Genomic DNA, 70,040 nt, shown 5'->3' with positions numbered 1-70,040 from the left:
TATAGATAACACCGCATTAAAGCTTATAGCTGCTCGACAACGACTAGTTGAACAATTTGTAGGGAGAGAAAAAAATTCAACAATTTTGCGTGTTAAGTATATTAATCGTGCGACTCTGCGTGCATTTGCCTCGATGCAGTTGGCGAGTATCATCGATGACGATGACCCTGCTCTCTCGCGTGCTTGGGAACTCACCTCGCGTCGCGTGACTCGATTAATATCTATCACTCTCTCTCTCTTTCTCTCTCTCTATCTATCTTGCCTATGAAGATCCTTTCGCAAACATCCGCCTGTGGATTTGCGTATGAGTGCGAATTAAAAACCCACGGACGAGCGCAAAGACGATACGCAGCGTCTGCGATAACCGTGACGTATACGTATATAGGACATTTGTAATTCCCGTCGCGACCTCTTCGCAATAACAAGCAATTATCTTCTTGCGACATTGTTTACTATCCCCCACCCGATACAAGATCGGATTGATCGATCCCGATCAACGAGTCTCTCATTGGAAAGAGAAAAAAAATATCTCATCGATCAGTTTTTCCCAGACTAACTTGAGAGAGAATTTTCCAGAAGGAATTGTCGTAAAGTAGACTAATTTTGTTTGGTCGTTGAAGGTTTTTTTTCGCGATTCAGTAGTAAATTCGGGTATAGGACGGCCAACGATGACAGAGTAGATATATATTTAATTCTGTTTTTATTCGTCAAGGTTCATAGATCGCTCTTCCCGATCCGCAGTCCTTCGACTGACCTATCGCAATGTGTCAGAGATGTCCCAGAGATCTACTTGGCACGCCCAAACCAACCTGACCCTATAGCTTCGATCAATCGGCCAATCGCGTCACGTACAACACCGTCACTTTTCCTCCTGCTGCGATAAGAATTTTGGAATAGCGAGTAAAAACGACGGCCTTGCGAATTTTCCTACGTAAGAAACCGGTCGCGAGGACGCGGGTACACCTTCCTTTCGAGTTAATTCAACGTCTCGCTGTATAATACACGTCGATTCGTTCGAGAGCCATCCACTCTCGCCTCAGCGCTATTAAAATATTTAAAAAAAAAAAAACGAAAAAGAAGAACGGTTTTCTTCATTTTTCTTCACCCGGAAGGATTATTTTCCCGATTCGTTCTACACAGATAAGCGAATGATAAGAGTAGGGAGGGGGGAGGTGCCGGAGCGAAGAGCGTCGAGAAAAAACACCCGTCCAAGGAAGAAAAAGGAATTTTAATGAATTGGAGGCATTATTAATGGTCGGAAAATTCGTGTAAAAAGATTGTTTATCACGGCAGACGTTGGATAAGGATGCGCTTGGCATTTTATTAATAAAAGAGAGACGGAAGGGGTATCTCTTTAGAGCGGACATCCGTTTGTAGGAACGAGTAGACGGGCTAAACACGGTGGAATGCGCGTCGAAAAACCGGCTCTTCGGCTGCGAAGCTGTGGAAAAATAAAACTTGGCAGGTTCCGCGCCAGCGATTCTCTCTCTTTCTAGTAGTGAGCGTTGCATGTATGTCAGGCGACCGTGTGTGCGTGTGGATCGCGTCTGTCTCGACGAGAGTTGTAAAGGTGAGGCAGGCGCACGCCCATCTCGAGCGCCAATCACCGCTCGCCACGTCATCTCGTACGATGTAACGGAGAGACTCGCCCACGTGCTCGCTCGCGCTATTTTTGGATCGCTCTTTAACTCAACAATTAAAAGCCAAGGTTCCAATGAAACGAGCGCGTGAAATTTACCGACCCATCGCTCAATTTTCCACGCCTCTAGCAAAGAAATTAATCCCTCTTGCGAAAACTGCTCGATTCCTGCCCGAGAGTTAATATTTGACAGGTTAATTAAATTCTTCTGGAGTGACGAAACGCGCTGTTGAAAGCTAGGAGAGTTGTGCATTCGAAGGTGTCTGCCTGCGCTTGTGTGTGTCTGTGCGTTAACCCACGTGGTGACACTTGCTATTTTCGGCTCGGCCAATCCTGTCTCGAATAAAAGCTTCTAGAAACTGCTGCACAGCTATACCCTTTCCCACGTACCCCGGAGTGCCTTTCAACGTCTATTCTCGAATTCTATCCGATCCGGAGGCTCGTCTCGGACGCTCGTCTAATTTTAAATCATGCGAGGATCGATGAGATTTTAGCGAGGCGCCAGTCAATCGCACACGAGGAAAACGTCGGTCGAGACGTACGAGCCCTGTTATCACAAATCGAATTACAATCGTTCAATCATTTTCCGTCGACTGGAAAACAATTGGTGCACGAAAACAAGCTGAAAATTGCTTTGTTTACGTTGCTCCTGCAGATTGCGCATTGGATGCACGCGCGCGCTGGAGCAGTAATTTGTTTACATCGATAATCACGGATGTGCAATTGACACGGGGGTGTGTTCAAGGTCAGCGCCGTATAGGTCAGTAGCACTTAGTCATCAAACGTCTCCAGTTCGCCTAATAAATCGCTGATGCGCACTTGGATAATCGTGCTTACAGCATGTAAACAGAAAGCTGGTAACGGGCAAACGTGACACATTCTCGATCCTTGTTTGTTGCTGGATTCTTGAATCATTCTGAAAAACTTTGCCAAGGACTGCTGTTCGTCGCGTGTTGTTGGCAAGGTTCAACAAACGCGCTTCGAGATATTTCATTAAATCGTACGAAGGTTCATCCGGAGCCTGCATATATATATATATATATACAGGAATGAACCAATTGTAATTTTGACGGCTCCCGCGTGCGCACGTGGCTCTCTCGAAAGGCGCACACACGGGTCGCAGGTGAGAATAAATTGTCAACTTACGGGAGTAGAATGCGGTCAACAGCAGAGTGAACCAAGAGAATTGCGTCTCCATCAGTGTTTTCGTTTCAACTGGATGGAAGAAAGTTTTTCACGAAAAATGATCCTGACTGCTCGGAGGGAATAAAATGCTCCGATGAAAATTCGACGGCTTCTCACTGGTGAAACTTTCCGGTGGGAATAATTGCTTGTGGTTTGGGCGATGCGTGTGTTTGGATTATTTTCAAGTTTGAAATGTACAATATAGAAGTAGCCGGTGCGGTAAAGACGGCACTGAATTGGCACAAACCGTTTTGCGCGACCGGCTGAGCACGACTGAACGTTGCTTGGAGCGAATGTATTTTGGCGGCAGTCAAACTTGAAGGGAACCGAGTAGTGCGCTTGCGCGCATCGCTCACGCCACCAGGTTCCCTGGTGGGGGTACCGTTCTCCAATGTTCGCCATCCTTCTCTATCCATTCCTAGCCGTCTCCCTCGCTCCCCGTCGTATTTCTTACTTTCTTTCTCCCCGTCTGCGAAACCAAACTGGCGCCGATATCATTACGTTACGTACCTCCCATTCCAACCTCGTACGACTTATTAATTATCTATGACTACCCTGCCCGGAATTCATTAATCCACTTTATTCACTTTCATCCTAAGATACTCGATAAATCAATTATTCATGTCCCATCCCTTTTTTCTCTCTGTAAATTATCAAACGATTTTTCAAAATCCCGTATTTTTCCTTCCTCCCCCTTGCCAAAACCTCGAGAGTACGAAATGGAATTTAAGAGCTTTCGAGAAAAATTTCGATCACCGTAATAGAGAAGCACAGCTGCGGGAAGGCGAACATCGGGCAAACGATGCGAGAGAGTCCCGCGCCTGACGCGGATTTCTCCGTGGGTGGCTCGAAAAGGTCAGGAAAACTCTTGAAAATATACATTGACGAAAGCCAAATGCGGCGTTTCGCGCGTAATTCGCCAGTTTTTCTCTGCCAACTATATACTCGTCGATAATTTTGTTGGTAAACAATTTTCTAGCTGCGAGATACAATTACGCGTTCGATGATTCGTCATTTGAGGAATTTTTTATTGGGAGGCTAGCAAACGCGTCTAGTGCAGCTGCAACTTTAGGATGATTATGATATCCACAAATTGATATAGGAGATACGATGAAATTTTATAGTATATATATATATATATCTATCACAGAAACGCGAGATTGCTTACCTTAAATTTACAGCGCGGGACACCGTGAAATTTTTCTACTATACTGTTACACCCCCTTCCCTCTCCCCCAACTAGCCACCACCTTCGCGTTCTTGAAAAATTGATTATTCGGATATCTCAGAGATCAATGACGCGGAGTTTTGGTCGAAGGATAAAAATGGATAAACAAAAATATTATTAAGGGGCGAAAAAAGAAAGTTGATGCTGGCGTGGTGTATCGACGTAACGGATGGTGTAACGTTAAACGAGTTTGAGAAAAAATAGCCAAATATATTTTGAATTTCCCCTATGAACTCTCGAACCGGAATAATCATTGATGACGTATCGGCGTCTGTGTGTTATCTTGTATCATATAGGAAAACGAACGCGCGCGATTAGTCGTGGTATCGAATCAATAATGCTTCGCTCGACCAATGAATAGACAAAATTCTAATTTACATTATCGCGTATAAGATAAGCGAAGACACTGATAAACCTCACACTTTTTTGAATTAAAATACCGTCGTACAGTGTATACACTATATATACATACAATGTTTTAACGCGCGTTGCCTCGAATTATTCTTCCTTATCGGACGAGCAATTAGCAATGGATTTTCCTTGTTATCGCGGAAAATAAAGAAGCTGATTTTAACCGAACATAATATTATTTCGATATACATATAAATACGCGTGTACAATATAACCGAGCGCATGAAAAATGCAGCACTATGTATATAAATATACTGATAAGATTCGATAGGTTTCTGTAATCTTCTTCATTGTACGAAACAGCTAATTGGATGTACAGTTATCTCTGTTGAAAAGGGAATAAAGTTTTGGAATTCTTGTTGGTCATCGAGGAATAATCGGTTGAAGAGTCTCGTGAGAAACTCTGAGAATTCCATTGTCACCTGATGCATCGGACGATCCTAATCTTCTCGAGTACACATATGCGTGCCGATATTTAGCTTTACTTCGAAATCATGCCACATTTTCTCCCCTCTTCAGGTTTGTGTTTAATCTTCGCGAGTTACGTCACATCGTACGATCCTGCACGAGGCTGTTACCCACTCGCATCAATGCACACGCACACACACCTATACGAGCCACACAATCAAGCCTAGTGCGTCAAAGAACCTCATTCGTTTCTCGCTACAGTGATTCACGCGCTTCGCTACAATAAACAAACTTCCAATCCTTCCAATGTATATAGCCTATCAATTCATACTTTTTTTCAAAGATTCTCACTTTTTCTCTGCATTTTTCTCGTTATTGTTATTATTGGAATTTCAGCAGCGACATTGGCGCTATCTCAACTTTGCACGTTTTATTGCCGATGGGTGGGGTACGTAAGAAATGGTCAAGGACTCCGATGCTGAATTACGCGCGTTTTAAGCTATTGGAAGCTCCGTATTACCGCTCTGATCTCGACTTTCTCTTCTCCCCACATTTATTCATCGACTCTCTCTTTCCACTTTTGCTATATCTTTATCGCGTTGACGTTTCATTCCCTTTCCCATTTTATTTTTTTCTATCGTCAATATACAAGTACGTCACGAGTGTGTTGGTTACTCAGAAACTTGGCAGAATTACAAATTTACCTCTCGGTTTACTCTCCAAATTCAGCAGTGGCGTTGCACAGAATTGACGCAATCGACGAGGGACCCTCGATCTGCCGCTTGCAATCCACAATTTTCGTGGTTGGAAAAATTAACGAATAACGACATATTAACGTTATCCTCGAATACTAATACGACTGGGGCAGGCCTCGAGTGTTATTTCTCTTCAGTTACGATTATAAACTTTTCCATTGGGAATTTATAAAAAAATCCATGCAATTGTCTCGCTATAAAATCTCATATTCTATCGTATATATGTGATAAATTATTGTTACATATAGTTTATAACAAGGATTAATAATAATATAGTTTCAATTCAATATTTTTTTTCTCCAATGTAAGTTATTTGTCTCATCTCTAGTAAAGATTTAGTTATAAGCTGTATCTATCTCTTCCTTTAATGATTATGTTCGTAAGCTTAAAGTAAGTTCATTTTATTCCTTTGGACTAAACTTTGGAGCGTCCCTCCGGTCAACATCAGACAGGCTGATTCTATTCAACCCTTTTACAGACTTCTCTTCTTCGCAACAACTAGAATTGTCTCAAATGGCGAGTTTTCATAGCAGTTTGTAAATTCATGTGCCTATATACACATACTTATCTCTTATGTCTTTATAGCTATCATTATAATCTTTTTAAATTCTTGCGTATATAGTAACTTTTTTAAGTTCTACCGTTGAAAATCCATGGTTTTAGTTCACGTAATTAAGTTTAAATTAATTTTAATTCTGATTGCAATCTTATACAGACTTTCTAATTATCCAAGGCCAAACGGGAAGCTGTGTTGGATATATTATAGTTTGAATTAAAAGACTTGTACAATTTTTTGATATTGTTAATACTTTCAACATACATAGAAATTCGTCCAAGTATAAATTTTTTAGGTCAATAGATTAATAATATTATTATTTTACTTTTTAAATATAAACAACATTAAAAATAGTCCGGAAATGTTTTTTGTTGATATAATAATAGGCAATAAAAGACTAATGAATTTTCCTAGTACTATTGATATTTATACACTTACATGTGTGTGTGTGTGTGTGTGTGTGTGACGATGTCTTTAAACTGCAGACATTGTTATGCAACTTGGTAAATATCAACATTCGAAAAAAATTAATTAGATTTTTATAGCCTCTATTACACATACAATGTATAACAAAATTAATCTACATCAATTATAAAATAGTTAATATTTGTCAAGTTATACAATAATGTCTGTAGGCTAACGACCTAACGAATTTAAACTTAGATATATTTGTGTATAAACAAAGAGAAATAACGGTACGAAAAAAATATTAGTATTTTTATGAATATCATTTTGTTTTCAAAAAGCTTTTATAGCTTTTTATAATAATATCAATATTTGTCAATTTGCCAATAATTTATGCAGTTTCTTGGCGTAATATATTATGGTTTTTAAGTAAGCAATGAATGTGAGCAGTCGTGGTGTATATATCCATATTCACACGTTATATGTGTGTGTGTGTGTGCTCATATATTTTGAATTATTTTATCTGTTTCTACTCGATTAAATCACACGCAGAGAAATAAACGCTTTTAAATCAAATAACTTTCTTTAACGTTTTACCAGAGTCACTAAAAATGCACTTGATTTCAATGGGATTTATTAAAAAATATATTATTAGAATGAAGCCAATTTCAAATCTCACGATTATAAATTTAATTAATTTTAAATAAATATTTAACTAACATTATTCAAAAAAAGACTTATTCGAATGAAATTATATATCTATGCCCCTGAGTACATTTATGAATTTTTTCTCGTCGCTTTGCGTTGAATTCTGGCTGTGCAGTATAAGCACACACGTTATAATTTCCGTTTGAGTTGGAAATCCGCTGAGATAATTGCGTCGAGAGGTTGATCGTCAACGTGTAAAAGGTGGCGAAATGTGGTGGTTCGGCGACGCGCATCCGGCTGTTTACTCACCAGGCATTGGTTTGACGCGATTGGATCGAATCGCGGAACTACGGATGATCCTACGCCTTGGCCGGGTTTCTGTCAAAGCCAACGTCGTGCAGCGTGCTGTAAAACGCGAGTAAACCAAATTCGGCCTTGATTAGGAAAATCGTCAGACGTGAATTATCCGTGCGCGATTTCGCATCAGGTTAAAATGCGAATGGCGGTACGTCAGCGAAAATCCTGTGGAAAATTCTGCTCCTCTCGCACATTATATATATATATATATATGTATATATGTTGGAGCTGCTCCTCCCGTCAGGCTTAGCCTTGATTGCGATAATTATCTCTTACCTTCGGGAACCATTTGACAAAAAATCTCCTGGGAAAAAGTTTCAAACGCGCCAATCTGCGTGACAAAAGAAAATTTAAAATATTCACTCTGGCGATGTGACATAATCGACATTGAGACGCTTGTACGAGTAAAACTTAAAAATAGCGCGGAACGTAATTGCGGTAATATGAATGTAACGAGAGTTTAAAAATGCAATATTCTTCTAATCTTTCCCCCTCTCCTTCCAGTGTATATTCACGGAAAAAATTATTGGCGAGAATTCATTTTGGAAAGTTTTCCAACGTCCTCTTGCAATTTTTGAAAGTTGTAAGAATGATAATAATGGAAAATAAGAAATTGTGACATTGGTTATAATGCAATAAATAATATTGGGACGTTTACAGTGGTTGACGAGTAAAATTTACGACGAACCAGTACAATTATGATATTTCACGTTTGATAGTGAGCGCAGAATGTTATCGTGCAGCAATAGCAAACAAAAGAATTAAAATATATACCCATTGAATATTCTTGCAATTTTTCTTTTATTTGTTTATAAAAAAACACAATCGTGACAAAGAATTCATTTTAGAATGTTTTCGACTTCCTGATTCGTCGGTTTCGACAATTGTAATAATAATACAATGAGAAAGAGGAAATTCGTGAAGCTGAATATCGCAATAATCGATAGTCGGGTGTTTATAGAAGATTCGATGAGTGAAATTATGGGAAAACAAGATAATTGTGAAATTTCACGGTGAGTCGTGGGCGTTTCCAGGAATAAAACTTGGGTAGGAGAGGAGTGGGCGAGGGGAGGGGGGGGGGGGGGGTAATGGAGTCTAACGAGGGGGATGGGAAAGTAGCGATGGAAAATCAAAGTTTGACCTTCCAGCGACGAGCCGTTTACTCTCGCTCGAGGTCAGCCGGACACGCATCGACTGTGTGGCGCGGCTTTCCGGCACCAGGCGCCCTTTATTCTTTGCCCTTTGTCCACCCCTCAACCATATCCGGCGCACCCCTTTCTCTCACCCTCTTTTTCACCCACATAAATCCTCTCCAATACCGCACACGCGCGACTCCGAAGGACGCGAGATCGTCATTTGCATGGATTTGAATCTCAAAGATGGCCAATCTGCATTTATAAATGAAACGACGACCGAAAAATCTTTTATTTCACTTTGCGTAATCAAGACGCTTACGAGAATCTATGCGTTTTCCTATATATAAATTGTTTATGGGAGTGGGTTGAGAAAAGCGCGGCGAAAGCTCTTCTCCTTCGCTCACCTTAATCTCGTCTATCGATTCTGCTACTTTTGGGAGAGAAATGTGTATTTTTATTTCTCAGATCAATGTTTTAATTATGCGCGAGTCGAGTGTAGACCGGTGGTGCAGGGTGTTTCATTTAATTATCCTCGCTGGAGGAATCTGGTTCCGTGGGAAAGCTTAATATATGTATATAGCATACCTACCTGTATATAGGGGCTAGAAGTTTTGCCAGGACTTGAAGATGATTTAACGAACTGGATGGCGTGGGGGAGGAGGCCGGAAGAAAAAGGCCGGTGCCTCGCTAGGATATCAAAAAACTTTCGGGACAATATCTTTATCTCGTCCGCGTGGCCAGGCATTCGCGCTTTTAAAAAAGTTCACTAGTCGGAATTAGCCCAACTTTATGGCCTCGTACTTCTTTAACGCGAGTTTCCCGAGCCCGTAAAGCAAACGAATTTAAGCTTGTCGACCCTTTGAATTTAAGGACCTACGACTCGAAATAAAAACACGAGGGTTCATCGTGAAGAATCCACAAATTATTATATACACATCGAGCGACCCAAAAAACTCCGCGGGATTATCTCTCCGTGAATTTTTATATCTACCATTTATTATCGCGACTCCAATGCAGTAGGAAAGTTTTCGAGCGTACTTTACTTTGCTTATGCCTCGACTAACGGGCCAAATGATAAGAATATTATGATAAGAGTAATCGGCGAATTCGGTCCATCTCCTGCAACCCCGAACCAAGCTGCAAGTTTAACTAGCTCCTCGCGAGAATTTATCCATTGTAAACGCGGCAGCGATAGTCTAGGCTTTAGACTAACAATAAGTTCGAAACTCTGACCGACTTTAACTACGTTAAAATGGACCAATTAGGTAAATCCCTAGATTTTAAACTCGTCCGAAACTTTCCACTCGTATAATTTCTTCCGTATATATAAACGCGTGCTGCAACAAGATTCTTCGAGATGATTTTCAATCGACTATGAAAGCTCGAGAGAATCGTTAGGATATACGATAAAAAATCTGCAATTCCGCATTATACGTTCTCGGACAGTTGCGTAAGAAGGTTAACGATCCAATGTTATTCTGGCAAAAAATTCAGTTTGATCAGAGGTGCGCAGTTGCGCCAATCAACGGCCGTCGATTCGCATTGACGTAGATCCGATCTTATGCTAATGCTTGCAGATTACATGCACGAAAAAATATTCTTCGTCAAGATTTTCTGTAAAACTGTCTGAGATACTATAAACAAACGGATCGTTCAGACGTTACAAGAGATGAGACTCTACGACTTTGTTTTTCTCGATAGAAAAACATGGCGAGTTTCTCAACGGTAAACAAACAGCTCTCTCTCTCTCTCTCTCTCTATCTCTCTATTATTTCTCCTTTCGAAAAGTTCGAGGAAGAAACATGCCGCTCTGTATCCCCCCCCCCCTCCGGAAATTCCATTCAATTCTGCTGCATGGTAACTCTTCATAATCTTTGATGATTTTTTCCGCTCGCGAGTCGTCAGTAACGCATCTATCAGTTTGCCATTACGGAATGCAGCTAGGCAAGACGCGCATGCAAAATGTCGAGTGTGTGAAGAAACGTGGCGAGAATTCATGAAGAGTTGAAAAAGTTTGGTCGTTTGTTAGGAAAAAAATATTTCCAGGAGATGAGGTAGAAAAGAAACCAGTTTTCCGATTCGTAAATGGCGAGAGGTGGGGGTGAAAAATTCAGAAATTCCTGTAATTGAATAATTAATAATGGCCGGGGGATATTCATAAATTATTCTAATTGCCCGACGTTACAGGTAATTGAGTGCGCTTCGATCTACTGCCTAGTCTGTCACGTGTCACGCGATTCATCGCATAATGCAGTCTCACCTCTCTATGCTCGTTTCAATTTATTTATCCGACTACTGAATCTACCCTGTTCATCCATGTTGCGCAATGTAAAACATTCTATCGCTCATTTGTTCGCTCCTGTTCCATAACCAGACCCGGTAAACGTCCCCTATATACATATATGTATGTACACTTCTGCTATATTATTTACCGCTCTTTATACATCTGACATCAACTGTATTTACGTTTTAAAACTGACCTTATTTCGGCAGTCGGGTTAATTTTATCCGTACTTTACATACGAGTTCATCGCGAAGAATTTTCCTAGCACACGAAATCTTGCACACACACAATTCCGATCGTCTCATCCCTAAGTACTACATGGAATCTCTGATAGACATTTATGGGTCGAATATTGACGTATAAAAAAAAATGGCTTGCCGGATACTTTGCGGAAAAGTTGAGTTAGGGTCAAATTCGACACGGTCATCCCTCGTAAACACGGTAAACCGGGCCAGTCCGTAAAAGTTCCCTCTTCGTTACGCACCTAGAGCAGGATATTCAACATATTCAAACATGAAACTGGAATATTTAAATCGGACGGTCTCTAATTAATCCGCCCGGCTGAAACTAATTTCGAGCCATTGCAATATGCAGCAGCCACTTTTTTCTCCTGTTTGTACTACATCAGCGACTGTACATCGCCTCGCAATTTTCTTTGTGCGACGGATAAGTTACGATGTAGCCCTTATAAGTAATCTGCGAAGCGTCGTTGCTGAAAAACTTCATTTGCACAAGAGCCTTCTCTACATAAACATTAACGATACTTAATATAATGTATTATATATAAGAAAATATAGACGGAAACGAAGGAGAAGAATTCGGTGAAATTCGTGGATGAGAACAAAGCACAAACGGTACAAACACAACGACTATTGTAAACAAACCGAGCACAGAGGAACGGCAAAGTTGAGATATATAAAATATATGGTATAAGTATATAAGTAGTTAATGCGGTGAGACTATATGGCGAAGAGCGATACTAGGGAAGTGAGTTTGCAGAGGCATAACCGGATGCTAAGTTTCGAATCGAGATGGATTGAGAAAGAGGAAAGTAAACGAGACAGGGAACGGATATGCGAGAGGGGTGGTTCCAAGGTAAAAGAGTGGAAGGGAAGGTGGGAGCGGGAAACAAGGAGGGTGCAAGATAACATCCCTGGGGAGAGGAGAAATCCAGTTCACGGCAAACTGTCTTGCGAGTAGTTCTGGGATAGTTTCGAATCCAGATTCTCGGGAGTTAAGCCAAACCGCCTTCACGACCGAGACGCTCCTCTGTTCTGCTTCCAGTCTGAAATGAGATCTGCTGCCAAGTCTTGTCTCTCAGCCTCCCAAACCATTCAGGAGACTCGACCAACCCCAAAAGTCGACAATGTTCCTCTCTGCCTTCCTACTTTATCCATAAAATTGCATAAACTTGTATGAAATTCCCCAAAATACGCAACAAAGTCTTACCAGACTCCGTTTACGGCGGAAATCTTTCGCTCGCCTGCTTAATCTCCATGGAACTTATTAAACATAGATTCCGATGGAAAGGATCTAAAAGCTAGGTTTTATCTCGACTCATAAGTCAGGCAAAGTTTACGCGAATCTGATCTTTCTTTAGTCCTCGTCTTCTCTTTAGACCTTATAGTGAGAAAAAAACGCTTTGCAATCTTTCTTGGCAGCTTACCCGCTAACTTGGCGAAAATTGAATAGATAGTAGGGACGAACACGAAATGGTGCCAAGTTTTTCTACAAAAAATTTTGCAGAGATTCTTTGTTTTATTGGTGCGTTTCAACTATGCCTATTTACACTGTTTGCCAATAGAAAGTGTAATTTTATTTTGACTTTTGAAGCAAATTTGTTTAAAATTTATATCCAAACTACGTATTAAATTAATTTGATAGAAACAGCTTGAATCTAGAGCAAAGATATATGTTCCAATTTATTATGTATTTCTGTCGATCCTAATTTGTTATTGCACATGATATTAAAAAGCTTTCCTGCACTTTAATTTATTTTAGAACTCATGGCTCTGCCTAGCAGCAACTTTAAGAACTTTACTACACACTTATCGATGGATGATAACAGATAAGAATTGATAAATTTGAAATAAAAACATATTCATAGTTCTTTAAACAAAAAGCAATGATAAGGATTATATTTATATCATTGTGCATCTTTCATATATTTAATCTTTGCACAATTTAAATACAATATTTTAAAAGCTGCAGTTACCTATAGCTGATTATTTGACCTACTAAATTAATATAATTAAGCGGATCCAGGATATATTTCCTTCCTATTTGTTCTGAGCAAAAATTTAATTTTTCTTTGCATATCTTCCGTGTAATAAGCTTTGCAACGTTCAAAATTTATTCTTCTTCTGGTGTGACATGGTAGCTCAAAAGTTCTAGTTTGCCTGTACTGTTGTAAGATTCCTTCCTTATTGAGAATTCTATTCAAAATACGACAACTTTGATCGACATCTCCGTCTTTAACAAACACTGTTCTTGACAAAAACCGATTTGCGTGACGAACGCAAGCCATCTGAAAACAAATTCAACGGTAATGAGAGCAGAATGCAACTTCGAGTCACATTATGCATAAGATTAAGAAATACTATTGGAGGTTAGAAAATATCATTACATTTTTGAAAAAGAATGCAATCGAATAATAATGTTTAAACTCACAGTTCATATATATTTAATAAGGGGGGATTAAAATAAAAAACATGAGATAAAAGTTACCTGTGTATTTTTTATTATAAACTAATTTGAAAAGGGAGCAGGATCACACACAAATTCAGCGCAGACAAAAGTTTTTAACAATGGCGCCACCTAACGGAAACACTCTGCACTTGGACGGTAAACGCGGCACATTTAAAACATCTGTGTCAGGACTCGTGAAGACGATGGTTAATAATCCGAATATTACTTAATTAATTGGAAATGCTGGGAGGATAATTACTGGTAACTCTCAAATGACCCAAAAAAATCATATTTAATAAAGTGATAATGACGAAGTATGTTATCAGACAATAGACAATCTTTAAAATGGAGAAAGCAAGAAATTATTTGAGAAAGAAAGAGAACCAATAACACAATATTCAGATTTACCTCTCTGTCACGCATATCGTATCGGAAACCCCATTTGCAAATAGAAAGCCAGGCGGATAACGACAATAATAGTAAAATGGTCGCAAACGGAGTGGCATATACGTAAACGTTAAACATGTTAATATTCATCCTTTCCATTCGTCATTTTTCACTAAAAATTTTAGAAAACTCTCCTCTTGGTTAATTTCACTGCATATTTTGCTCCATCTTATTTATATATTTAAACAAAAGCGCACACGTGGAGAATTTTGACGGATCAGTCCAACTCTCCGACTGCAACCGAAAGTCATTTATTTCTCACGCGTGGCTATTTTCAGTGAGAACTGAGGAAAGGAGAGATTGGTAGGGCACTATATTATGTATGTATAGAACATGAAAATGTTTAAAATAGATGATCCAATATTATAATATATTTATTATAATCACTATCATTAATCTTGGCTTATAAAATATATCGATATAATGTAACTCTTAAGCATCCAAGTAATGACATATTAACAGATATAGTTTTAATAATAGCAATGAGATAATAATAATAATATTCCGGTGATGTTACACATATGAACGATTAGGCGGCCAGAGTTAAAGTGGCCTGAAAATGTCCTATAATGTATATAGCTTATAGATAAAACTTTCTCGATTACGCGCGTTAATCTGCGAAGCAATTATCCGATACTAGTGATCCATTTCTTATTTCCAGCTCTCGTTAATGCCGTAGTCCAACGGGGGAGATTCGCTCGTATAGAAAGGTGATATCGATTACACGGAAAATTTGCAATTACCCACCAAAGACATGCCTGATCCTATATCAAGTATAGCTTTTCGATCTATCCTTACAAATATATACTAATATTAATATTTACACTGGTCGGCTCTCATCCTGGTGATACAGAAATCTTGCTCCTAGCATCAATCATTGGATTTTTTTTATTATTATTATTTCTATGCGCTTCTCATGAATGGTCAAAGTTTTTGGATCACCAGTTTGCTGGCCCCTTAAAGCTGTATGTGTGCGTTGAATGCCTTAAGACTAATTTCGAATCTGACGTTGCAACGAGGAGTCGAAAATTATCACAAGACACCGTGTCAGCGATCCTTTTTGATTATCGTTAAATGCAGGAATGTGAGAAGAAGCTTTTTTTTCTCTACTGCTACAATATTATAGAAAATACAGATTGTTCCACTCTACTATTGGATTCTCGGCTCCTCGTACAGACGTCGTTGGATTCGAATCGCGCGTTAAAGCCTACGGCGGACAAAATTTTCGGGCAAACTCGTCCTTTTACTTTCCCAATATTATTTCGCGAGCAAATAGTGGCTGAAAATTATTCTCGCTTTTACCACTCGTTTTCATAGTACGGCACGATTTATATACATAGATATATGTATATATAATGAACCGATCAAAAATTGTCAAATTTTAAACGGTGGAAATTTTGAAGAAACGGGGTAAGGCTGCTTGAATCGTTGCGATGCCCCTAAAAATTCTCACTTTCTCTTTTCATTGCCCTCTCTTTCTCGTTTTTCCCTCGAAGGAAATCTTACATTAGTAAAATGGAACTTGAAAAATATATACGCGATACCTCATTCAAATGCAATAAAAAATATGTCGATCGTTCTCTGTCTAAAAATGTGTTTCGCAGTTTAATTCTTTCGTTTCAATGGATTTATGAGATTTAACAAATCTATTGGAGCGTTGGAAAATCTGCGAAACCTGCTCGTATTACCATTTTCCATTGCTTTCCACGACGGCAGTCTATGATATGGAAAAATGCTGAATTATCGCCCCATGCGAGCCTCCAAAACGAATGCACTCACACGTATTATTATAGAAATCTCTCTCGCACTCTTCTTTCGTTCTCCAAAATAGATAAGCTTAATCTCTATTGGATACCTATTTTAATTTCTAAACATTAATCTTTTTCTTATGTTTCTGAAACACATCACCTTTCCACAAATCACTTCGGTATGTTTCAAAGTCTGAAGTTTCCTAGATTTTAGTACCAATTCTCTTCGATTCCAAATATCTTCCCTCGACATCAAATTATTCTTTTTTTTCTCCACCAAATCTCTCTCTCTCTCTCTCTCTTTTTCTCTCGCTCTCTCTCGCTCTTTCTTTCCTTCTCTTTACCTCGCACAATGTGATTTATACACGTGAACATTTATCGTTAAACTTACAGAATTAGAAAATGAGTGCAACATGATGACATTAAGAGATATGTGCGAGTACAGCTTACATGAATACTTGATGCAAGTTGATTATTATTATTACTCTTATCAGACTATTACAATGTGACGTTAAGATATTATAAATCTCGTTAGCCTAGCGAAAATCTAAATTAAAGGCTCATTGAAAAATTTTTATACCCAAATTGGTTTTCCTTTCATCGTTTATCGAAATTTAACTACTACGAATCATTATCGTTCGAAATATTCTATAGATATATTTGAAATAAGCTAAAATTTTATCTTCATCAAATTGAATGCAAGATAATTCTAATTATTATAACAATGTATCGATTCCCTTATTCGATAGCTCTCGTCTCATCAGATTCAGCCAATTAATCGAGATTAAATAATTCATTATAGTTATAACAATGGTATTCTTAATAAATAATTCCACCTATCGGTTACTTATTATCAATTACTTTTACAATTTTCAATGTTTTATCTCAAATCACAATCGAGTTTTAAAATTAATCCTCTTGGTCCTTATAACGATCGTTGCTAGACCTCCAAATGAAATGTGAATTATCGTTCAGAATAATTCAGCAGACGAGCCCGAAATTTTAGTAAGAGATAATTATCAATTACTCGATCGTATTAATTGGTACAATTAAAATACGAGGTTTCTTGGAAAAGTAACGAACAATCAGTGTATTATTAGAAAAAGATTGATTCGCCGTTACTTTTTGCAACGATCTCACATAATTTTCCAAGATAAATCTTAAATATGCAACTGATTCCCTGAAATAATTTGATCTACGACGATCGAGAATGTTGCATTGTTTTTTTACCTTTCTTTTATACTCTCTCTCTCTCTCTCTCTCTCTCTCTCTCTCTCTCTCTGTCTCTTGAAATGCTTGTAGGGACAAAACTGGATCATTTAAAAAGGAAGAATATTATCGAGAGAAGAATGAAAACTTTATACTTAGATATCTATATAAGAATGCTCATTATCGAATGTTTTAGAAAAAGTTTTCCTTCTTTATTTCGCTACGCTCACTAAGATTCTACGCCCTTAAAATTACATAATTCCACATTTTTGCACTATAATGCACGGGTGCATTTTTCGGAACACAATATTTGTCGGCTGAGATGCCCGATACAGTGGAATTCAGCAGCGACTTGGAAAATACACATATATAAGTAAATATACATATATATATATTTACTTAATCTCGCCCCGATATCGATTTCCCTTAGAAAAATGTACAGTCGACTGTGCCACGATCGTTAAAATCCTTTCTAAAAGGCATCGAAAAGAAAAGGATTTTCAGCAAGGAACACGGATAAAGTAAAGTCTCAAGTGAGTAGCGACGAAACGAAGGCAGCCGATTGGTCGATTATATTAGGTCTTTGTATTCACCACTATTTATACAAAAAAATTTGCATTTGCACCTCTTCCAACGAAAAATTTAGCAAATAGCAGTTTCAGCAGTCTATGAATTATCTAGTATTTAATAATTATATAAGTAAGTACCGATATATCATATTTTTCAATTACCTAATCATATTAGATTTCATTCAGTGAAAATCCGTGATTCACCCTAACGTACAAAAAGAGATCGGGACGTATGATAGTGAATGCGTGTGTGTGTATGTATCTGCGATAAAAAAATTTATAATAATTCCTCAGTCCGCGTATCTTGCTAATCATTATATCGTACGTTGATCACTTTATATATATTTGTCTTTAATTCGCGAAATAAAGTAGAGGAGAAATTATAGGAGTGCATTCAGCGACAAGAACAACGATACAAAAACGGAAAAATTCAAGGGTTCATCGCTTTACGCACTATATAAATCTGACTAAAAGGCGTTTGTGGACGACTCGCCTTTTTCCACTTATCAGGGAAGCGCGTAACAGCAACAACGAGATATCCTCCACTTACGAATAGTGGCTATAGTCAAACTTATGAATTTACTATCATCGTAGCTAACGTGTCGAGTGTGGGAGATGCTCGTCGTCAGAAAAAATACGCTGGATTAAAACGAATGTAATAAGAACGTGATTAACGAGGCGCGACTGGCGCTGGTACCAATGGAAAAAGCGAGCGATGGAACGGTACGTGAGTGGAAATCGATGACTTCTAGTCAGACTTGTACGCGTTTGATGGGGTTCGCTGGGAGTTTTGGAGCGGCAATTGGGGCGAACGAGTGTTGAGCGCACGTTGTATTTACGATTTATAATAAGGGCCATTGGGGGGAGACTCATGCATGTCGTTGCGTGGCATCGCGTGGCATCGCGTGGCGACACGTGGACATTAATTACGATATGCAAGGATCCATGCGTGGCTCGACGTAGCGTTTCAATGTGACGCGACGCAACGTGACAGCGCCAGAACGTCCCTTGCGGCTCAGGAAGGCCCAGCCCTTTGTTTCGCCACGTGACGAGGACACGTCGTGTCTTTTATACGAGACTGTGTTCGCGCGAGTCGTATCTGTGTGTGTAAAGGATGGACGAGCTGGTTCCGGGCGACGTCGAGGACGAAGGACTGTTCGACGCGGGCGGCGACGATGGCAGGACCTTCTTCGAGGCTGGCTCTACCTAGGTGTTGTGACCTTGCTTGCGAATCTTGCTTTCCAAGGCGGACGTCGGTCGACCCACGAGATCCTCCAACTCGTCCGGTGTTAGAACGGTGAAATCCCTGAAATTCATCATTCTTTTTATTTCTTTTTCATAGATAATATTAAGAAAACTTTGAATAGTTTATGAAACTTCTTTTTTTGCGAGAGCGAGTGGGAGGGGCCAGCTACCTGTGTTGTGCCAAAAGCATGTCTATGCTGGTAACACTTCTCTGATGCGTTCCATCCTTCTGGGCAGCTTTTTGTTTCCTGATGCAGAGGGCTCTGAGTGGTGCGAGAAAAACTCCTAATATGAGAAGACCGCATCCTGCCGCAATCAAAGCTGCGGAATTTTGCGCTGCTTCCGCTCCTGGGGCAAGTTGCACCAAACCAACGACCAGTGTCACTGCTCCGAAAAGCAGAGCACCCACTACCACGTGTAGGGAGTTTACCTGAAATATAACGAAAACTTTTTAATGCCCTGGTCTGTCACGTTCGACACATTTCTGTATGTGTTTCATCTATTTTTATTTATTTATTTATTTAGCAAAGCTGCACCACACCAAAGATCAGTGTTATCGATTCGAACAACAAAGAACCGTTTACCGTGTATATGCGAGGAGTTCACCTAAAAAGCATAAAATAACTTCAAACGTTCAAGCTTTGCCTTTATCGGTATACCATTGTTTAATTCATATTTGTTTATTTAACAAAGCCGCAGAAATCAACGACCAGAATCACAGCACCGACAACAAAGAACCTGCTACCATGTGTATATAGAGATTCGAGTCTGCCTTAAAAGCATCGAAAACCTCTAAACGCTCGGCTCTGCCATCAGAATCGACACGATTGTTTCATATTTATTATTTAACAAAGCTGCAGAAACCGGAAAGCAGTGTCAATGCTCCAAACAACAAAGAACCCACTACCACATGTACGTATGTATAGTTAAAGTTCACCTCTAAAAAGCATTGGAAAGCTTCAAAGGTCCAGGTCTACCAGGCTTGGCACAATTGTCCTATATTATTTATTTAACAAAGCTGCAGAAACCAACGACCAGTATCAAGCCCTGCGAACAACAAAGAAACCGGCTCTACCACGTGTAGAGAGACTATATTATCTGCAAAATGTAGTAAGAAACTGATGGAAGCATCAAGATTTGCCAAAATTCGCACGACTGTTTCTCATCTACTTTTTGTAAATAGGAACGATGATACTGGTAAAAGACTATTACTGACTGTTGTGTGTGTTATCGTAAGGTATCTCGTTATCGATCCACTGGATAATTAATCCAGGCCGGTGGTCGCTAAGCTTTTACCTCGAGGGGGTCTGGAAAAGCTCGGTCCTCGATCAAGATGGGCGAGAAAACCCTTGAACCGTTTGCTAATGTGGAATGACGGCGTAGGATCGATTAGCTCCTTCCCCGACTCAATACCCTTAAGGTCGAGCGAGCCACTACTGCAGGAAATCTAGATCGAGCCCTGCAACGAAGATCCAGCACTATCGATTACAAATTATTCTCAGCCTTCGTACTATAATTAAATTCCCTGCACAGCTGCGGATAATTGCAAGTGAGAAATTTTCTGCACTTTAAGAGACTTTTCGATCAATGGAAAGAAACGAGTATCAGCACAGTAGGATTAATAAATAATAGCTTATAATCGTGAAAAAAAAAATTGCGTGGTCCGTGGGATTATTTTTATACACCCTCGTTGCACTTTCTTTCGCGAAGGATTTTTCTAAGTAAGTTCGCATCAAATTACAGCCATTAGCAGTGGGCTCTTGTTACATTTGTAAGAATGTCGCGGGCGATAGACATTTTCCCAACGAAGAGGCGCCCACACTTCCGCACGATGACGTCATGCCGGAAAATTCGCCGATGGTCGCGTACCATCCGTAGGTGTTGGTAGTGACCTTGAGCGGGGAATGCATTTCCATCGAATCGGGGTGAGTGACAATGGTTGGTTCGGAGACGCCAGCAATTTTCCCATCCGATTGGCATTTTGAGGATCGCCGGGAATCTCGAGTGGACTCGAAAGTAAACAGTGAACTGGAGCCAACTTGCTTGCGATAGATTATATTTCCACGGTGCCCCCTCGCTCAACCTTCACCTTTCGGAGCCTGATGGAAAATAACAACTAGCCTCGCAACTATACACGATCCCCTTAATATTTCTTCTCCGCGACATTTATACCGATCTCTCCTTTCCTCTATACCCGAAACCCCTATTATACACTCGTTATGCAACTCTCCATTATTTCATCCTAATCCTTTTACACTCGCTGTACCTCCCCCATCACTCACCGCATTAATTAACTTGTTAATGCAACACTCGTGTTAATCAGTTTCAATTCACATCACTTTTTTCTTTCCCTGCTCTTCTCTATTACACTTTCAAATTTTTCATAAATCAATCGACTGTCAGCTTTTGTAATTCTTACGCAAAGATGATTTACACCCCTTCCCTCTTTTATTTGTTTAATTTCAAACAGGGTTGAATTCTATTTGTCAGCTTGACTACGGTTTAGCCAATCGATATTCACGAGGGAAAATTTTTCATTTGACACGGAGTAAATTAATTCTACCCCACGCGTGTAAAAGCAAGACTGCGCGAGTGTGCGATAAATGTCAGGTGCAAGTTCGCGATGAGCGAGACTTTCTAAAAATCGAGGAAACGGTGGTGAAATGTCAAAAGGTTAAAATAACTATTCCACTCGGGTTAAATGACCTGAGTAGAATGATTCAGCATCGTAAACGTATCTTTTCTATCTCGGTAAAAATGGCGTCCTGTAATTTCTTGATTCTCGAGTTTTTGCCATCAAAGTTTTATAGAGTCAATCGATGAAAAAGCTGTAGAGATCCGAGGGAATAAAGCTTATTCGGTCACACGCGCGACATAAACGAGGTAAAAGATTCTCTTACCTTTCCACAGAAATAATATTCCGGTGGCTCTTTGTCGTAGAGCGCTAAAACTGCTTCGCTCTCGGCTAAGGGACTTCCGGGCTGGCTGTTTCCTATCCTAGAGCTTTTTTCTTGATAATAAGTTTTATGAAAAACTTTTACTGACGGTACTGGCAACGCTGTTATCATTCTGTAACGAAGAGAAAATGCCTATTAATATCTTTGTTAATTAATTACATTGCATGTCATTTTGATAATTAACGTAAAAAGCTTATATACATGTTGAATGAAGCTCGATGCGAAGAGCTTTTCTCATCGGCTGTGAGTAAACTACGGATTATTCGTGAAATTGAGGCTGCTGGTGAAATGATGTCGGAGGGAGGTGCAAGTGCAATTATTCTGTGAGAAATTGCGAAGCCTAAAAGCTCCGTTAAGCTGAAGGCATCCGGATACACTGGTTCATTGTTTTCATAAAGTATTTACAATGACAGAAAACGAAGATCCGACAATATAAAGCTTTGAGCTTCTGCACGTGTCGTGCAATTGATTTCCTCTCGAGCTTTTCTTTCCATCAATTTTCAACCAGCATAACGGGGTCATGCCGCAATTAAGCTCCTCCGGGAGCTTGCAGATTCTATTACTTCAAAGTAACCTGATAATGACACACAATCTACGTAACAATCATAAATCGGAAAACTCTTCCAGCTTTTACGATATCCTGCTAGATTATTTTTTCAGTCTCCACTAGAACATCATTAAATTAATTTCTTCATCCAGCTTCTCGACCGAATCCAATAAAGCTTTGGTCATGAAATTGTTCGTTCAATATCAAACTTTTGCTTGAGTTTTTCTCGATTAAAAATGCAAAACAACAAGTAAAAAGTCGCATTCGATTAATTATCCTTCAAATATTAATAATAATTATCTTCTCGGTCATGGAGAAACCATGATAAATTAGTTTCTTGTTTAATTTAGCTAGAAGGATGGACGGATGAGTGTTGGGATGAAATAAAGGTAGAACTTTAGTGTTGAATTCTCATTGAAAAAATATATATATATATGTGTGTATAATATGAGCAGTAAAGTTGGCTGGAAAATTCGTTGTTGCCAGGACAACCATCGTCATTGTGGAGATTCACGTTACGCCGGTGTTGGCAACAAGAGAGGTGAGGGAAGGGATTGGTTGATAGGTAGGTGCTCGGCCATACCACCCCCTCCAATCCCCTGAAAGCAAGGCATGGTGGAGGTGGCCTAGATATGCTCACGGGGCCGTTGCACCGTTGGTTATCGAACATCGTCGAGCTTGCACGGGCTGCAGCTGGAATACCACCCCTCGCCCCTTTTACTTTTCCCTCTCCCTCCTTTTCCTCACTATCTTTAGCACTGCACGAGAAGAAAATGCAAACTCTTCGTTAGGCGAGTTAGATCATTATCCGTAAAAAACTAGCAAGCCAATTTTCAATAAATCTTATGCTTCATATACCATTTCTAATTTAATCCTTCTAAGTCAGTACTTGAAGAAACTTGCACGTAAGTGATACGCTATATAATCCCTTGCCACACTCTTAGCAAACCTCTGAGTCGCAAAAAGCTCATTTATTTTTACGCTGCCTTCTACACATTAGATTTTTTTTTTCAAAAGCACGAAGCATGTGCGCCGAGGAAATGATTTTAAAGTATTCTAAAAAGAATGTAAAAAGGTTTAGATGAAGAATTAATACCGGTTTATTTGAAATGTTTGAACTCGGACAGTTTTTTTCCAATGCCCGAGTTTTCAAGAGACTCTCCAGCCTATTATCGGTTTTGTGCAGTCAGCTGGCAAGCGAGGAACAGCCAAGCTTTCGCTGTGTGTGCAGCTTTCTGCGCGCAATTTATCGAAAAAAGCTCGGACCTTCGTTTCGCCCAGTCCAATATTTTTTACCCAAGGTGAAGCTTTTCTTAAAGAATAGACAGTTAGTTTTTGAAATGGCTTTAAGGAGCAAATAAATTCACCTGGCGCACGTGCACCTGTCCACACGTTGGAGATCACCTGAGTTTTTGCGTCTTTCGGAGAAAAAAGCTCAGAGTTTTCCACGAATGCCAATATTCTGTCCCTGAGGTCGAAGCTTTTATCGAAAACAAAAAAGTTAGCCGAGAGGAAATTAAAGGGAAATATTGTATGACTGAATTGAGAACAAATGATAGGGGATGAAGAGTAAATTTTCGTGGCTTCGACTTGTGAGACGGTTAATGAGAAAATTGAAGAGCAATATTATCTCGGAGAAATGAGGGAGCTAGGAGAGTTCTGCAAGCTCTCACCCTGAAGACGGTAGACGTTGAAAATAAGCTGGCACGTGTCAGCCGCTATATTTGCAGGGCAAATTCATTTAGCATGCACTCAGCTCGACGTTTATTTGATAAGCCAGCGAGAAATGCATGCTAGGCAAGAGCTGCGAGCAAATCAAACACTTGACTCGTTTAAAGTTCATATACCTACACTAAAAACTATAAAATGGAACCAAATTATCACAGCGAAGCTTCTCGATAGCTTCGCCAAATGCCAGTTTTAATCTCTCGTGCAGGTTATCTGCATTTTTCTACATTTTTTCAAAAAGAAATAAATGGAGAGGTTAAGCAGTGGAAAAATGTGTTAGCGAGAGAAATTCTGCTCGTTTTCTATCAAATTTTTGCATAGCAGGAATCGGAATGATCGGAAGGTTTGCAAGGAGTGCATTACGTGCAATGGGTAACCTTTATTGGTTGGTAAGGCGTAAGTGGGGCAGCGACCTGGTTCCTGGTGTCATGGCTGCAGCTGCATGTGTGCAAGCGATAGAGGAGACGAGGAGAGTAGGCCGACTATAAGCAGAAAGCAAGCAGTGCTACCTCCTATTACAGCCCCTTACCCCTTAATCCCCTTTCTCTCACCAGTTTGGCATTCGGCCAACATTGCCTAGGACCCTTCCAGAATATTTCTACTATAGCCCATTCAGAAATTCAAATCTTACACTCTCGAGTCATCCTATAATTTAATTTATACAATAGAATCTACGAATTCAACCAGTATAAAATTGTCCATCTCACACGTCGTTTTTATTTCAGTAGATCAGACCTAATCGACCTAGACCCATATGTAAGATGTGTCACTGAAACTATCTAGGCTATGGACTTCAGATTTTCTTTATCTTCCTTCGTATATAACTATACAAAACAGTAATTTTTTATTAAGACATTTCAAAATGTTGATCGAAATATGATTCAAAAAAGTCTTATATAACAAATTTATATCTTTTATAATTAAGAAATTGAACGGACTATCACATCCACGTACGATCTGGGTCATTTTAAAAGGTGCACCCTGTATACGGGACCCTACGAATAAATTTCCCAAAGCATGCACGTTGGAAGACGTTTATCTCCGTATATATATATATATATATATATATATTAGAGATATCAAAGTTAAATTTTGCATAAAACCATTCTGAATTGAAACAGTAAGATATTTCGAAAAGGGCCCATCTACAAAATTAATATCTTTTATATAGTTAGGGTGATAAACGCCTTCTTGCATCCTGCTCTGGGGCGTTTTAAGTGGTTTACTCTGTACATGAAGCAACCAATTCAATTTCTGGGGTCGGCTCGAGCTTCGAATTAAACTGCTCTGCCTGAAGACATAAATAATTATATACGAATTTAAAAAAATCTCTAATTATTTAAGAGATAAGAGAAAATCAGTTCTTTAATTTGAAAATATCGAAGGGAAAACTGACAATTGGAGTAATTTCCCCAGACAATAAAATGTTTCAATTTAATTACAGGTCTAAGTTTAACAAGGCTTCTACGCCAATCGATAAACTCCAATAGCTCAAATGGTCTGAAATTTGCCCCAATCTTTCGGCATTTGACAAATCTTTAAATCTTCATTTCTGTCTACAATGCATGACAAGATTGGATGTTAAAATTTTAGTAGTAAAATCTTCACTAAAGCAAACGACTAATGTGGATCCGGTGAGTACAAATTGCTATGTAAATAATGAAATTTGGAAAATCGAGTCGATGAACCTTGGTGGGAAAGGTGTGTAAATTTTCTAACGATAATGGTAAATAGTGGTATATAGTTGGGTTTATTAAAGTGCAAATGCGCAGCAGCGTTGCACGATACATGCCACTCGGTTTTATCGAAGGTGGCACGACACGAAGGTGGTTCACCCTACCACGGAATGTACCAAGTGTAGGGGTGGCCTGTGTGTGTGCATGGTATACAAATATCCTGACGGTCCTCCTACGCGCAGCTTATTCGAGGAAAGCCTGCAAGAGTAAATACCCCCCTCTTCCCCACCCCAACATATCTAGTATCAACCCACCTAACCGAACTATTTCCCATTTTTTTCATTTCGAGCTAGCCAAACTCTAATATCACATGCCAGAACGTATGGATGAAAGAAACTACTCAATACCACTGAATTTATTTCCCAAAGCCCTGCTATCGTTTTTCGTCCCTGAAACTTTTCTGCAAAATGATACGGTTTTTATTGCTTTAGAAATATTCAAGACTTTTTCGCATCCGCTATCTTTGATTAAATAATATTAAAGGAGGGCCAAATGTTTATTGAGCTATTTTAAAGTTACAGAAATGAATAATGTAGTATTGGCTGTACACGATGACCAATGAAAAAGAAAAAGAAAACAACGAATTCTCATGAAATTTAGATGTAATCGAAATGCAGGTCACTAGGAAGTATATGGTATAAGGGAGAGAGAGAGAGAGACAGAGATAGAGAGAAGAAATGATTTATCGATTTAATCGAAGATAGTAGGTGCATCCATCGCGAAAAAGGTACCAGAAGCAATTTATGGCAAGTTCTTTTCTCGAACGTTGACTCTGCGATTTTAATGGAGTTGCGAGTTGACTTGGCTGCAGTCCAGTCTTATCTAAATACTACACTCGGCACGATTTGCTTCCTTAATCGAGGCCGCTGTACCTCTTCGCAAAGATTATCGTTTTTTAAATTCTACTAAAAGCAGAAAAATGATCGATTGAGAAAACTTGGAGAACGAGAGATTGCGCAGGTTAGGTACAACCGAGGCTTGAAATTTTAAAGGGGAGACGAATTTGGTTAACGCGGAGGTGGCTAATTCCTCGCGATAGCAACTAATCGAATTTCCCCTCCCACTCGCAAATCGCCTCATTAAAATCTAGAAAATCGATAACTGGGTCGTGAGAAATCGGTTCGTTATGAAAGCACGATCATCCGCTGGGTCATTTCCCCAGGTAAAGTCATTGCTACTTTCACAGCCTTACTCCAATTTCAGTCTTACAAAATTGATTCTCTTGAAAATAAACCACTGGTAGAAACTTACGTTATACTCATTTCGCAATGAGCTATAATACCGAGATACATCGACGCGAATTTATAAGATTGAATAAATGTTCAAATAGCATACATATAGTCCTTTAGTTTTTCGGTTTCACCCCCTCTGTTTTCGCTTTTAGCCAACTTTTTAATTCCGTTGTATGTATCAATAAATTAAAGTCCATGTTATCCCCACTCGCTTACTTCAATATTTATCCTAGTTGGCTCTCTAAAATAAACTGCCAATAGAAATCCTCTGTTAGTCATTTCGTTTGCTATTACTATGATTCTTCCATGCGAATTTATATATACGAATGAATGGATTCCCAATACCAAACAATCCCTCAATTTCGGTTTTACGTCATCCTTTTTCATTTTTAAGCGATTTTTAATTCTGTTATATTTATCAATAAATTAAACTCCATGCTATTTTCGTTGCCTTATTTCAATATTTATTAATTGATTCCCTAATATAAATTGCTGGTAGAAATTCACTGTTAGTTGTATCGTAAGCTGTTACAGCGGTACACGGAAGCGAATTTATATCGTTTATATGATAGAATGTGAGCCCTCCATATGGTTCATTCATACATTTCCGGTTTTACCATTCCTCGTATTATAGCTTTTGCCCGAGTTTTTAATTCTACTGTGTTTATTAATAAAATAAAGCCTTTGCTACTCTGGCTGGCTTACTTCAATATTTGTCTTAATTGAATTTATAAAATAAATAACCGGTTGAAATCCATACTGTTAGTTATTTTGTGATCGGTTACCGTAAAACTTGGCTGTGGATCTACATGCATATATCGTTCATAGGATTGGATGAACTCTCCATAGCGACCATCCATCCAGTTCTCGTTTTACCCCCTCCCTTCTGTCTTTTACGGGATTTGAGTTTTTAATTCTGCTATGTTTATCGATAAATGGGTCACGAGAAATGGTTGTGGCACGTCTAGCGTATCCACGATGAGCACTCGATCGAGTCAACTGGGTCATTCGGTCGTGGAAAACAAATGTGAGCCCCATTAAAAATTGTGCCGCGTGGGAAATACCCTCTTCTCGCCTACGGGTTCACGCTTACGTCCATTCCTTCGGTACTCCCAGCTTTTGAACTTTGCCACTACGAATGGGATTGCATAAATTGCACATTGCAAAATGGCACGCAAGCGTGAAATTAAAAACGTTTCTTATACGAGGTCGATTACAATATTACTTTAGGGAAACGCGACTGCTTTCCCAGAAACGCAGAAATCTCAAGGGTAAATTGTAGTGTTTGATGGAAAAACCAAAGAAAAATTCCTATGGGAGGATATTGAAAACTCAATGGTTTAAATGTAAAATATTCAATAATACGATGTTCAAACAAAATAGTGTTGAAAGAATCATTCTATGTTAGAGCAAGATTGCGTCACTAGAGTAATTCTTCGTGGATAGTTAACCATACATTTGCATATTAGCTTTTACTATTGATAAGAGATTTCGTCAAGGAAAAAGCTGGTGTTATTTTTTTAATTCACAACAAAAAAGGAGACAGTTTCCTAAGACGAGGAAAAGTATGCTATAAAAAGAGAGAGGGAGATATAAAGAGATCAGTACTTACTTCAAAATTTTATTGAAGAATCCCGGGAAAGCTCGGGTATAACCTGGCAGGGGTTTGTTTTATCCGTAATGAGAACAGTCGCACATTGAAATATCCTTGGGCATCAAAATGGTTAATATTAACACTGGGAGTCCAGGTTTGTTTCGTACGGGGTGGTGGTCCCGCGGATACTGAGCTCTTGGGGTTCGTGTCCTGGTCGATAAACCCTCCCTCCATCCCTCCAAACCTCTCCCCCCCCCCCCCCCCTCCCCACTACGCCCACTGCTGCGTGCTAAAAGTATCTCCTCTCACCAATTACACCATACACTCATCCAAACCCATCCCAAAACCATTACAACCTTATATTCACATCGTTTAGTCGTTATCTCCCATGGTCCTTTCATTACAACCAACTTTATAATATTCTGCACCTAAATTAGAACTTACGAAACAGCACGCAAATTTATTCTAGAGAATCGTAACGCTTACCTATTTAAAAATCTTTCGAGTCTGTCGATAAAAACCACATTTTTGTGTACCAAAAAAATTCAGTTTATAAATTAATTTATTTATCAGTTTTTCAAACAAAAAAAAAATAGTAAATAAATCGTTATTGGAAAGTAAAGATATGACATAACTGAACATGGTTTCGAACTTCCGCTGTTGAACGTCAGAATTTTTCATAGGTCTGAGTCTATTTTTATCGACCAATGGATTTGTGTGATGACGTTATTTAGTCCAATGAGCACCAGTGGCGGTTATTAGGATTCGAATGCAGCCAATGGGGGGATAGCTTATATTTTTGGATTGGCCAATGGGAGAGGCAGTTGCCGGGGGATGATTGTGTAGTACGTGATTGTGGAGGAAACAAAGGAAGAGAGAGGGAGAGAGAGAGAGAGAAAGAGTTCTCGATATCGCCGAGTCACGCAAAGGGGCGCTACGAACATTATTCGACTACACGAGAGGTGAACTCTGATTCACTGACGCAAAATTCACGTAGATGCACGTAAACTTCCAAATAGGGAACGGCGCACATTAATTCGCAATCCTTCTTGGAATTCTTTGCACGAAACATCGTTAATATAAAGCTGTTCTTAAAATCCTGCCTAATCGAACTCCCTAATTGCTTTACACACCATGTGTATTGCGCACATTTATCATTACATTTTCTCAAGAAGTTCCAAGGTAAAGTTTTACGTTGCCCGATTAAATACGTCAAAGATGATACATATTAATATTCCACTTGAGCAAAATATTAAACAAGTAGATTTTTTACGTTCCTGACAGAATATTTCGTCAATCATGATCAATATTTGACGAGTTCCAACAGGATAAAAATAAAAAAAAAGTTTACAAGGTAGTTAGATTTTTAAAAAATTATAAACTTTGAATGATTCCCTATTTGGATAGATGGATCATCAACCAACTGATTATCGACTCTTTCTCTTAGCCAAAACGGTTTATTAAACTTTGTAAATTACAATAGCGGCGAAAGGCACTGCAAATATATTTGGATGCCTTTCAAGATATCACAAAAATTGCGAGTCGTTGTATACAATAAGAAAAAGTCAGTACCATGGAAAAGCTCTTTTCATTTTCTGCAAATATCCATTGGAATATATTGAATATATTTCTGATTGATGGATTAAAGGAATTTTCGAAGAATCTTTTTTATGGTGTTTCATACGTGGACAATCGATAGCGAATGAAATAAAAGAATACTCCATAAAGCTCTACCTTGGAATGACTTTTCCCTGTCGCATAAGATATTTTTAAATCACAAGCGTCGTTCAGCTAACATTGGTGAAGTCTTTAGATTTAGAAGATATAATTGAGAGTTCAGATTTAGTAGATACAGCGCGAGAAGAATCACATATAACATTACAATATTTTTAGATAAAATTTTGAGGCTTTGAAACGTTCCAGATCCTTCTCACAAGCGAACCCATCGAACTTGCAAGCTCACGTGACCAATCAATTTTGAAATTCGGTTTTATAGGTATAAATAATGCTTAATGCATATGGAATTAACATGCGGATTGTATATAAGCGTAATAAATATTATTTAATAGATATAGTTTATATATATATATATATATATATTATATACGTATATAATAAATGCTAAATATTTAATAGTAAATTTACACGTTTCGTGACTTATCGCTTCTTGAAGTTATCTTAATAGCACTATTTCCCGATCAACTAGTGAACATTACGTTTATAAATATCATTTAGATTTGCTCAATGCGAAGTAAATGGCAAATATTGGATCTAGTTAGAGTAATGGATACTCAAAGGCAAACTATACTCATATAGAGTGTAATACTTTAGAGTGGACCCCGTATAAAGATTTCGCTCAAAAATCAATAGCAATTTTACTGCATATTTTCCCTTTTTGCTTCTTTCGAAGAATTTCTTTTTACCACGATCTATATATCAATGATTTGAAATAATCTACGAGGAATTTAGATTATTTAAGATTTTCTTTGTACCCCCCCCCCCTCCATGTTTCTCTTTCAAAGTGAAAGTTTCATCCATTTCACTCGTCCATTTTTATGATATATTGTGCGTTTCTTAATAGTTGCAATGAAATGCTATTCTCTCCCAAAATTTCGCTAGCGAATGGTAATAGGGGTGGGACGGAATAGAAACATATTCACCGAATCTATATATGAATTCCTAGATAAATGGAATGAAGCTATGAAATTTGTCTCCACTTTCATTAAGAATATTATTAATAAGACTTTTAGTACAGAGCTCGGGTTAGAATTAATTTTAGATTGAGTGCAATATTGGATAAATGTTAATTGTTATTTTTGTTTAAGATTTGAGTTATAAAAAGTAGCCAAGCTTCGCGTGTGTCGCTTAGGCTCGTAAATAAAATGGAAATGCGCGCTTTTCCATAATCGTCACCTATAAAAGAACCACTTTTTTTTCTCATAAATTTCACGCTAAGCTAGAAACGAAAGATTCTTGCAAAGGCAGCGCCTTTCGTCGAAATTCAAAGTAAGTCTATATCATAGATATAAAAAATTCCTATTTTAAAACGAGGCGATCGCTATATGTAAAATAGTATAAGTAGAAAATGCTAGGCATAGCGAATTTACTCGCCTTTCTCTTTCAGTCGAATCTCGCTAAAGCAATAACTTCCCCCCCAGCAGGAGTGGCGAAGAAAATTAGCTAATCATTAGAGTGTACTGCGAGGATACACGAAAATTGTTAAGTATAATAAGTGCAACGTGAATTAGGCCGATGCCAAAGCTACTCGGTGCGTGGAATCTCTTCTACAATCGAAAAATACTTTTTTCCCCTTTTCAGCACTCGATCGAACATTTTCAAGGTTTCGCAAGATTTTATCGCGTAATTATTTTTGCGAATGGACGTCGACAAGCGTATTAGTTAACATTTGCTGTAAATCACGCGCATTATTGTCAACTCCCATTAATCGCGAACATTTTTTCTTGTTTTATTATTATTAACGATTTGTTCGGAATTACGCGTACGTACGTGTGTTACGATCGATTGGCATAAGAATTTGATGAAAGATTGATAGAGAAGGTTACGTCGAATGAGAAGTGAGAATTCGATAGGGGATAATTTAGAGGGTGATTTTGGTGGAGATTCTTATCGACGGAGCAGCCCTGGCACGTCGTGAAGAACGAGCAGGTACAGCTAATTCGAGCTTCGAGACGCTTTTCTAATCGATTGTCGGAAATGCAGGATTCTACAGAGGTTCGGGCGGTGGTCCTCTGTGCTGGCGGTGTTGCTCGTAATGAACGAGGGTCTCCGCTTTACCCTCCACTTGGCCGTCCGCGTGTTGGGAATCGACTACGATCTTCGGAACTTCCGGTGGATAATACGCCAATGGCGTCACTGGCGTCGCCACAGGACTTGGCGTGTTCATACACTCCAGACACGTGCAGCTCACTCGCGTGAAGATTAACCCTGTAATTTCCAATCCTTCATTATCCAGAACCTCCAACTAATTATGCCAAAAGTCAACTTATTCTCATGCACAAGCAGCACCGTTTTTACTACAATTCGCTCGCTAGCAATCGACTTAGCTTCTCCATTCGAGTACTCGGTCGATTCGACCACTAACAATTTCATCAGTATATATAAGGACTCGATCTCTGGTAATGTCAGAAATCTTACCAATTATGATGAGTATTGCACCGGAAATGGGATAGACCAGCATGGAGCCATCCACTGGAGTTCCCTGAGTCATTTGCACCATTCCACCAATTAGAAACATAGCTCCCATTAACATAAATACCATCACAGTGCGTATTCTTGATATCTGCAAGTGATAGCATTCGTCATAAGTCGGACTTGACGAAATTGAAATTCTATTCATCTGTTTTGTTTACCATTAACATTATTGTTAGTGCGAATTAATATTAGTTTTACCTTCCCACACACGTAAGATTGAGGCGGTTCCGCCTCGTACTTTAAATTCTTGCCCTGATGGGTTTTCATTCGATTGCGACGAATCGCAATTGCGCTCATAGCAGCAATCATTTTTGCTGCAATAAAGAAACTGTTTTATCGATCTGCAACGCGACGAGCTAATATGGAAATGAAGCGTTCCAAAGAGAACCTTACCGGATTCTAATTATTCCCACTTCTCAACAGAAAAAACCAACTTTACTCCACTTCCGTCGGTTTTATTCCGACTTATTCCCTCTCCTTTCGTCTCAGTCTACTCGCGCGATCCAATATTCTTACGTTGATATTTTGCCATCATCAATGTTCCCTGACTCCATCTCTGGCTATCTGAAAATGAAAGGATAATATGATTTATTTTTACCGTCTACCAATAATTTATACGATCGCCCATGAAAAACCACAACATTTTCTATATAGACTCGTCCAGGGTAATATTACGCGCAGTAGTGGAATTTCCGGTAGAAGAGACGAGGTTTGAATGTATTTATAGTATTTATTACTCATCCAATGACGTTATGTTCTAATAATGTCACTCGACACGACTAATAAAACACCATAAATAAATTTAAACCCCCTCTCCCTAACCGGAAATTCAAACATTTTTATACCGTAGCCCCGAATGACTATATATATATATATATTTAACGCATATGAAGCGAGCTCTGTATGGAAATTGACATTAAACTAAAAGAATTCATCGATTTTCTCCATGCCGCATCTAGCACGTACTTTTTCCCCTTGGGACTCTGATATACTACAGCGACGTTGAATTTTCAATTATTGCCGCGTATTTCGGGAAATGCTTGGCTTGTAGTGTGTCGCCGAACAATTTTTATATATATTTGTATATGTATACATATAACTCTCTCTTTCCCCCGAAAAATAACATTTTTAATAACTGCTTTTTCATCATTATAACGCCACTCGAGCCCAAATCTTCTAGTTACATTACGATGATAAATTTCGAAGGTTAAATCGTTGGTGCTTTCGCACGCAAAAGATGTAATGATCGTACCCGCGTGATATATCGTCGCGGGAAATTGATAATTGAATCGGCAAAAGGGTCGATATTGGTGCAGGAGGGAAAAGCTCGCTTTATTGCTCTCGTGAAATAACGAAATCATATTCCAGGGTTGGACTAAATTGGTAGGATTGGCTGAGGGAAATGTGCGTCACGAGGCGTGCGGATGGAATTCCGAGGGAAGTGTTTACTTGAGGGAGTGATTGAAAAGGAAGGTGATCCCGTTAGGTGGTGGGATTACAAGAGTCACGTTGTACGTATAAGAATGACTGTAGCGTAGCTTCCGTGGCCCAGATATATCAGGCTGAGGCTAACGGCCTTTCCAGCCCCGTTATCGAGCCATCAAACCTGCACCAAAAAGCCTCCTATCGCAGTTACTCGCGCTCGATTTACCCACCTATCGAATTTCCCATCCCCGACCTACCCCAAACATACCGTGTAATGATCAACAATGAAGATAAGCATTTTCAGATTTTAATTTCACGTCGATATACCACTTTTCTGCCACTCTTTCGCATGAATTTTTTATTAACCCAATTATAATTAATTTATCACGCAGCACTGATCTCGCATTGGTTCGGAATTCTTGGGGGAGCGTTTTAATTGTCGCTGAAGTATATCGCACGAGAATCACAAAATTAACTCGGAAGCGAGAAATATTTGTCCGGGAAATGGGACATTAAGTGCACGGTTGCGTTAACGCAAGCTGGGTATTGTCTATAAATTTTAGATGTCACTTTGGAAACTTGAATGTATATGCTGCAGGTGGAAATTGGATTTGTTACTTCCTTACAAAGAGATATCAATTATTTAGGAAGACGAGGTTAAAGAAAGTGTGAAAAGTTTGTCCACATTGTATTAGCAAAATATCGCCTGGATCGACAGTTGTTTTTCATTTGCCTCGTGTGCTGCTTAATGTGTGTGTTTTGCATATGCGTGGAAGGATGTGTTGGTGGCGTCGTAATGGCGACAGAGCTTCTTAACCACAACAGAATGAGAGAGAAAGGGGGGATAGAATTAAAGTTGCAACGCATTTGGACCAATATTCATGCACCATTGCAGTGAAATAACAAGAAGCAAGCTACTCTGCACACAGCAGCAGAATTCCATCGATTCCACAATTGCTCGGTCGTTCAACTCGAAAATAATCATACCTTCGCCTAATCGCACAGTTTCTCCTATTTCAAAATTCTATTTTTCCAAGTCATATTTTCTCGTCGTTCTACTTTGCTGCAATCCTATTATTCTACGTCATACCTTCGTGCATTCTACACACACCTTTCTCTCTCTCTCTCTCTCTCTCTCTCTCTCTCACTCTCTTTCCTTCCACTCCTTCTATTTATTCCTGCCATTCCAGATAAATTTATCACTCTGTCGTAAACCTTAATTTTAATTTTTCAATCTCCGCGAAGTTACCATCCGGAAAATTTTCAAACGACTTTTATTATTATTGACAAGACAGAATTGACTAAAAATATTGTTCATCTGGCTCGCGGAACTAAAATAATCCAACTGATAAATTGAATTAATTATAAGAGAGATTTGGCGAGCAACAAATTTGAAGCGTTAGAAGTGTTTATGAATAAATGTTTAGATAGACTGCACGTACTTGCGTCCACGAATGCACGTTGCGTCGAGCGGTAAAAATCGCGAATTGAGGAAAGCGCCGGCTTGAGGGTTGAGCGGTAACGAAAGGGGTAGTGGAAATTGTTGAGGCAGCGCAGCACTCGACGGGGATGGTAGTCCCGCAAACACTGGCAGTCTGGCACGTCGAGAACTTCGAGCCAGGCAATATGGCGACTCCTACCCCTTTCTCTCATTGCGCATCTCGTGCACCATCATCGACGAACCACCCCTTCCAGGCTTCCACCCCTTAAGCTACTTTCACAACGAAGGCTCACCATAGCCCACGTGTTCATAGGATAAATGAAGAACGATACGCTATAAAGATGTCAAATGAAATTATAAGGATTTCTAAGGCATGCTGCTTTATTGGTATACGTCGAAGAAAAAGCAAACAAGTGTTAGTGAAAACGTTTTATTAAACTCTGAAAGTTACAATAGCGGTAGAGTTTTCCTTTGTTTTCTTGTTTATTTCATTATTTAGCTGGTATTATTACGTCATTATCCTTTCGTTACTGAAGAATCACATGTATACGTGTATATGTATGCAGTTTACTATTACGTTATGTTACAAGGTAGTCTGTCGCGTCGCACGTCGGAGAAAGCTTCTCAACGAAACGGGAAAACGCAGAGGGGCGCGAGGACATTTTTCAGGGGATCTCTTTTCAAGTCATATTCATGCCTGTGGCTGTAATATGTTTCTTTACCGCAATATCTAAGGATCAACGGAAGATTCGCAGACGCGCGCGAGTCTCGATTGTTGTAGAGAAGAACGAAAATTTATCGTTTAATTCCTAGAAAGATCGCTATATAGATAGCTACAGCGAGAATTTTGCAAGTTTTGCCTAGACACTGAACGCTAAAAGCAAAGTTTTCGCACGGTAGAAGTTTCGACTTTTTATAAGGAGATAGACTAGAGATTAGAATAGAAGAGGGGAAAAGTGTGAAGGTCGAAGAATATTACATCGTACGAATAGGAAAAAACTACCCTCAGAATTAACAAGTTTGCAAAAGATACGCGATCGATCATTTTTATCCCTTCGTTACACGTGTATACTATTATATCGTATAATAATAATATCCATTTATGTCTAATCCTATCTAATTATTTAGCTAAATCCGGTCAAGGAACAAATTAGAACAATAAAGTTTCGAGAGACTCGTAAAAGCATTGATCAGAGATTTTCACGAATTATAAAACTGAAAGGGATGGACAAGGGTTTTTCTTGTATCGTTGTGAGAAAACTTAAAGTTTGGCTGTGGGTCTTTAAGTTCATCTCGAATACTGCGTCCTTTCGAAGATTCGTCTTGTAAATATTTGCAATTCGTGAAATGCGAATTTGCAGATTTTACTATTCGTTTCGTTTCGATGTAAAATTATCGAAAAAAAGCAGAGTTTATACTTCCGGTATAAGCTTAATACACAAAAAATCATTTATTAATTCTTTTATCATCCGTCATTTTTCTTTTCGTTTTCTTAAAATATAGGAAGGATGCGAGTACAAAAGCTGAAGAATCCTCCATGTATTGGAAGTTTCTTTTCTTATTAGCGGAAGAAGACGATTTCACGAAGAAACAAAGGACCCAAAGAAACAAAGTGGTTTTTTTCGAATAGCCTAGCGTTAAATTTATGACAACGTAACACAGTTACTTTATTTAATCGGAAATTGTCTATCAGTTTATAACGCTATGCAATAGAGTGTTGTTTATTCATTTATACTATTATAATAATTATCGTGTATCCTTAAGTATCACTGTGCCAGGTGTCAAGGAAATCAACACCCCATCTATTTTTCCTGCTACATATATTTCTCTTTCAACCACACGCATGCACGCACACACACTCTCTCTCTCTCTCTCTCTCTCCCTTTCTTTCGCTCGATCATTGTATCCTCTAATTCTCAATAACAATTCTGATTCCTCGAGCGCTTGGCACACTTATCGCTTTGTAAAATATTATAAGCCTATAGCTATACATAGTTCATAGACCTTATCATAATTTTAAGTGGACCCCAAAGGTAGTCGAACGTGTTTGCCTGCGTGTCGAGAATAAAGCCTTGTTTTATCTTCTTCTTCTTTCATAGTTTAAAAAAAGCTACGTAAAAACACCGCCGCATCAGTCTGATAAAATATTCAGGAAACAAGAAGTTTCAGAGATATATTTCCACGTATCTCATTTCCTCCTTTCTCGTCGCCTCTTCTTATTTTGACTTTGAAAATCGTTTTAAAAGAACCCGTCGTTTCGCAGTCTTATCGTGTGATTTAATAAAGGATCTTTTTCTGTCAATTCCGCGATTATGTTCAATTCGTCACGTGCTAAAAATTAAAATAGATTGATAACTGTAAGTCTTAACAATGGACGTGTCTTAATTGTTCTCGATACACAGGCATAAAGGTTTATTTGTTTGTTTGTTGGTTGGTTGGTTTGCTTATTGGATTTTTTTCTCCCCTATCTTTAAGTATAAATATTCTCAGTGTAAATAGATAATTTAAATATCTGATACTCGAAAGACATTCATAGTTTTACGTGGTAATTCTGTAATGCAACACCGTTGAAGATACTTGTTACTTTTTCATCGCTTAATCGTTTTAATTATACAAATTCATAATCGTCGAGGATAAAATATCGAGATCGGGTGCAGGGGGCCGGATAAATTTCTGGTAACAATGTTTTTGTTTTAAAGATTCTTATGTCTACAATGAAACGCAATGATCTTCTCTTCCATGTTCACGAATTTCTGGTTTAAGAAGGAGCAATTGTAACTGTTTCTCTCTACTTAGGTTTAATCGTTGAAATACGAAAATTATCCTTAGCAAAATATTTGAACTTGATTGAAATTAATAAATTAATGAAAACATTCGTGGTCGAGTGCAAGGAGAACTATTGAATTAGATAAAAATTATATTATAGTCTCTTCTCTGTTATTTTTAATACCAGTTTTGCCTATTATAAAATTACTAAAGGTAGGCCTGACATTAATCGATGAATCTCTTAATAACTCCCGTGCCTCGAAAATCCAAAATCCTCATTCCAGATTCTCTATCTTATTTACAGATCTCTTTCGAGATATCTGCAATCTCGATAAAAAAGAATGGCCTATAACTTAACGCATTAAAAACATTTTAAACTCTTCCTTTATTATTATTTATAAAAAAAAAAATTACGCTTATTTTCAACTTTACAATTATATTTGTCCACCAAATCATTATCCACGTATACCATAAGTACCACATAGTATACGATAATTCTTCAAAGTAGCTGTAAATTGTACGAAAAATCTTGTGTGCTAATGCCATAAATTGAAGAAAAATGAAATCTGTGAAACACGGAGAATCTTTCTTTGGAGCGAAAGCTTGAAAAATTGGCACATAAAATCACACGTTGTAATAGTTTTTGTCCGCAGCAAATTTTGCTGGATCATCGGAACACTGTTTTGTCAACGTTTCTTTATATCGTTTATGAACTCACGGTTACCCACTCTTTTTATCCCTTAGACCAACCCTCGTCGAATTAGTGGTATCTCGTATTTTTTTTCTCGTTTTACTATTTTTCCCTCGTTACTCATTTCATGGCAAATAATTCTGAAAATTGAGTCAAATTAACACACTGGCACGTTAAAGCTTTTCCAGCTCCTTAGATTTTTCCTGTCACTTGTCCATCTTCGTTCGCATTTAATGCACTGTCTCTCTCTTTCTCTCTCTCTCTTTTGGCATACGGAAAAAGAGATTAGTTCTAGTTCTTCAACATTAAGAGAACTATTTCATCCTTGCGCTGGATGTTCGAAAGAAAATCCTCCATTCTCATTACTATCCGATTTATCTCACTCTTTTCTCTCTAACTTTTATCTTTAAACCTACCCGACAGCTCGATTAACACTACGATTCGCTCAAATGAGACTAACAGTCTTAATGGTGATTTAAATATCGTTAAGCCCACTAAGAGCTCCAATTTGAATAAAAATTATTAATAATTACATTATTAAATTTTGACTTGGTATCAGATACGATTTCGAGTTGCCAACATAAAATATTTTTTTTCGTAATTATATACATATCCTTAAAATTGTTGATAAGTACCATTAATCAATTGTTTCATAATGAAATATTCTTTTAAGCAAATAGTTGATTCGTGTAATTTTCGAACATCCAGCACAATAATTAGAAAAAGCACACATTTTCCTCGGTTAGCCCTGCTCGAGGTACGTAGACAAATTGTTTATATAATTTTTTTTCATATTATATAGTATTTATATATATATGTATCTGTATAGAAAGTTACAAAAGATAAAAGAATCGAGCACGGTGTGTAGATATATATATATATATACGAAGTGCGCCAAGACAGCAAGAGTCCCATTGGCAAGCAGCTTTACGGCCCAAAACCTGCTTGATATCCTCTGTTTTTGTTACTTCTTTGTTACAAGCTTACATCTATCTTAGAGAAGAAAGCCTCGAGAAGGGAACAGAGATCCAAATTGCGAATAGAAAGCACCCGGATAAATCAAATGCGGTAGAAACGCTGGGAATTTGTGTATCTCCCCTTGATGTTTTAGGTAGGAGAGGGGGAATAGGAAAGAGGAGGGGAGGGAGGGGTCCTGTGGACATGGGAGGAGGAATGAAGGTTCTGGAGGAAGCACGGTTGTCCTTCTGGTGGAAATGCGACGTTTACGAGTTAGGCTTCCTCGGGATTGGAACTTTGCGAGCTGCGCTTCTTCTTATGATTTCCTTGGTGATGGTGATGATGATGATGGTGATGGTGATGGTGACACAGCTGGTCCTGCATTAGAGCGTCCGTTTCAGGTTGGTTTTCGTGACCGACCAACAGGTCCAGCGTGCCCGTTGCAACCGGTGGTTGTGCCTGATCAGCTGCTGGGGGTGGCAAGGGTGTTGCTACCAAGGATTCTGCAGGTAATGGCATACAGTGCAACACGTAACACCGAACTCCTGCCAAAATTATTCCTGCAGCATTGTAAAACACATTTGAATTAAGTAAATCTATTTTGAACAACTATAATATAGTGGAAAATGAAATTTGACATTGTTATACCTATCCCAAGTATGGTACCCCCTGCAATGAGCAAGACCAGTCTGTTGTCAGTGGTCGTTGCTCCAGGAGCAAGTTGGACGAGTCCCACGACCAGAACCACCGCTCCCAGCAACAAAAGGACTACCACCGTATGCAATCCTGATATCTGAAATTTTTAGTTTTCTAAATTTAGCACTATTTGTATAATTATCTAGTAGAACGTATACTATATTAGGAGTCCCAGTAGAAGGGTCCTATCTTAGAAATATTTCATTATGAAAAATTTTGTTAACTAGTGGTAAAATTGCTGGTAATGGAAAAACAATTACTTTGCCGCATAGGTAGAGTTCTGCCAAGGGCTCCAGGTGGCTGTTGTGGCCATGGGGACTGGGGGTTGGTGGAGATCCTTGAAGGTTTGGCATCCATTGGCCTGCCAAGTAGAGTTGGCTGGGACGTTTCAGCCTGTTCTCCTGTCTCATTCGACCGTGACGCACGGCCACTGCTGGCATAGCCCCGATCATCCTACAAAATCATATAAAATCTCTTGAATCTCCCATTAAAAAAGTTATTGAAATTTGTCAGATTTTTCTACGTTCATCTCAGTTTAATAGCTTGTACGTGGGTTTAAGAATTTTGTTTGCAGTTGATGGAAAGTTGGTGAAACGAGGTGACTAAAGAATAAAGCAGAAAGTAAGAGACGTGAAATAACTGCACGATGATAGGATCCCTTTTAGCGTTGGCCTGCAATGGTCGCGCCCAGGAAAGCTTGTCGGGGGTGGGGCTGCTGGCTGCGGGTGTAGTGACGTATCGATCGACGGGGTCACTAGAGGTCGTCAAGGCTCGCAGCGTCTCATGGTTCACAAACCCTCCAAAAGTGCATTTTCCATTACCACTGCCTGGAAACAGCTGGTCGTCTATCATTTTATTCTACTCAACATCCTTTCAAAATCCACCTTGTTCCAATTCATTTTCTTCCAATCCCTAGGAAAACTCTCAGATCATTGGAGAACTCAAAATCCACTTTCATCCGTGAAACTTTTGCCTCCTTTAAAGTTGTAATTGATTCTGGCCTTTAACTGACTTTTCAAATAAGGTTTCGAGTGAATTCTCTGTACAATCGAGAATATCCTAATTAGATGCTGAAAGTTTGGGTATATAAGCAGGAATAAATAACGCGAACAATGGACCAATTGTATATAGTTTTTCTTATAAGATGGTAAAAGGAAGAAAAAGGAGCTTTGAAACCCTCCGTTATCAGGTATTTAGGATGATATGAAATTTCATCTGGAATCCCTCGTAAACAACAATTACCATTCCATTAAGCGGAAGACTACGTTTCAACGCTGCTAATAAGATCCCGAGGGCAAGGAAGATTGGCCGAAAGGACTAATCAAGATTTATAACATTAATATGGAACTGCTCAAGGACTCTATCAGATCTTGTATAGGAATTCACTCAGCTCAGCTCCTCATCATTTTCTCATCCATCGATCTGATCGGAAAAATAAAGTCTATCGCTATTTGCGTTGTTTGGTTTAGGGAAACAAGCATGAAATAAGTCAGACAAGAATTAAAAATTATACGGAGCATCTCATAAAGATTTATTTTCGAAAAGTCGTGCGACAAATGTATATAAGTGGTACAATATAGAGAAACGGCATTAGAAAGCTTATTACATACTAGTTCAATATTACAATTGTAATAGAGATTTTGGAATTAGTAGGCAAATTTTTCTCGCATAGTTCCACGGAGCTTCTCTCTTGCATTCGGTTTCCGTTTCCTGACATTATTTCAATGCCACATTGCAATTTTTAAATTCTACTCGACACAATATTTTGTAGTTATGCTTTCAAACCCCCCTCCCCCCTCCCCTCCCCCCCCCCCCCCCTCTCTCTCTCCCTCTCTCCGCTGAACAATCGCATCCACCAATCAGTTTAGCAAAATATTATTGACGAAAATACATGGAAAATAAAAAAGTACGTAATCCTCTCTTCACTTTATATGTTTACTAATGACATGATATGGCTCGTCGAGCTAATTCTATGATGAAGTGTTATTAATTACTTTCCGATACAGCTTTTTGATTAGAATTACATCAAGAGCCACATGAATAGTGGCTCGCGTTTCATTGGTCAATTAACGACGAAAGTTTCGCGAGTGTAGAAAATACGTAAAAGTTTGATTGAGCTTGGAAAGCGCTTAGCGGAATTTCTGACTGCTCCCCCTGCCCCCCCCCCCCTTCCATTCGTGTTGAAAAAACTTCGATGGAGCTTGCGATGCCGTAAGATGGAATTAATGTTCCTCGACCTCACCCTGCCCGCCTTTTTCCTTATATTATGCGTTGAACACGTCATTTCTACGCAGCTCGCATCGATCTATATTCCAGCAAATGAATATTAAACTTTCTTCTTTCGAAGTACAATCTAGTACATAATTTTTCCTCGGTCCAGTAAAGCTGTGACAATTGGTTGTTTCGAAATTGTTCCTCTTTTGTGGGGAGGCCTTAGTGACATTAACATTACAGCTCATCGATGATAATTATTACGCTCTACACAAAATGATTGTACCACTTATCTGGAAACACGTCTTAAACGACGAAAACCTTTCGGTAAGATGCAAGAAAATTTGCAACCCGAGCTTTTGTCGTGCAAAATCTTCACATAGCTTTTCCAACGACCGAGGTCGTTACAATATATATATATATATTTGTATAATATGTACTATTTTGATATCTTCAATATTATAATAATACAAAAGTCGCGATAGTCTTATAGCATAGATAGAGGAAATCTTTGTCGAAACTAATATCGTAATGAGGATACTAGTGTGGAATAGAAAGATTTTTTCTTCGAATCACAAAATGAACTGCGCGAGAAGACGAAAGCTACACGCGATGAGATCAAGTAGCAATATTCCAAATCTTTCTTTAGCGTATTGATAAGCGTTTAACGTTTAATCGTAATGAATACAGAAATTTGGGGAAATTATCATTGACCGTACAAGATGGTTGAATGGTCAAATTGTTTAAACACAGTGATATAAGTAAACGCCAATCGCACAATCAATTTTCGTGCCTATAAATAAGCAAGCTTATCAATCCTGAAATTTTATTGATAAACGCCATGAACCTCTCGATCGATCTTTATAACCGATAAGATTGAGCACTTGATAAACCTTAAACTGCATGCCCACCGTAATAAACCTAAAGGATATTTATATTTTCCTAATGAAAGAATCATTGTCGATACAAGCAAACGATGATTCGTGTCAATTAATAATGAAACGCAGAATAAAAGGCACTTTCACTCTCACTCACTCTCCTTCTGAAGATTCTTGCGTGATTTTTGTAATACGCTATTACGAGAGCGATAGAAAATTAAATAACGAGAAAGTAGAGATTTACGTAAAAACAATGTTAATATTTTATATTATATGAACACTTTCGTATTTTAACGAAAGTTCGATTGAAAAGCAAAAAGGTGCAGGTCTATATATCAATGTTTATGTGTATATTAGCGAGTGTGCCCGATGCACATGTTTGCAAGAAATAATTTATGTGGAAAGAATCTTTTTTCTTTTATTGTTTCTCGTGCGAGTCGATTAATTTTCATTGGATCACAGAGGGGTAGAGCCCGAGCGTGGCAATTTCACGTTCCAAAAGTGCCGGAAAACGAACGCTGTATAGCCATACGACCACTCGCGGGACGCTGAAAATTTCAAGCAAACTTTTCGAGAATCATCGTCAAGCAGATTCTACAATGTTCGATGAGCAATAGCAACTCGACGTTATCATTGTTACTCGTTCGTTTTCCAGATACTCCCAGTCTACAGCTAACGTTCAACGGATACTCGAATATTATAAAATGGAATCTATATTAATTTTTTATAATATATATATATATATATATATATAATATAGTATATTAAAATTACGGACTGTCCACTAACCGGTCGCGAAACGAGTATTACACCGATCGCCGACTGATATTTGGCTCAACGTTGGCAGGAAATCTGATTGTTTGATTTTTTCACTTAATCTTCGTTCATCTTGCGATTATGCGTTTCTTCATTCTAGAATAGATTCGATACCAACGTTAAAACGTTCCCACCTTTATAGTCGCGTCTTCTGTTGTTTTGTAAGTGTGCTCGAAGCTATTTTTTTAAGCTTACAGATAACGATTATTGAATACATCGGCGCCTGAACCCATTACAGAATAATCAGCTTATTCTCCTATTACATTTAGAGATTTATTTCTTTAAAAAACGATCGATTCGTCAACTTCTTATCGACGCCTTTTATCATATCCTGGCTGTAAAGCTCCTGCTAGTAACTAAATATTCTTGGTCCTTGTTTCATTTTTTTTCTTTTTTTTCCTGGATTTTGAGAGCGACTTTCGTTTCCGGCCTCGAATCGATCATCGATTTCTCAATTAAATACGATTTAATTTTAATTATGAATAACTTTTGAAACTCTAATCCCATCATTTCTCTCGATCAGTAATGAATGGATGAGAAATCGATGATTTTCCCAACGAGACCGGTCTAGTTGACCAGACTTAAGCCTATAAGGTATGGGGCACGACTTTACATCGAGATAAACTTTCCTCATTTTCGGAGCTTGCAAGCTCTCGTTGGACGAAGCTCAACTTTCTCTCGACTTTCGATATAAATCTGATCATATCACTTTATACATATTAATATAGGATGTATAACTATATATATTTAATAGCCATTTAATGGATCGGTATAGCCAGTTTCGAATTACATTCGAAAGAGTCTTTAAAGCGGTAGAATAAAACAAGATAAAGCTCGAAAAATGTTGAGCTTTATTTTTCAAGAAGTCTGAGGAAATTTTGAATATCGTTGCACAATTTTGCCTAAAGATGCTTAGGGCTTTCATCGATAGGATTAATTACCGCGGAGAAACTGGATTGACTTCCGGCCAACCTACTTTTTAGCGAGAAGCTTCCCCACCGGAAGTTGCCCACAAAACATTGACCATTAACTTTTACATCTCATTAATCTTGGCTCCCCTTTTAACTATACGAACGTTTTTCTCCCCCTTTTTCGCTCTCTCTCTCTCTCTCTCTCTCTCTCTCTCTCTCTCTCTCTCTCTCGCTCTCTCTCGCTCTCTCACACACACTCTCCATTATTTAAAATAATAAACTATTGCTTTTTTTGCACGAAATCTCTTTGGAATGTTAAACAATAAGTATAATACCTACGACTTTATATAGATAATGATCGAGTCATTATGTCGTCATAGTACAATAGTAATGTGTACAATTGAAAATCTCTATATCATTAGAAAATTATGGTTATAGTATGCATTACTGATAAATCTTTGTTGCTATATAATCTTATTTGAAGAGAGTTATAATGTGTATTGTTTATATCGCTTTCTATTGATTAATATAAATTTAATATTAATATAATATTAAATATTCTCAAATATCGTCGCTTTGTATATAGCAGATTCAATAATAAACGCGATAGCCAATCGTAAAATTTTTTATGTTAGCAATTAGCAAATAGTTGATAGAGTAAAATGAATTTGAATAGTAGAAAATCGATAGGAAATGTGCTTGATCCGAATGAGCTCGCGAAACATCACTCCTTCCACGTTAAGCAAAGTTTTGATATGTCCGGAAATCGATAATTCGCTCTGGAATTCCATCTCGGAATGCTCTTCACGATTTTACATAATAATGGAATGTGGACGCTGAACAAATCTCACAAAGACACAGGAATATTATATATGTAACGGTGGTTCCCAAAACGAGATAAGAATTCTGGTAAGCCTCGAAGAGATGTTAATTGACGATCGATCGATCGACGCTCGAGACCGATTCCAATTTATACGTCCGACTCTGGGAAAGAAACGTTTGGGAAGGAAGCGCAAGGAGCTTGTTACATTCTCGAGACGTAAAGAGGTCGATGGTTCTGTTGAGGATTGTGCGTGCCGTTGAGCTTGCAAGTTCTCGGGTTCTGCAAGAGCTCTCTGGTCTCGCTCGGCGATGACGGACTGAGGCTGTAAGTGGAATATTCAACGGTGTCGTTGAAGAACTCCTCCTCGATCTCTTCGAGGAAGTGGGGAGTGTCCGGTTTTGCCGCTTCAATCTTGTCTACCCCATTGGCCGTTGGTGACGTGTATGCAGGAGGAGGGCTCGTCGGTGGTGGACTGGTCGTCATGTTCTTCTCATTCTGAGTCTCGATGGAAGTGACCGAGGACGCCATCTTCATCTGCCTGGCCCTCCTACCGTGTCTCGTGGTCAAACCTCCGGTCTCCACGTCCCTCTCCAGGCGATGACCGGATTTTGACCTTGTCAGCTGGCGCTGCACGTACTCCTCAAGGTCATTCTCCTCCTTCTTAGCGATGACCCTGTTGAGGACGATGAGGAAGATACCAACGAGAATGGCGAACAATCCAACGGCCACCAGCTCGTTCCACCATCCTCCCGACGCTTTGGTTCCCCAACGGGCAAGGTCACCGGGTAGCAGGCCGCTCATCAGCAAAAAAGCTCCAAGGACCAGGAAGACCACGCCAATGTGCAGCATTCCAATGCTGGTGACCACTTTCGTGTCCAGCATACCTTGGCCGGCATTCCTGCTCGCGTGGTTTGTCGTATGCTGCCTCGGATGGTGATCCAGCGAACCCGTGGATGCCCTTGGCGAGGTTAGTCCGCTCTCACCCGATTGGGCGCTATATCTGCGCTCGCGCGCGCGACGCTGCTCGTCTCGACGCTTTCGCTGACGCTTGATGGCCAGCGCCGAGTGCAATCCAACCGCGTGCATCCTGCAACACCGGAAACACAACCCTTCAGTTCCTCTCCTTCTCTCCTTCTCCTTCCCCTTCTCTTTCATACATTTCCTTCTTTCTTTCTCTAATGATCCTAACAACCCTCTAATGATCTTGATCTTTACTCAATTTCGCGCCACGCGTCTCCACAAGGTAAAATTTCTCTTGCTCTCTCAATTAGCGAAAAGCTTGCGCGATTATCATCAATTATGAATCGCCATCTAAATCGAAAAAGGGAGAACGGAGAATTTAAAACAATCGTCTTAAGTTTTTACCGACCGTTCATCAAAGTTAACGCGCAGTTTTCTTTAATCTCTATGTATATATCGAATTAGCAAATTGGTACTAAAAGTTCTTTTCTTATAATTTGATAAAAAAAATGATTTTTAAAGATCATTAAAGCGTTCAAGTTTATGGCAAATCGATCAACTCTTTTACCACGTGCACGTGCTGCTTTTTTCGAGCTTTTTCGAGCTTTTCTCTCGCTCTACGCCCCCTGGCATCATGCTTTTCTAGAGAAGAACTCGTGAAAATCTATGGACTACAGGGTTCGTTCACGGGGTTACAGGATGCACTGCTTATGTGTATTTATATACATATATATATATATGCATATATTTATACTATATACATATGTGTATTTATAGAATGAGAGAAAGGCCATACCTACGTAGTATACAGACACATGTATTTGCATTATAATACACTACATATGTGTGTGAAAATCGAGCTTTACGCTCGCGTTCCGCTGAAAGCTCGTGTGTAAGCTTGTCCAAGCTCCTGTAAAAGTTTACTGAAAACTTACAGCTTTGCATGTGAATAGACAGTCGCAATCTCTCTCTCTCTCTCTCTTTGTCTCTCTCCCTCTCAGTAATGTCTGGAAGAAAAAGCTTTCGCGAATGTCACAATCGAGAGCTCCAATTTCGAGCTTGCGTGCAGATTCTTCGTTCCTTAAGATTATCCTCGAGAAACGCTATTTCGCTACTTGTGACGTAGATCTAATTAAGCTAATTAGTCCTAGCAACATGCCAATAAAGTATAGCTGAATCATTGTCAAAACGAATAAACTATAGGCAACAACACGTTTACGAATTCCGAGTTGAAAAACTAGAAATATTTTGATGAAATTATTCAAGGATTCGTACAGGAATAAGTATATGACCGTTGGATGGTCAAGGGGGAGAGGGGAAAGAAAAGGTCGAGCCTTCTAGTGGATATCCGAGAAATGCCCATTCTTTGATCCGGAAATTCCAGGAGCGGCAATAATGGCTCATCCGGTCTCCTGGCACCCCCAGTCGTAAGTAGAAAATCCCCATTACCGGATGGAACGTGATAGGAATCTTAAATATTCCGTTTGCACTGGATACGTAAATGCTCGACGGCTATTTTCCGCAGAGGAAAGAGCGTTCAAGGGAGGTAGGAGGAAAAGTATGGTGAAGGAGGGGTAGGGGGTAGTTGGGCAATCAAATTGATATAGGACGCCGGTTCGCATTTAACGCCCGTACTTTCATCCTTGTAAATATTTACAAGCAGCTTTCGTATTGCTATATGTTCATTGCGAATCGATCTAGGATACAGCGTAACTAATAAACTCGGCAAATGGACGTATCGAAGCAACGAGACAATTTCGCTTACTACATTAAAAAGCCAATATGCATCGTTAACCGCTTTCACGCCTTTAACCAAGAACGGAATTTCAATCTTGCAACGCGTGATGCAAGCTCGATAGTTGATTTTGAATATTAGCTCACAGGTGAGAATTTTTGCGAGACGTCTCAAATGGATGACTCGTTTCTACGTATAGGCCTGCTTGAAAAAATCGAAGAAGCTTGATTTTCTACGAAAGTTTATCGCCTCTAGGTTGGCGAGAGGTTAACGGGGGAGGGAGGAATAGGTTTATTTATTGCAAAGAAGGAGATAGAGGGAAATGTAGGTCGGTTCCTGCGCAGGTTTTGCCAGGAGGGAAATCAGCCAGTGGCCAGACTCGAGACCAGTGAGAGGAGGGGATAGCGTTCACGACTCGTAGTAGAAAAATACCGTGTTTTCAGCCTCGGTAGAAAAAGGCCAGAGACTGTACCTCAGTCATCGAACAAACTTGAGAGATAAAATCTTCCTTTCTCTTCCCCTTTCTCTTACCATTGTTCCCCAAGCGACAACATCGACCAGTCCCTTCCCGTCGCGAGCGATAAAATGACGCCAGAAACTTTTACTCCCTCCACCTCTTCCGGCGCCAACCTCCGCATTTTCTCCACATCCAATTCATCACATTCATTGAAAATCTCCCTTCAAATTCAATCCTACCTACCAAAACCAAAGGTATACATTATCAGTTTTAAACTGTTCGTATATCGATCTTTCTCTACTCATTGACTATATATAGATGTATATTAGGTATTCGATATACAAGTTACACGATTATCGAAACATCAGTTTCATTTACATTCGAACCTTCCTCGTGCCAAATACGTGCGAAATAACGGAATTGGGCTGGTAACCTTCGCGTTTCGCGAATAGCTTCTTATAATAGGTACACTAACATATAATAGTCAGCTGGTACGTTGCAAATGAGGTTTTGCGTGAATTCATGAAATTCTTGAGGAAATTCCTAGGTCCCTGCAATGATTAACCTCTCGTCGATCAAGTGGTTATAAAAATTGGAGAAGTAACGTCTGGATTAAATTTGATCGGTCGGTCTACCACGATGAGGGATGGCGCCGGTGCAAAAGGGCTCGTTTCTCGGAATTCTTAGTGGGATATATCAGAGAAGGAGTTGAGATAAAGCTCTATCCCCACTGCTTAGCGTTTTATAAACGAATAGTTCCGCGTCGAATTCCACGATAGCGATGCACGGTACGCCAGAAACGTTTTCTACTAAGTAAGCTCGATCAATAAACCATCCGCACCTCTACCCTTCCCCCGACCCCCGTTTTGCGGGACACAAAGTAAAGCGAAAGACGGATACCGACTTCTGCTTATCTACATCACGCACACTACTACATATCAACGTGTAAGTATAGTATATTAAATGTGTATATATATATATGAACCAATAATCCAAGTGTCTCGCTCCGACTAGACGCAGGTAAAGTTGCGGCGAAGAAAATCTGCGAAATTTACAACCCAGCAATATAAACCGTACCCCAGCGAGCTTTTTCCATAATACCCATAAAAAGCTCCCACATCCAACCTCCTTTTCGTCGTCCTTTATATAATTTATTCTTCACAATTTTTACTTTTCCTATGGAGAAGCTTTTTTGCTGAATGCGAATTCCTTTATACTTTTTCATTTTCCTGCTTCTTGTCGCTCTATTATCGGTGGTATAAGCTTCTAGTAAATAGATACCATTGATAAGAATGGCCAGAAGAAAGTATATATTCCAGGAGCATTATTGCAAGATAGGATATATTGAACAAGATGAAGCGAAAGATCAAAAAGAGCTTTCGCGAGCTTTCAAGCTTATGAAGAATTCTTTCTTTTCTCATGTCTGCTTTGACATTCGCGGAGGGACCGTCGTCGTTATGACGAGTAGATTTGCGGAATGAAGAATTTTATCATTGGCGCGTTATAAATAAGAGTTCAATTAGCATTTAACGAATTTAAAAGCTTCAACGAAAGATCCAAGTATCACGTAGAAAAATATAAATGCGAAGTTGAGGGGAATCGAATTCATCATAAAAGAACGAAGAAAGAAAGTACTCGGGAGCTTTCAAGCTCTCAGTGAGAATTTCTGCGTATTGTTTTGAAGAGAGCGAAGAGATCTTTATCCAATCGAACGATAAAAGCTCGTGTGGCAATCGTAAAATAGTTCAAACGACTCGGAGCTATTCGAGCTTAACAACCACGCGGCTTTACTACTCGAGCTTACGAGGACTAATTAGTCGGAGGAAATTATGAGACAACCAACTCTCTAGCTTTGCTCTCTGTTCTTCAACTAACGAGTGATACAGAAATCCGAGTAATTGAAGGAGGAAAAAATGATGCAAAATTGTTTCATCTTTTAAAAGCATATTTTACAAAATCAATGTGTATACGTCTTATTTATTTTTCATCCTTACGTCCTCTCCAATTTAAAGCTCCCCTCTAAACATTTTCCGGATATGGAGGGATCGCCGAGAGCCGTTATTGCGATGTTTTGGCAAATTGCTAGACGTAAATGCGCGATGAGAAGCCAGCTCCATTCGAAGCTCGAATTACCCACAGCCTAAACACAAGGCAGCTAGGAATTGAACATCTCTTCACGTGGCAAATTGTTCTCGGTCCATTCATCCGATTAAAAGCTCCAGATATTTCCGCCAATTTTATAGAACAAATTGAAACGAGGTAGATTTAATTAAATTGAATTCTACTCAAGATTTTCAGTCCTTCTCGAATCGATCCAAGATTTTACAGGAAAAACGTGATTCCATTATAATTTTTATTAAATTTCGAACGGACGATTCAAGCCACTGCTGAACAATTTATAAGACGAGACGGTTAAAGCGCTTCCCCTATTAAATAGCGCGAGAATAAAAGTTAACGAATGAGCTCTTTAGAAGCGAGATTCAGGTTAACCATGGATGGAATTTTACTAAAATGGACTTTGATTCGAGGCAGCGTCGGTAAAATGTATAAGCTTTCCTTTTAAGGCCTGTAGCTCAAAGCAATTTAAAATTTTAAATTAATTTCTTATTTACCGCTTGCAGCACTTATAACTGTTGAGCGGAAAATGCAGGACGATTGGGCAAATTGATAAAATGCTTTAATTGATCAAACTTTTGCAAATGCTTTGGTATACAATGGGAGATGAATGGTTTAAATCGATGCAAAGTTTTGCAGCTTGTTGCTCGTCGACCTCGGGGCGATTGGCGTTCCAGGGAAAACTTGTAGGTACAATACCGGGGCAAATGTTATCTAGCAACTCGACCAGGCACGGATCAATCGATTACGTCATTACTGCGTTTGGATGACATTCCACAGCGAATTATAAGTCTCTCGTTGCTCTCTCTCTCTCTCTCTCTTTATATATATATACAAATCCTGAATCTTTCTACTGCAATATTTGCCAAACCATCACTCTTGATTGCCCTGAAGGATTTGTCAATTAATCGGCACTTAAATATCTTAACAATTACCGTCGGACATTGTTTCGAGTCCCTAATAAAAACAAACAAATCCTATCTGTCGAGATTGTAAGAGGTAGATAGCAGCTTCGGATTTAATCGCAATCCGATTATCGGATTTGTAATCAAACCACCCTATATACAGAAGACTTTCAAGTTTTCTCGCCACTCGAAACAATCAAACTACCCCGAGAAGACGTAAAATACAAGACACGCACTTCCTTAGCTCAATTCTCCTCTCTTTTTACTTAATTGTTCAACTTGACATCTTTATTGCTTCATAACTTTGCGACCCAGTGCCGTTCCAAGATCCGTATCTGGGAACTTTCCCAACTTTCCATCTTAAGAAATTCTCGTCGATTTGATACGATCCTCGCGTGAAATTTGAACGAATCAAGGGTGACTCTACATATTGGAAACAATTTTCTGTATTTTCAAAATCAACGTGAATCAAATAAGATGGAAAAAGGCTATCCGAACGAAGACTCGGATCTGTGATGAAATTAGGGTAGAAGTTTATACCACATTGACAATAATGGAGAAGACAATTACGAAAGAAGATAAAAAATGGAGAAACTTCTCGCGTGATTGATGAGTTATATTTACAGGCGACAGGCTAACAGAGAATTTTTTCTGTCACTTTGTATGTATTTACATAGGGGAAAAAAGGTTTGACCCGATCCCTCGCGCTAGATAAAATCACAGAAGAACACAGAATACGAACGTGTAACGATTTGGTGAACGACGGTCCGTAAATTTCGAAGGATAACGGCAGGACAATAATTCTGAAGGTCGATTCGAGGTCATCCAAGGACCTCCAACGAAAAAGTTGGCTGGTCTAAGAGGAAAAAGAAATAACGGTCTGGCCAATATTATCAGAAAGTAATTTCCTCCAAGTACGTTTCGTAATCGTCGCTTCGTATAATTAGCCTGAGAGAGTTTAAAACATTTATAAAGCGGTTAAGATTCCTCCTACAATTGGGCTATAAATTTTTCAAATTCTTTTTTCTTTCGAGCGATCTATTCGTAGAATAAAATTAAGCGATCGTATTTTACGATCTGGCTAGCTGGATGAGAGATAAATTTGGACTGAGCTTCCGCATTGCTAAACATCGCAAAACTGACAGACATTAAAATCAGTTTAAGCGTTCAATGTTTCGCGTGAAAGTCAATCTAACTTAATAATCGGAAAGCTAACAAGGAACTACCGCGACACGCTAGTAGCGAGGGTTTCGTCACACAATGTCATTTAACGAATAGGGAGCTTAAATTATGAGTCGCGAGCTTATGTTTCTCCGTGCTTCTCAAATAAGAGCTCGCAACTGTACCAACTTCTCTCTAATATAACGAAAGTCGAAAATATCGTAAGTGAAAATTAATTTCTATCAGATTTTTTGACACTGTGTGGTGGTAGGGGGGAATCATCGAGCGAGGAAAGGTCGTTAGAGCTTTCGTATAGTTGCATGCGGGAAAAAATTCACTTTTAGTCTATATAGGATAACAAGTCGATGCGCAATCTCGACTGGATTCTTTCGCTTCTTTTTATCGCTATGCAAGGCAACTCTATAAACTGATTGAGCTCGAGTTGCTGACTCATTCCTGAATCGAGAATACAAATTGATCGAGAAAAAAAGCTCGATAGTGGAATAACAGACTTTTCTTACGAAAGCTCTGTTAACCAGTGGAGCTTGCGATAAGCGAAAATTTTCAGATGAGCTTAAATTTCTCGAGACTGATAAGTTTCTGTAAGAAATATATTTTCTCATATCCGAACAATTCTTTTTGGTATAGAATGCGTACTCGAAGGTGGGCCAATATTTACAACGGCGAAAGGAAGCTTTATGCGCTTTTCCTATTATACGAAGTCTGGAGGCCGTTTTGGCGTTCGGCCAGAAACCCAAAATAACGGGAAACAAGCGTCGTAATTTTGCTTAATGGCAAACGCGAGATGCCAATTCGCGTGTCTCTCCGACAAGTCTGTCAAGCTTTGTTTATATACGCGTCTTATCGGAAACGCTGATACATCGTTCATTAATCATTCGAGCCAACTTTTTCCATCATGTCATATCCTACCAGCTTCATCGAGTGCTATTTCCTCGAAACACGGCGCAAGGGTAAAACTGAAAAACCGACCTTTTCTCAAATCGACCAATAAAATAACCCTTGCGAGAAAACTCTTGTGCAACGGGACAAATCGATTTGGCCTTTTCGCAAAACTCGATACTACGTCGTCGCTTTCGATTCGAGTAAACAGGATCGCCGAACTTTCTTGGAAACGTCGAAAAACTACGTATGGAAGTGAAAAAAGGTGATAAAAGCCGATGCTTTAATAGCGCCGTGACACGCATAGCACTCGTGTATCGCCGTGTATAATGTAATATAGGACTGCGCGCACGAGCCAAATGTGGGTCATATAAGAGTGACCTTTCACGGTGCTCGCAGCAAGCTCTCCGCTCCTTCAAAATCGATTTCATTCCCATGAGCCAGATTTCACAGGATTTTCCGAAATTTCATACGCGTTAAAGCAACACCATCGAGCTAGCTTTACTGACCGAAATACCAACTTTTCTCATTGCTCGTTACAGAACAAATTTTCCGAACATTTTATCGCTTAAATCGGTGGAATTCTCGTGCCGAGAGAGTGGAGGGGATTTAACTGTCAAATTAAATTCATCCCAGATGTCAAAAGCAGTTCTGAAAATTTTCGTAGTACAGGAAATTGGTCGGGATAAAAAAAAGCAGAATCGGTAAATAATATTGAAAGGAAGATTCTCTAGAAGAGAGAGGAAGATAATTCATATCACGGTAATCGGTTAATTGGATAATTGCATTGTAAATAAACGGTGCTTGACGAGCAAATGCATTGGTGAGGCGTTTTAAAAAGCTCGAATGTGAATGATGCGAGAGACTCGAGCTTCGGCTGGTATCGATGTTGCTATATAAATATTATGGGCTGCGCTTTGAAAGCTCCTTATCTATTTTATCTTGACAAGTGTGTTGGCAGAATGCAAGCGCAAAGTCAAACAAGTCCGAAAGCCAAGCACACTCCGCGCGTTAAAAGCACCAGATGCGTCAGCTGTACTCGAAGCCTAGCCTTCGGCATGTAGTGCACGCGAGAGCTTTCCCTATCACCTCTCTACCACTTAAGCACGAATCGTCCAGTAATCATCTGGAAATATTGTAATGGAAATATATCGCTTAAATTTACATCCGGCAAAAATATGAAGCTTACAGTTTCGCCCTTATGCGAGACAATAATTTAGAAATTCATGCAATAAACATTGCTGTGTGGAGTAGAAAAAGTACGAGAGCTTTTTTCTTGTGAAAACCATCTAGGGACAAAAGTACGCGTTTAACAAATTAGTTAGAAGCTTTACCCGTACTGCCATACGACGTAAAGGCAATTTTAATAATTAGAGCAGGAGGTCACTTTGAAAAATTGCACAAGTAAAGAGAAATAAAGTACGACGACCAAGAGAGCTTTCACAAGCCAGTCATCGACCGATCCGGTGTTTACGTACGCGCAAAGCAAACTTCGAGTTCTCGCGCATTGACCGTATTTTAAAGCCCGTTGCAGAAATGCGAGCTTTCGGCGGAGAAAGCACAAAAGCTTAGCCAGACCAATACAGCCGAGCCCCTAATATAATAATTCTCTGTGAAAGTCATAAAAAGGTGGTACAGAAAAGCAGAAAAAAAAATCCTAATGAGTTTCAAGCAACTTGCAAAAGCTATCTAGGGCTAAAAGCTCGAGAAGCTCGCCTAGAGTTGATATAAATAACTATCCTGCGCTAAAGCGCATTTTTTTCAGGACAATCGATAAAAGTTTACTCCAGGATGGTAACACTCCGCTGGAGCTTGCACAAGCTCTCGAGCTTTTCTTTATTTGTAATGGGGGTTGAAGAGGTAAGCCGTACCTGTTGCAAAATCAAGTGTAAACAAAACTTGGGCCCCTCCCGTTGACCTGACCTTTCTGACCTTTCGCAAACTGCAGCGAAGCTGGAGCCTCGCAAGCTGCGGAGCTCCCCAGCAAGCACAATGGGGCTTTCATAGGAAGACATGTACAATGGCAGATAAAGGATCAACTACCTGACTATTTCGTAGGAACGTCCTGGAAGGAGTCCTTTGGGATGAACTTTGTACTGGAAAACTCAGCTTCACGCCATGAGCTTGCGGCTGTATCACTCGCGCGCGCAGCCTGACCCTCCCCCTCGAGCTTCGCCGAATTTCTAGCCCGGTAAGCGATCTCCGTTACATGGTAGCGAATCGTAGTTATTAATTAAATAGAAAGCTCTCAAGCTTTTCGTGCTTTCCGGCTAAGCTGCGACGGCTGGGCCGGGACGCTTCTGCCTCGCAACTTTCTCTTATCCGTTATACGCGCGCGCACTAGGCGAAAGCTCGCCGACGAGTGAACTGAACGGCTTCATTCCGCTCCTCTCCACTCCCCTTTACCTCCTAGCTCCTAGCTCTATTGCTTTGCTTCTGCCGCACAAGCGCCCAGGGAGCAAGATACCAATTCACCTGCGCATGCACGCTAAATGCTATCTTTAAGAAATGCCATAGCGTGTTCTCTACACTACCTTCTAGCTGCACGCAAAACTACATACTTATTATTCACCCATTTAACCCACCAAACTTCATACACTAAACTGTCGCATTTATACTAAATCGATCTGTCAATAAAAATACAATTTCCACATTGAACAAACATTGTATTATAAACTATGCCTTTTTAATTTTTCTTACTCATGAAATCTTTTAATTTAGAATCAAAAATCATCTTCAATTGATCTTTCTGTTCGATTTTTTTTTTATGACGATACTTCTCAATTGCCTATACTGGTACATTTGTGGAATACGCCTTTATTAAATTATATATATATACGCTCACGCTCTTCCTTGGGTTCATTCATATTTATACTTACGTTACAGATTTTCTGATTTTTCTGTTTAGATCGTAATAATTAACCGCGTGGATATTTTCACGGATTAATTGTGCAGTTAGAAATTACTAATATAAGGTAAAGTTTATTAAAAGAAATAAACTATTGATTTTATATTTGCTGTAGAATTTATTCATTTCTTACATCTGTTATTTTGTATTTATTCAAGTTTCCGCGCGATACCTACGTATCACCAATCAACTTTGAATTACTCTTTTATTGTTTCCATTTTATTCTACCTCTGCAGTTTCCAAATATTGCAGTAGTATATTGTACCAAATTGATTCGTGAGTATTTCAGCTAACTTTAATCCATGTTACTGTGGTTATATCCCTGCAACAATTTCCCCTCCATCTTTGTTATTGGTCGTACACATAATGAACGTATAAGGGCCTCCGCACACCGTTTCCGTAGCTACATTACGTTACGTTAAGGCAGGATTAAACTTAATCTTAGCTTAGCGCACACAAAAGATTGCTAAAGTTAAGTTTTTTGAGGCAGGATGCTTGTAATAAACAGGTCTGAGGTGATATTTTTATATTTATAAAGAATTTTTGCAACTATTATTGTAGTTGCCTTAACGTAACGTAATGTAGCTACGGAAACTGTGTGCGGAGGCCCTAAGCCTGAGCAGTATGGAGTGAATTTAGCTGAAATGTAAAGGAATCTCAGCTATCCAATCCACACTGTACTTTTTCTGTCCAATTTCATGTAGGGGTAACTATAACTAAAAGGTCGGTCATTTTTAGACATTGTTAAATTTCGCCTAGAGAAGTTACGTTCAATAATGAAATCTGTTTGCTTCGACGGAGTTTTATCTAGTAGAATTCTCTATTAACTCCGTCTAGTGATATTGGTTGTGTTCACAATCCTTAGCGTAAGGTGGCGTTATGCCACCGTTATGCCGTCATGAGGTGTGCTTGCCAATTAGCCTGAAAATCGACAATCGAATAAATTAATGTACTGTTTGCGTGACATGCAATGAGCGATTTCCACTTACAGATTTATACAGCCCGCGTTGCAAATATTGAAATTTGAAACTCTATCACAATAATAAGGAACACGACATGACCATACAACGGACCTGAATCCGCTGAGTAACACACGCTTTATGATTGGTCAGCTTTCAAGAACTTCATGCTGTGCTGTCTTTCAATTGGTAAATTTGAATTGCTTTATATACTTTGTCCAATCCCATCCAATCCCTAATAACCCCAGCAAAGCAACCCCTCTATGGCTTCATATAATACGCATTTAAAAGGGGTTACGTCATTTAGCCGCAAAGATTTGCATTTATATACATTTTAGACAATTTTAAAATTAAATTCAAATGCTAACATTAATAATAAAAAGAATAGTAATTATTTCAATAGCGTAAAATTTTGTAGAATTTACTCCAACAAAGTGACCAATCTTATTTGGCTAACCTATAAAGTGTCAGATGTATCAATAAAGAGAGATTAGTTTGTCAATATAAAATAAAATGCATTTTTCTGTAATTAGTCTTCTTGCAGCTTTGCAGTTAGTCAGTTCTTGGGAGGTATGTTTTATAAAAAGTAGTAGTTAGATTTAAAAGGCAAAAATTCATTAAATATTAGAATTTTCATTTCTAACTATTTGGTAGTAAAATAAAACAAATCTTATATCTATATTCATAAATTAATTAAAAATTAATAATTTTCTTGGGCATCGTTTGTATGAAGCATTTAGGTTGAATTTTCCAAGAAAATTAAAGGATAGGCTATTGCAATTCAATAAATTTGAACTCTGATGTAAAAACCAATGGCATTTCAACTAGATGCAATGTCAAAGCAATTTTACATATACAAAAATTTGTTCTAACAACAATTTAAAAAAAAGTAATATTTTTTTACTTAATACTACTTTTTTTAAAAGCTTTCTGACTGTGGTAGAGTGCCTCAATATTACAATGTCAGTTTAAGAGCTGTATCTACCACTTTTTTTCAGAACTAACCTTAACCACTTTATAAAAGATGCCTAAAATAAGATAAAAATTTGGTTAAAAGAATTTATCAGTGTATAAATTTATTAAAAGGAAATATTTGTAATTACGTAGCACAATAATTAAGAAAAAAGCTACCAACATTTAATATTTTTTTGATCTTATAATTCTAACTAGTACCTGACTCTCTAATATTACCTATTTCTAGTTATATGTATATCAGTTTTTCATGTCTAATAACATAATTTTAGATACCACAGAACTTTACAAAAACTGGGCATTCTAATAATTGGGCTGTTTTGGTTGATACATCTAGATTCTGGTTTAATTATCGGCATGTAGCAAATGTCTTATCTATTTATCGTAGTGTCAAAAGATTGGGAATACCAGACTCACAAATCATTTTGATGATTGCTGATGATATGGCATGTAATCCTAGGAATCCTAGGCCAGCTACAGTCTTCAATAATATAAAGCAACACATAAATGTTTATGGAGATGATGTTGAGGTAGATTACAGGGGTTATGAAGTAACGGTTGAAAATTTTGTAAGATTATTGACTGGTAGACTAGCACCTGAAACTCCAAGATCAAAAAAGCTACTAACAGATGAAGGATCAAATATCTTAGTTTACCTAACAGGTCATGGTGGAAATGGATTTTTAAAGTTTCAAGATTCAGAGGAGATTACTAGTCAAGAACTTGGTGATGCTTTGGAACAAATGTGGCAGAAAAGAAGATATCATGAAATTTTATTTGTAGTTGATACCTGTCAAGCAAGTTCCATGTACGAGAAATTTTATTCTCCAAATATTTTAGCTGTAGCTTCTAGTTTGGTAGGGGAAGATTCTCTTTCTGTAAGTTCCAAACTTCCAATCAAAATTTTAATTATGATTACTTCATTTATTAGTATTTCTTTTATAAATTTTTTTTTCAGCATCATGTTGATCCTGCCATAGGTGTTTATATTATAGATCGTTACACATATTACGCTTTAGACTTCCTAGAAAAAGTAGAGCCTTCTAGTAGTAAAACTCTAGGAGAATTTGTAAGTATCAAGTTTAAAAATATAGATTCCTTAAATTTTGAGATGTATAAGTAAATGATTCTTTCAGCTGAAAGTCTGTCCTAAACATTATTGCTTATCAACTGTTGGAGTTAGAAGAGATTTATTTAGGAGAGATCCAGAGAAAGTGCCAGTAACTGATTTTTTTGGTTCCTTAAGGCCAGTGGAATTAACAACTAGTGTAATAAACATTTTACCAGTAAAAGCAAATTACAGTGAATCACTTGAGCCAGAAAAGAAATATGTGGATTTAACTTTGTCTACCACTAAAAAATTGTGGTAATTAGTGCGCTAATGGAATAATTCATTAATGCGCTGTACCATTGACATTAAGTTTATCCATTTTCACTGTAGCTTTCACTTTTTAAAATCTCATTGTATATGGAAGATGAAAACCACACAGCAAAATTATAACTAAGGTGAATAAATCTGTTGCAATCACTTACTATTAGGCATAATAATTTCTTTAAATATAATGTATAAAATGAATCAATTACTGAAACATTATTAAAACACATTTTTTATAATAACTCACAAATTAGAACCATCTCTTTGACTGTGAAAAAATCCAAACAGCCAATATTACTGATTACATCAACATATTTTTCATCATTTTAATTTCAGTAGTACTAAGGCATCCTTGTATATATTTATATAATAATTATTTCTTTAAATTCAGATTTAAGTAAACTTTTTCATTGTATAGTATCTGTATTAGAAGCCATATAATTTACAATTAAAAGATAAAGAAATTAAACAAAGTACAACTTAATGCATTCTTTTATTAAAAAATGTGAAAGTTCTGATGATTGTAGTGCCAAATTAGTCAAGCTGTAAATAAAAACAATTAGGTAAATATTTAAAGAATAAAAATACAGTTTAAGGAAATATATTACAATATGAATTACACGGCATACCTTTTTAAAACCAATATCAGCCGCATACTCCCTGAAACACTGACGGCAAATGTTCAGACCATATTTACGAATAAGTCCGTGCTTATTTGCACACGCTCGGCTATAAAAAAAGTATTTTTTATTATTAAATTAATAAGCCCGAATTATCAACTATCATTTGCTAACACCGATAATAACATCACAATTAGTTTTAGTGTTCCTGACATTGTGGCAAAATAAGATAAATGCTAATTTTGAGGTTAGTCTTTTAACATGTGCGAGAAACACATTATACATATACACATTGTATCAAGTTTCTGTATGTTTAACAAATTATGGCATGATCAACTTCAATAATGATGAAATTGTTTATTTGTAAATGATTTACAATGTAAAATTATAATCTTATGAACTTCGTTGGACATTATTTTGTTAATTACCACGCGGCCAGGTTAAATATGAAAAATAAAAATTTATGAAATGCATCTGAGTTACAGCAATAAACAAAAATATCAAACAACGTACCAGGATCGAGAACCTTGCCCGTATTTCCTTGGGTGAGAATACCAGATATTTTGGAAACCCATTTTGTGTTATTCACGTCTCCCTACAAAGAAATCGTAGAAACGAAAGACCGGAAACAGTTCATACGTAAAGACTCAAGGTTTTAAAATTTTGTGCGCATGTGCCAAATTCATTTGAAAAATGGGAATATGGGAAATGGGAATTGTGTGGATTGTGGAATGGAAATGGAAATTGCCGACTCGGCTGCTGAATGCAGCTAGGCAGTGGGCTGCGTTCGTTTATTAGTTAGTACTAAAACTCTACAATGTATGTCACGTAAAATATGTATAAGTTTTCAGTACATACTACTACATACTGGCAGTACATAAACGAACGCAGCCTGAGTAGTGAAAATCTGACAGAATTCTGGCGCGCATGCAAAGCTTTTAAAAATTTGAATAACAATTTAAATTCTAAATATTCGTGTTGATTAAACTATGAATTATTTTATTTTTTAAGAACCATTTTTTATGTCTGACTATCTTTGAAAGAACCTTCATTAGTTTAGTATTGTTTTTTCTAAAAATAATACATATAATTTTATAATGTTTTGATTTTACTTCTTTGGTAATAATTATAAAAGAATGGACTGTTTGAATCCAGAGTTGAAAAATACAAAATACTAAAGAATGGTTATGTTTGATATTTATTAGTGAGAGAGAATTGAGAGAAACCGGTTCTACATGGCAAAGAATGTAGTTCGACTTAACGGCTAACGCACGTGTTACTGAAAACATATAGTAGGGATCAAGAAATCAACGGTATCGTATGGTATCGTACGGTACTTCCAAAAGGATGCTACAGAGAATACCTGCCTTTCGCTTTCTATTGCATTTACTAAAAATTAAACTACAGCGTGCACCTCACGGAATGTACGCTTTAACGCATAATGATCACTTTCTAAACATTTAACATTGTTAAAATCAATATCATTATTTAAAAATTAATTGTTGATTGAATAATTAAAAAGAAAACTTATTAAATAATGTCTGAACAAGAAAAGAAGGAAGAAAATTTAAATGCTAAGGTAAATAAAACAAACATTTTCGTGCAAAAAAAATTTGTTTAATTCATATTGATTTTTTTGTTTTAGAAAAATTCTACATGCTCAATTAAGGCAAACATATTAAATGTAAAAGTAAAAACTCTTACTAAAATATTTTTATATTCTATGTTGTGGCCATTTATTTTGTATGGCCTTTTTATTTTATTTAATCAGTTTAGTTTCAACTTAAATCAACAAAGCATAGGAGAACTTAAATCAATGAAACCAAAATTCTTTGTTTACGTTAAAAAAAATGACACTAGCCATTTAAAACACGTCTTTAATGTTCTAGAACGTATTGGATTTGAACGCAGTGAAAATGAATCTGATTGGGATATGTTATGGGCACATGATTACCCATTTAGAGTGAAGTCATTAAATTTATATAATTTGAAGCCTCATCAAAGAGTTAATCATTTTCCTGGGTGTGGTTACATTACAAATAAGGTAGATTTATCTACTTCGGAAGGCCATTATATTCCTGCTGCATTTAAAATTCCTGATGATAAAGAGGCTTTACTAAAATATGCAAGTCAAAATCCCAAAAAAACTTTTGTACAAAAATCTAATGATCATAGGGGAATACAAATTAAGGCCATCAGTGAACTGAATTTCACAGCTGAGGGGTCTTTCCTTCAAGAATTCATAGATCGACCTTACCTTGTGGATGGATATAAATTTGATATAGGTGTATATACTGTTATAACTTCCATAGATCCATTAAGGGTATATGCATACAAAGGAGATGCATTGTTCAGATTTTGTCCTATAAAATATTATCCATTTAATGCTAGTATAATAGACAAATATGTGGTAGGAGATGATTATTTGCCTATTTGGAGTGTGCCATCTTTAAAAAAATATTATACTAAGCTTGGATTTTCTATGAAAGATTCATTTGATGCATATGTAAGGTCAACAAAAAAAGATCCTAAACAAGTTTGGGATAATATATACAAAGCTATTAGAGAAGTGACTTTAATGAAAGAAGGAATGATCAAAGATATTGTTAAACGGTTTGGAAGTAGGAGAAACTTCTTTGAATTAATTAGATTTGACTTCACATTAGATGAAAACCTGAATGTGTATACAATGGAAGCAAATATGTCACCAAATTTATCTGCTGCACATTTTCCTCCTAATCAATTGTTGTACGAGCAAGTAATATTTAATTTATTTGCATTAATTGGAATTGGTAAAAGAGTAAAGGGAGATACATTCAAAATAAGGTGATTTGATATTATCAAAAAATTGATTAAAATTATAAGTATGTAATTGTAATTGTTTGATAATATTTCAGTAATGAGAAAGAAGAAGCTATGGAAGTAGCAATTAAAAATTTAGTTGTGCTACCGAAACTGTGTTATGATTGTGATGATTGTTTTCATGTGGAATGTCAATTGTGCAATCAATGTTTCACTCCTGAAACAAAACTTATTTTAACACAAAGTTATCTAGAACATCAAAATAAAATGGATTATCTACGAATTTTTCCACCACCAATTGTAAGTAAAAAACAGTAGTCAATGATGCAATTAAAAAAGCATATACGAAAGTTTATGAATGCATATTTATTTTAGAAATCCGACATGGTACTTAAAGATTATACACTTAGAAATCAATTACTTGTTCGTTGGTACCAAGGAAAATGTGAAATAGATGAAACATGGTGTAATTAATATATTACTTTTTAATTAGATTCAAATATAAATTAGTTTACTTGTTTTATAAAATAAATTAATTACAATAAACACAGCAGTAGCTTTGAAATTTGTAGCTTTAATTGTAAATATTAAAATATAAAATACCTAGAGAAAATTTCTATTTAATATATATATTGTGTTTTCCTTTGCATTACACAATTTTTATATAATTACAGTTATAATAATTACAATCACTTAGTGCACTCTGGTCGATTTTGCCCTAACGGGTGTAATTAAGAAAAAACGCTAAAATGGTAATTTAAATGAAACCGTTTTTATTGTTGTTAATAAAAATATATAAACGTAAACAAATTAATTTCAATTCTTTGGCTTTTTTGATCCTTTACTTTTAGACTCTGGCGCATTTGGATTTGTACCTTTATAAAATTCTTTTAACAAACTCATCGCTTCGTCCGATTTTAGACCGCCTATTATCTTAACTTCAAAATTATATATTTTTGGTATTTCGAAAACACTCGCACATCCACCGAATCTATCGTTCGCACAGCCATAAACAATACTGTGGACTCTTAATTGTTGCAATGCCGAAATACACATAATGCATGGCTCAACTGTAACTATTACATCGATATTATTAAAAACATCAATATAATTTAAATTTTTCTTTTTACAGAGGTTTAAAACGTCGTCGATACAGTTCAATTCAGCATGTCTTGTTGCATTATGGGTTTGATTAACTGTATTGTTTCCTTCAGCAATTATCTCATTATTATATATGAATATACAGCCAACAGGAACTTCCCCAGCTATCAATGATTGCTTAGCTTTTTCTAAGGCTATATTCATCCAGGCAGTAATATCCATCTTATTATTATGATTTAAATTAAAAATACCTGTATCATAGAACTAATATTATAAAATTCATAATAAAAAAAAAAATGCTCTAAACTATAGCTATTATTCAAATCACAGCCTGGCAAATTAAATTTTTACAAAAAGATATTTCTATTTTATAATTGTGATGAAAATGAGATTAGCTCATTGTTTTTTAATCATTAACTAAGAGGTGTAGAAATCCATATTCTTGTAGCATATATTTTGCTTTATCACTCCAATTCTGATTGCCCACTGCTCGTGGGCTAGGATGAGGTATATAAAGTGTCTGAAAATATTGTATCAGGGGATATATTAATTATACATTGAAAAAATATTCAAAGTATAAAGAAAATAAAGTTAGTTAGTGTTTACCTTAATTTCCAAGTTATTTGATTTGGCCACAATTTCTGCTCTTTTTTCAGCAAATCTCCCTATGCCAACAATAACTTCTATATTAAGTAATCTTATAATATCAACCAGTGCTTTATCGCAGAAATCATACAGGGCTTTTTGCTGCTTATTACCCTAAAATGTAAAATGAATGTAAGTATATTAAAAAAACTAAAAAAATGTATGATTGCCTTTAACTCTGGAGGAGTGATATTTCTTCCACTTTTATCCATTAGAGCAATGGGACAATAATTATGTACATATGCAAAACGAAACAAGTTTTCAGGTATCCCATACAGTTCTTGCATTAAGCTCCAAAATCTTTTACCACTAATTTCACTACGTTTACAATCAAAACCTGTTATTTGTCTCTCTGGATGTTCATTAGTAGGTTTTTGGATAACACCACTAAGTTTTAGCCAGTCACGAACCATACTTATTTCACCAAAAGGAACACCAGTTTGAGACATACCCCAAGGACCAGGATTCATACCAAGAAATAAAATCTTTTTGCTTGTAGTACAGTATTTGTTCACATACTTAGCATGCACTTCAGATGCATATTCCAGTGGATTATAAACATAGAATACAGGATTCTCAAATGAAATTTTTTTTAATTGTTCAGACAAATTAAATTCAATAATTAAAATATGTTCTGATACGTTAAAAGTGGATGTTGATGATAAGCTATTATAATATGAGCTAGTCTTTGATAAATCTAAAACTTCAGCTTGATGATCCATTGTACTGGATTTATTTTCACTAATCTCCAAAGACATTTTCTTATTTAAACTGTTAATGTGATCATAATTTATTGTAACAATATTACTATCTCTGATGTTTTGTCAGTATCAATCACAGATTTTTGTACAGAATAAGAAAAACAGTCTAGCACAAGCTTAATGAACCTGAAAATACTACAGGGTTGCAACTCTACACACACAATGCTACCTACCAGTTCCTAGAAGTCTAGTAGAACCAGGGTAGAACTTAACCCCCAGAGTCAGCTATCAACAGCATCACTATGTTTGTGTTCCTATGTTTCCTTTCTAATAAAAACAGATTTTTTGTAAGCATATTAATCAACTTTAAGTTTAAAAATCTTCAAATAATTTTTATTTCTTGGCTTAATATAATATATATATATATATAGTAGGTTACCTCTATAATTTTTTTTAATACTACAATTAAACCAATAGACTAAACTAATACAACTTTTTGTTTACAGGTTTGACACTAGAGTGACAGACCAGTGCACGTGGGCAAGTGATTGCTGTACACACACACACATACTATATGATTTATATGTAATGTCCCCAACCGTCCCATTCTTAAATTTCCCATTTATTCCCATTTCCCAATTCCCATACGCTTTTTCACGACCTAGCTTTTGTTGACTACTGCTGAGTGCTGACATCTGCTGACTTTACAGACTGATTAAAATAAAAATCTGAAACGAAACGACTGAACGGAACGGAGTACGGGTTGACTCAATCAACTACTGATTTGCATAAAATTGAGGTTATTTCTGCACGTGTGATTGTATGTACTCTCGACTCTCGTTCATAAAATAGAAAATGCAGCACGATGATGTAAGTTTTAGCACAATAAACTAATGTTATTTAGTAGTGGGTAATTATTAATAACCTTTAAAACTTTTTTAGGTTGTTTGGAGTGTTATAAATAAATCATTTTGTTCGTTTAAAGTAAAGTGAGTAACTTATATATTTACAATTTTATAATATGCACATCAGATAAAAATATTGTTTATTTAATATTTGTTTTTTTTAGCACAAAAACACAAAGGTTTTGTAGAAATGAATATAATATAACAGGTTTGTGCAGTAGATCATCGTGTCCTCTTGCTAATAGCCAATATGCAACAGTTAGAGAGGAAAATGGTATTATATACCTTTATATGAGAACTGCTGAGCGGTAACTATTTCTTAATTATTCTATAGTCTTGCTTTTTCATATTAAACATAATATAATTATATTTATCACAGAATTCATACTCCGCAAACACAATGGGAAAAAGTAAAATTATCCAGAAATTTTGAAAAAGCCATTTACCAAATTAACGAAAACTTACTGTACTGGCCTGGATTTATAAAAGCAAAATGCAAGCAGAGGTTTGTAAAGATAACTCAATATCTTATACGTATCAGAAAGCTTAAATTAAGGAGACAAAAATTATTGGTACCATTGCAAAGAAAAATAGAGAGGAGAGAAAGAAGAAGAGAGGAAAAGGCTTTGATAGCTGCTAGATTGGAAACTTCAATTGAGAAACAACTAATGGAAAGACTGAAAAAAGGAGTGGTAATGGAAATTAGATTAAAAATCATCATTTAATTAAGCCCCAAAGGTGCTTTATTTATTCATATACTTTTTATATTTTTCAGTATGGTGACATTTATAATTTTCCACAAATAGCATTTGACAAAGCTGTAGAAGCTGTAGAAGTTGAAGGGGAAAGCGAAGCTGAAAGTGAAGCTGAAGAAGAAAGAGAGAACAATATTGAAAAGGAAGTAGAGATGGAGTTAGAAGCAGATGAGAGAAACAAAGAAATTAATAGGCCAATGTATATTGAAGCTGATAGTGATGATGACGACGATGATTATGATTTAGATGATATGGAGGATGATGCTGAGAGTGATTCTGGAGTGAAGGAATCTGTAGAACTTTCAGACAGTTTTGAATCTGATACAAGCGATATAGAAGTAATTTGTTTTTCTTTTATTTTACTGTGTTAATAAAGTATTTTTTACTAACCAGTTTCATAATTGTAGGATGCTGTTCCAACTACCAGTAAAAATAAAAAACTTAAATCTTCTAAAAAGAATTCCAAGAAGAGTTTGAAGAAGAAAAGGCCAAAAGTGGAAATTGAGTACGAAATGGAGCAAGAGCAATTACAAGAAAGGGCACAGATAAATTAGAATAATCATGTTTAATAAAGTAATTCATAATTTAAAAGTATCTTTCTTTACACATCCTATATTTTTTAAGGAATTTCGATTTATGATTATTAATTGCTATACTCGACATCGTATATTTATGATTATAAATAATGAATTAAACAGGGAAATGACGATTTTTAAGACAATTATATTTTTTTCTGTATTCTGTGAAAAGTACAAAAGATTCTTAAAATTAACGTTTGTAAGCCTCATTTTCTATCAGCTTCTAGTTTTACTATAGAGTTTCGGAATATACTCTCTTTTTTAAATACATGTCTTAGTAAAAAAACGCGGTATAATCTTCTGTTATTTATACACAATATAAGGCAACCCTTTTATGGTTTCTGCAAAATATTTTTATTTATACATGTCTATTATTGATTAATCACAATGTCAATAGTATCAGAAGGAAATTCTTTCATTAAAGTCCCTAATGAAATCAACAAAATATAGATTGATGACTATAGGTTCTTTATTAACTACTAACCCCGACTAGACTAGTAAGCAAAAAAAAAGCTTTGAGCCTAATAAAATTAAAATAGTGCTATTTACAACGATAATTTTATGGGAGAAAGTATAGTTGGTTTAATCATTAGGCATGAGTTAATCCATGTAACTCATTTGTATTTTGATGAGGATTTAAGGTCGGTTAATATAATACCAGCTCATAAGTCGATATTATATCTATATAGCTTATTAAGAAAGTGCATACTCGGAAATACGTATTTTTGGTGTATAGTTCAATAACAAAAATATATGTGTATAAAATTTAAAGTGGAGCTATACTTTCCAAAAAATGTATGTACAATTAGCTGGTAAAATTTATGGATAGTTTATAGAAGCGCTCCATCATACATACCTTTCAGAGCGTTATTGTCCATTTCTTTACATGAAAAATTTTTAGTGACTCTTTATTACAAATACTATATAAATATAGTAATATACGCGAA

The 70,040-nt window shown here is 37.5% G+C and overlaps 9 protein-coding genes across 10 annotated transcripts in view; 3 read left to right on the top strand and 6 right to left on the bottom strand.

Moving 5' to 3' along the window:
* Window positions 1-3,106, bottom strand: part of LOC136773620 (uncharacterized) — a 21,651-nt gene extending 18,545 nt beyond the window's left edge. Inside the window, exon 1 of the mRNA XM_066727408.1 lies at window positions 2,786-3,106. Coding sequence (XP_066583505.1) covers window positions 2,786-2,837 — 52 coding nt within the window. The 5' untranslated portion in view covers window positions 2,838-3,106. The remainder of the gene's footprint in view (window positions 1-2,785) is intronic.
* Window positions 3,107-13,763: 10,657 nt separating this feature from the next.
* Window positions 13,764-28,882, bottom strand: LOC136773623 (uncharacterized). Its single transcript, XM_066727412.1, has 4 exons — window positions 28,731-28,882; window positions 21,819-21,987; window positions 19,089-19,348; window positions 13,764-18,979 (listed from the first exon to the last, which is right to left on the bottom strand). Exons 2-4 carry the CDS (start codon window positions 21,984-21,986, stop codon window positions 18,880-18,882), a joined length of 528 nt encoding a protein of 175 aa, XP_066583509.1. The 5' UTR covers window position 21,987; window positions 28,731-28,882; the 3' UTR covers window positions 13,764-18,879.
* A 1,282-nt stretch (window positions 28,883-30,164) lies between these two features.
* LOC136773407 (uncharacterized) lies at window positions 30,165-35,929 on the bottom strand. Its single transcript, XM_066727058.1, has 5 exons — window positions 35,792-35,929; window positions 33,318-33,488; window positions 33,123-33,238; window positions 32,868-33,012; window positions 30,165-32,657 (listed from the first exon to the last, which is right to left on the bottom strand). The coding sequence occupies exons 3-5, from the start codon at window positions 33,231-33,233 to the stop codon at window positions 32,437-32,439; spliced, it is 477 nt and encodes a 158-aa protein (XP_066583155.1). The 5' UTR covers window positions 33,234-33,238; window positions 33,318-33,488; window positions 35,792-35,929; the 3' UTR covers window positions 30,165-32,436.
* Window positions 35,930-36,204: 275 nt separating this feature from the next.
* On the bottom strand, window positions 36,205-57,283 carry LOC136773648 (uncharacterized). Of its 2 annotated transcripts, XM_066727449.1 has the most exons (4): window positions 56,816-57,282; window positions 41,161-41,353; window positions 40,853-40,997; window positions 36,205-40,764 (listed from the first exon to the last, which is right to left on the bottom strand). In XM_066727449.1, the coding sequence occupies exons 2-4, from the start codon at window positions 41,350-41,352 to the stop codon at window positions 40,478-40,480; spliced, it is 624 nt and encodes a 207-aa protein (XP_066583546.1). In that variant the 5' UTR covers window position 41,353; window positions 56,816-57,282; the 3' UTR covers window positions 36,205-40,477. The 2 variants fall into 2 exon arrangements, with proteins under 2 accessions (XP_066583546.1, XP_066583545.1); XM_066727448.1 differs by lacking the exons at window positions 40,853-40,997; window positions 41,161-41,353 and adding an exon at window positions 46,775-47,626 and having other exon boundaries at window positions 36,205-40,571; window positions 56,816-57,283.
* A 1,663-nt stretch (window positions 57,284-58,946) lies between these two features.
* On the top strand, window positions 58,947-61,525 carry PIG-K (Phosphatidylinositol glycan anchor biosynthesis class K). The gene is made up of 4 exons (XM_066727446.1): window positions 58,947-59,209; window positions 59,884-60,489; window positions 60,570-60,680; window positions 60,748-61,525. Exons 1-4 carry the CDS (start codon window positions 59,153-59,155, stop codon window positions 60,979-60,981), a joined length of 1,008 nt encoding a protein of 335 aa, XP_066583543.1. The 5' UTR covers window positions 58,947-59,152; the 3' UTR covers window positions 60,982-61,525.
* Window positions 61,526-62,854: 1,329 nt separating this feature from the next.
* TTLL15 (tubulin tyrosine ligase-like 15) lies at window positions 62,855-64,904 on the top strand. Its single transcript, XM_066727445.1, has 4 exons — window positions 62,855-63,185; window positions 63,252-64,432; window positions 64,504-64,708; window positions 64,784-64,904. Exons 1-4 carry the CDS (start codon window positions 63,144-63,146, stop codon window positions 64,880-64,882), a joined length of 1,527 nt encoding a protein of 508 aa, XP_066583542.1. The 5' UTR covers window positions 62,855-63,143; the 3' UTR covers window positions 64,883-64,904.
* A 311-nt stretch (window positions 64,905-65,215) lies between these two features.
* Window positions 65,216-65,747, bottom strand: LOC136773650 (tRNA-specific adenosine deaminase 2). Its single transcript, XM_066727451.1, has one exon. It carries the CDS (start codon window positions 65,729-65,731, stop codon window positions 65,225-65,227), a length of 507 nt encoding a protein of 168 aa, XP_066583548.1. The 5' UTR covers window positions 65,732-65,747; the 3' UTR covers window positions 65,216-65,224.
* A 143-nt stretch (window positions 65,748-65,890) lies between these two features.
* Smug (Single-strand-selective monofunctional uracil-DNA glycosylase) lies at window positions 65,891-67,058 on the bottom strand. Its single transcript, XM_066727450.1, has 3 exons — window positions 66,325-67,058; window positions 66,116-66,268; window positions 65,891-66,029 (listed from the first exon to the last, which is right to left on the bottom strand). The coding sequence occupies exons 1-3, from the start codon at window positions 66,910-66,912 to the stop codon at window positions 65,916-65,918; spliced, it is 855 nt and encodes a 284-aa protein (XP_066583547.1). The 5' UTR covers window positions 66,913-67,058; the 3' UTR covers window positions 65,891-65,915.
* A 242-nt stretch (window positions 67,059-67,300) lies between these two features.
* On the top strand, window positions 67,301-69,212 carry Rbm13 (RNA-binding motif protein 13). Its single transcript, XM_066727447.1, has 6 exons — window positions 67,301-67,725; window positions 67,798-67,844; window positions 67,925-68,068; window positions 68,140-68,452; window positions 68,536-68,853; window positions 68,923-69,212. Exons 1-6 carry the CDS (start codon window positions 67,711-67,713, stop codon window positions 69,067-69,069), a joined length of 984 nt encoding a protein of 327 aa, XP_066583544.1. The 5' UTR covers window positions 67,301-67,710; the 3' UTR covers window positions 69,070-69,212.
* Window positions 69,213-70,040: the final 828 nt, after the last annotated feature.

The sequence above is a fragment of the Prorops nasuta genome, unplaced genomic scaffold (genome assembly GCF_024137725.1).
Source record: "Prorops nasuta isolate Cenicafe-Biocafe unplaced genomic scaffold, Cenicafe_Pnas_1.2 PNAS00005, whole genome shotgun sequence".
In the NCBI taxonomy this organism is placed as follows: Eukaryota; Metazoa; Arthropoda; class Insecta; order Hymenoptera; family Bethylidae; genus Prorops; species Prorops nasuta.
The sequence above is the reverse complement of the archived record's forward strand: the minus strand, read 5'-3'. Positions and strand labels throughout refer to the sequence as shown.

What these genes read in the sequence shown, in the direction of transcription:
- LOC136773648 (XM_066727448.1), bottom strand. Translation starts at nt 47,625, where the DNA reads ATGCACGCGGTTGGATTGCACTCGGCGCTGGCCATCAAGCGTCAGCGA. An exon ending in GGCACGCACAATCCTCAACA is followed by an intron (nt 40,572 to 46,774) that starts GAACCATCGACC and finishes GGACCAGCTGTG; the next exon opens with TCACCATCACCATCACCATC.
- PIG-K (XM_066727446.1), top strand. Translation starts at nt 59,153, where the DNA reads ATGCATTTTTCTGTAATTAGTCTTCTTGCAGCTTTGCAGTTAGTCAGT. An exon ending in AGTTAGTCAGTTCTTGGGAG is followed by an intron (nt 59,210 to 59,883) that starts GTATGTTTTATA and finishes ACATAATTTTAG; the next exon opens with ATACCACAGAACTTTACAAA. An exon ending in GTAAAACTCTAGGAGAATTT is followed by an intron (nt 60,681 to 60,747) that starts GTAAGTATCAAG and finishes TGATTCTTTCAG; the next exon opens with CTGAAAGTCTGTCCTAAACA.
- LOC136773650 (XM_066727451.1), bottom strand. Translation starts at nt 65,731, where the DNA reads ATGGATATTACTGCCTGGATGAATATAGCCTTAGAAAAAGCTAAGCAA.
- LOC136773623 (XM_066727412.1), bottom strand. Translation starts at nt 21,986, where the DNA reads ATGATAACAGCGTTGCCAGTACCGTCAGTAAAAGTTTTTCATAAAACT. An exon ending in AATATTATTTCTGTGGAAAG is followed by an intron (nt 19,349 to 21,818) that starts GTAAGAGAATCT and finishes GTTATATTTCAG; the next exon opens with GTAAACTCCCTACACGTGGT. An exon ending in ATGCTTTTGGCACAACACAG is followed by an intron (nt 18,980 to 19,088) that starts GTAGCTGGCCCC and finishes GATGAATTTCAG; the next exon opens with GGATTTCACCGTTCTAACAC.
- Smug (XM_066727450.1), bottom strand. Translation starts at nt 66,912, where the DNA reads ATGTCTTTGGAGATTAGTGAAAATAAATCCAGTACAATGGATCATCAA. An exon ending in TCACTCCTCCAGAGTTAAAG is followed by an intron (nt 66,269 to 66,324) that starts GCAATCATACAT and finishes TTTACATTTTAG; the next exon opens with GGTAATAAGCAGCAAAAAGC. An exon ending in CAAATAACTTGGAAATTAAG is followed by an intron (nt 66,030 to 66,115) that starts GTAAACACTAAC and finishes CAATATTTTCAG; the next exon opens with ACACTTTATATACCTCATCC.
- TTLL15 (XM_066727445.1), top strand. Translation starts at nt 63,144, where the DNA reads ATGTCTGAACAAGAAAAGAAGGAAGAAAATTTAAATGCTAAG. An exon ending in AAGAAAATTTAAATGCTAAG is followed by an intron (nt 63,186 to 63,251) that starts GTAAATAAAACA and finishes TTTTTGTTTTAG; the next exon opens with AAAAATTCTACATGCTCAAT. An exon ending in GGAGATACATTCAAAATAAG is followed by an intron (nt 64,433 to 64,503) that starts GTGATTTGATAT and finishes ATAATATTTCAG; the next exon opens with TAATGAGAAAGAAGAAGCTA.
- Rbm13 (XM_066727447.1), top strand. An exon ending in AAAGACTGAAAAAAGGAGTG is followed by an intron (nt 68,453 to 68,535) that starts GTAATGGAAATT and finishes TATATTTTTCAG; the next exon opens with TATGGTGACATTTATAATTT. An exon ending in CTGATACAAGCGATATAGAA is followed by an intron (nt 68,854 to 68,922) that starts GTAATTTGTTTT and finishes TCATAATTGTAG; the next exon opens with GATGCTGTTCCAACTACCAG.
- LOC136773407 (XM_066727058.1), bottom strand. Translation starts at nt 33,233, where the DNA reads ATGATTGCTGCTATGAGCGCAATTGCGATTCGTCGCAATCGAATGAAA. An exon ending in AATCTTACGTGTGTGGGAAG is followed by an intron (nt 33,013 to 33,122) that starts GTAAAACTAATA and finishes TATCACTTGCAG; the next exon opens with ATATCAAGAATACGCACTGT. An exon ending in TGCAATACTCATCATAATTG is followed by an intron (nt 32,658 to 32,867) that starts GTAAGATTTCTG and finishes TGGAAATTACAG; the next exon opens with GGTTAATCTTCACGCGAGTG.